The sequence below is a fragment of the Mustela putorius genome, unplaced genomic scaffold (assembly GCF_011764305.1).
Source record: "Mustela putorius furo isolate JIRA1106 unplaced genomic scaffold, ASM1176430v1.1 tig00003836_pilon_pilon_pilon, whole genome shotgun sequence".
NCBI lineage: Eukaryota > Metazoa > Chordata > Mammalia > Carnivora > Mustelidae > Mustela > Mustela putorius.
Genome location: NW_025421989.1, coordinates 720,256 through 792,344, shown reverse-complemented (window position 1 = coordinate 792,344; position 72,089 = coordinate 720,256). Strand labels below are relative to the sequence as shown.

The 72,089-nt window shown below is 48.4% G+C and overlaps 1 protein-coding gene across 1 annotated transcript; it reads left to right on the top strand.

The window, feature by feature from the left end:
* The first annotated feature begins 23,979 nt into the window (after positions 1–23,979).
* Positions 23,980–45,838, top strand: CRLF2 (cytokine receptor like factor 2). Its single transcript, XM_004768330.3, has 8 exons — positions 23,980–24,151; positions 33,440–33,542; positions 35,099–35,262; positions 36,712–36,845; positions 39,244–39,406; positions 40,466–40,571; positions 42,948–43,032; positions 44,878–45,838. Exons 1-8 carry the CDS (start codon positions 24,070–24,072, stop codon positions 45,151–45,153), a joined length of 1,113 nt encoding a protein of 370 aa, XP_004768387.2. The 5' UTR covers positions 23,980–24,069; the 3' UTR covers positions 45,154–45,838.
* The last annotated feature ends 26,251 nt before the right edge of the window (positions 45,839–72,089 follow it).

Here is a 72,089-nt window from a genome sequence, read left to right as displayed (position 1 = left end):
CCCTGCCCCAGCCCCCAGCAAACTCTAACCCACTTCCTGTCTCCATGGTTTCTCCAGAACATCTGTTCTGCCTGTTTCATACTCAAGGGATCACACACTATGGGATTTTTTGGTCTGGCTACTCTCAATGAGCATGATGCTTTCGAGGCTTACCCACAGGGTAGCAGGTGTCAGATCATCTCTCCTTTTCATGGCTAAGTAATATTCCCCCTTGTGCATGGATCACATATTATCCTTCCATTCATCTACTGATGGACCATTGGCTTGTTTCTCCCCATCGGCTGTTGGGAATAGTGCAGCTGCAGACGGTGTTTGGGTTTTTGTGAGGACCTCTGTTTCCATTTCTTTGAGCCATAGACCTAGCCGTTGGGCTGCTAAGACAGGGGGTGACTCCATGTGTAATGTTTTGGCAAATCGCCAGGCTATTTCCCAAAGAAACCAGACCATTTTTGCAGTAGGAAGTTCCAGTTTGTCCACAATCTCGCCAATGCCTGTTCTTTTTTTAAGAAAGAAATCAACAGCCATCATCATGAAGTGATGTCTCCTTGTGGTTTCCATGTACGTGTTCCGAATGACTAATGAAGTTCACCGTCTTTTTTTTTTTTTTTTTTAATTAAATTTGTTTCTAAATTCCAGTTAGTCAACACACAATGCTATGTCAGTTTCTGGTGTACAACTGAGTGATTCAGCAATTCTACACATTACTCGGTATTCTTAACCCACTCAGCCACCCAGGCACCCAACCTTACTCGGTATTCTTAAAGACGGGTGTATTCCTGAATCCGCACTGCCTGTGTCAAGGAAACTCCTCCCCAACCTTTGTTTGTTCTCTGTCCTTAAGATTCTGTTTCTTGGATTGACTCTCTCTTGCTCTTTTTTTCTTTTGCTTCTTTGTTTGGATGAAATGACTTTTCTCTCCCCAGTGAATGGCCTGGACACTCTCACAGAAAATCAACCGGCCACGTCCGGGGTTGGGTCTTATTTCTGGACTCACCATTCTATGCCACAGTTACGTCTCCCGTGAGGTATCCAACGGCAACATTCTCTCGGTGCCTGTAGGCGTTGCGGAAAGTTTTGAAATCGGGAAGTGGGAGTCCTGAAAGCGTTGTTCTTCTTTTTTCAAGATTCTGTGGGTTGCCTTGGATCCCTTGCATGTCCATATGCATTTTAGAGTCAGCTTGTGAATATCTGCAAAAAAAAAAACACAAAAAACAAAAACAAAACAAAACAAAAACCAACCAAGGCAGCTGGGATTCTGATAGACATTGGGCTGAATCTGAAGGCCAATCCCGAGATTTGGGAGGTGCTGCCTTTTTAACAAAGGTAAGGCATCTAATCGAACAGAGGACGTCTTTTGATTTACTTCAGTCTCCGGCAACGTCTGGTACTTTTCAGCGTACACGCCATGCATTCCCTTCATTAAGCTGTCCCTGCATTTTGGATTCTTTTTGATGCTATTGTAAGTGAGCTTCTAAAAAAAAAATTAATTTCAGGGGCGCCTGGGTGGCTCAGATGGTTAAGCATCTGCCTTCGGCTCAGGTCATGATCCCAGGGTCCTGGGATGGAGCTCCACATCGGGCTCCCTGCTCGGGCGGGGAGTCTGTGTCTCCCTCTCTCTCCCCATGGTCCCCCTGATAGTGCTCTCTCGCTCTCTCTGTCATAAATAAATAAAATATTAAAAAAAATTAATTTCATTTTGGATGGCACGTGTGTGCTTGTGCATGGAATCCGTGATTAGTTTTAATCGTTCGCTTAGTGTATTGCTGAAGATTTCCTATGTGTAAGTCATCTGCAAATAGGTTTAGTTTTACTTCCTTCCGATCTGTATGCTTCCATTTTTTTAAAACTTTTACTGTAAACGCCTATGCTCCAACCTCCGGCACAACGTTGAATGTCTGTGGCGATAAGAGATGTCCGAGTCTTGTTCCTGATCTTACGGAGAAAGTGTTTAGTCTTCCTTTAGTGAGTATGAGGTGAGCTACAGGTGGTCCATTGATGATATTTAAGAGGATGAGGAAGGCCACCCCCTTCTTGTAGTTTGTTGACTGATTCCATGCAGCACAAAAGTCTTGGGTTTGCATTCACTGTTCCTGCCCACAGGGACCCCACTCAGCTTCCCTGGGCCTTTTTTTTTTTTTTTTTTTTTTTTGCTGGCATCATTATTTTATTATTTATTTATTTATTTACATTTCTTTTCAGCGTAACAGTGTTCATTGTTTTTGCACCACACCCAGTGCTCCATGCAATCCGTGCCCCCTATAATATCCACCACCTGCTACCCCAACCTCCCACCCCCGCCTCTTCAAATCCCTCCCATTGTTTTTCAGAGTCCACAGTCTCTCATGGTTCACCTCCCCTTCCAATTTCCCTCCACTCCCTTCTCCTCTCCATCTTCCCTGGGTCTTTTGAACGAGGCCAACGTTCACAACCAGGCAGAATCCACCACCGCATCCCTGTCCTAATGCCCTTCAGCAGCTCATTTCCCCCACAGCTCATACACAGCACCATCTTGCAGCAGCTGGAGCGTGGGTGGTCACCTGATACCCGGTACCTCTTTGACGAATGAGCGAACAGACACGAAGCATGAATGAATGAATGTGTGAATTAATGGCTGTAATAGGACACTTCGCCGACTATTGGGAAGTCCAAGTAGGGGTGTTTGCGTGACGTTGGCAGTATTTGCCACATCATTTTACATACTGGAAAACTTACATGTAAGTTAAAAAGAAGGAAACGTTAACTTTCCTTTTTCCCTCAAGAGAAAAAATGCATGCGTTCTTGTGCGTGTCCCATTGGAAGGAAAACAGGATGCAGGTTCCTTTTCAAGGAAGTCCTGATAGGGGCAGGCAGGGCCTCCATACATAAGCCAAGTAAAAGGTCATTTAAGAGAGCCAGGAGGGACATTTAGGAAATGCCAGTGCCTGTAAGACAAGTAGAAACACCTTTCAGTGCACCTTGAATTCTTTTGAAAGAGCAGCTCTCCTTACCCGTATTTGGTGTGGCATCCCTGAAAGTGGGGATATCCGTGCAAATATTAAAAAGTGAGGTGTCGCCATTGTGATGGTTTTGGCTGAAATAAGTGGAAATAGCAGTGCCCCTGATATCAACTGCTGAATAGGGAAGTGGGGCCCATCCCTGGGCGTGCAGCCTACAAAACACAGCAAAGGCTGACCTGGGGCATGACGGGCTCCGCCCTCAAATCCTGTGTCATCTCCTGCCTCCATCCCTGCACAGTCTGGTGGGAGGCACACAGTTACTCCACGGAAGGTCTCTGCAGAACAATGACGCATTGTGCTTTTCCCTGAACAGACACAGCTGCGGGGTATTTCTTGTGGAAATGTGTACGCCCACCCCTTCCTTCTCTCCATCCATCATCCAGCCAGCCAGCCACCAACCATCCAACTAGCCATCCATCCAGCACACCCATCCGTCCATCCGTCTGTTCATCCATCCATCCATCCATCCATCCATTCTAACTATTATCTACCCAACCATCCATCCATCCATCCATCCATCCATCCATCCATCCAGTCAGCCAGCCATCCAGCCATCCACCATATCTATCTATCTACCTACCTATCCTATCTATCTATCTACCTTCTGTCTATCCATCCATCCATCATATCTACTTAACCATGCATTCTATCTACCATATATCTTTCTATCAATCATCTATCTATCCATTCATCTAGCCATGCATCAGTCATATCTATGTATCCATCCATCCATCCAACCATCCATCCATTCTATCTATCATCTAACAACCCAGTCTATCCATCTACTTTCTATCTATCCATCCATCTAGCCATCTACCCATCATATCTATTTATCCATCCATTGTATGTATGTATGTATGTATGTATCCATCCATCCATCCATCCATCCATCATATCTATCCATTCACCTATCCCTATATCTATCTATCTATCTATCTATCTATCATCTATCTACATATCCATCCATCCATCTATCCATCCTTCAAATCTATTAATCACTCACTCTATCTATCCATCCATCCATCCATCCATCCATCTAATAAGCGATCATCTATTTGTCTGTCTATGGCACTGTTTCTAAACTGAGGGTGATTTTTGTCCCTTAGGGGACATTGGACAATGTCTGGGACATTTTTGGTTGTCTGAACTGGGAACAGGGTGCCACGGACAACTGGGGTTGGAGACCAGGGACCAGGGACACTGCCCAACACCCTGCAGTGCCCAGGACGCCCCACCTCAGAGCGTCATCCAGCCCCAGACATCCATGCTGCTGAGGCTGAGACCGGCTCTAGATGCTTGTTGAAATCTTTAGCCCCTGCGGTCCCTGCCGGCTTCCTTCCCCTCCCCCATGGTCACTTGGCCCCTCCCTCCCAATGTGTGCTTCCAGATAAGAAGGGAGGGGCAGACCTCGTCACTCTTCAGAGCAAGTCCCAGGTGAGGTGGACGGCTACTCAGAAGCAGGACCTCAGGAAGCTTTCTACAGAGCGTAGAGCTCTGGCTACTTGTTAACTCTCTTTTCCCAGAAATAGAAGCAGATAGACACCAGTTTCCAAATAGCCTCAGGCAGGATTTCTCAACTTCCTGACTGCCAGCTAACCAGCCAGCAAGGGGGCCTCCGCACTTCCGGGAGAGGCCTGCCGCAGCCCCATGTCTGCGGCGTCAGAGAGCACTGGGTTCAGGGTCATCTTCAGGGGAACAAGAGTGCCAGGCTGGATTTCCAGCTGCTGCTTGTGCAGGACGGATTCCTTATCCCCCATGTCAAGCTGAGGACCTCCACCCCTGGAAGCTGGACGCAGGGACAGTTTCCGTCTTCAGATGGTACAGAGCAGAGCCTGCCCCTCCTTGGCCCCTTTCTTCCAAAGGAAGATGTACCCCCTTGCTCAGTACTTCCAGGGTGGACAGGGATGTGTCCCCCAGAAGCCTGACCCCCCAAGGGGGCCACTAGACAGGGGGTCTTTGGGAGGGGATAAGGGTACATGAGATCAGATTGGTGGGGGCCCCATGGTGGGATTCACGTCCCACTGAGTATGGGTTTCAAGAAAATATCATAATTACCAAGTAAAGATATTTCAAGTAAATATCATCGTTATAACTGATAGTTGATGAATACACACCCCGGCTGTCATACACACTTTTGTGTCTTATATCATGGGTTACGAATATTACCGATGTATTCATGCAACATATATAATGTGTACATTATTCCAGTGTGTACTGTGCATTTTATATACTATATTATGCACTTACATTATAAATACTAGATACTTTTATATAATGCGTATATTATATTTGATATACATTGCTCATATATATTATACAATGTATACTTTTATGTAATAGATACATTGCTCTTCTTATATATTTATATGTAATTTATATTAGATTATATAATTTATATTATTCTATAGTACATGTATTACATTATATATGATTTATATAATTTATATTATTATATATTATATATCACATGATATATGATTTATATTACATCATATATTATTAAATATAGTACTTTTATATTTATTTTAAATTATATATTTATATTACATAATCATACTTTTATGTAACATATATTATACTTTATATATATTATGTATAGTACACACATACTTTAATGCAAAGCATATATTTTGTGTATATTACATATATTTATATTATAAAATACATACTTTTTAAAAAAGACTTTATTTATGTATTTGACAGAGAGAGATCACAAGTAGGCAGAGAGGCAGGCAGAGAGAGGGGGGGAAGCAGGCTCCTTGCTGAGCAGAGAGCCCGACGCAGGGCTCGATCCCAGGACCCTGAGATCATGACCTCAGCCAAAGGCAGCAGCTTAACCCACTGAGCCACCCAGGCGCCCCTAAAATACATACTTTTATGAAACAGTTTTATTTAATATTCTACACACATTTTTGTTATATACAAAATATATGTAAGGTATATATATATATATATAAAGTATATATAAATATATAAACTATATAAAATATACTTTATGTAATATATATTACATTTATATATAATTTTATAAATTATATATTTATATATAAATTTATCTATAACATATATGCAATATATGTGTATATGTATTATATATGTATTATATATTATGCTCAACTTGCTTTTATGCAATATATGATGAATTATATAGTAATATATTTATTTAAAATGTCATATGCACTTTTGTGTATTATATGTCATATATCACATATTTCGTATATATTTGTATCATATATGTAATACATATTTCATTTTATATATTGGATACATGTATATTCATACATGTTTATGCCATAGGAAACACACATCAATATTCATTGTATATAACATAGATTTTATGTATCACATGTATGATATTTTATATATTATGTGTATATTTTTTATTATTATGTGTATATTATATAAATATATACCTTTAAGCGATATATAATCACATATTCATATATTGATTTAATCAATCATATATACTTGAATATACTGTATTTTGAATATTACATATATGCATGTTTTATGTAATATATATTATATTGTATTTTATATTTAAAACGCAGACTTAAGGATAATTAGGCTCAGATCTTGGCGAATTTGGTCAGTTCAGTCGTCCAAGGAGTCGCTGCCCATGAAGTCTCCGTTTCAGATCGTCCCGTGTATACAGACGGCAACATGAGGGACTAGTGAACCGTGGAGCCCGTTGAATCCGCCTGGATGAAATGGTTTCGCATGGGCTCTTTTGTTATTATTTATTTATTAATTTATTTTTTACGTTTTATGCCTTGAAATTTGTTAAGTCCGATGAGGGCAGGGCTCAAGGTTTCACAAGACTTTATCTGGGGCGGCCGCGCCTCAGTTCCTGCCCCGGGTGTGATTTTGACACGCTTGTTCCTCAGAAGAAGACGCTCGCTCGTGCTTCTCAGTCCCGGTCCGTGGCTCACGGGCTTCTTCTGAAGTCCCCCCGGGGGTGGACGCGGGTGATACGTCCTCAGGCAGGTTGCCCTTTTGCATCTCTGCTTTGGCCGAGCTGATGCAGTCGCCGCGGCGCACGGTCTTGCAGGAAATCTCCCAAAGCTGCCAGGAACCCTCTGAAACCCTCCGTTGGCAGCGTGGGGCACCTTGGTGCCCCTGGCATCTGCTTCCAGGCCATGCCTTCAACCCACATCAGTGAATCTTTAATAACAAACTACTTGGCACGTTGACAGGCAGGTGAGCCGAGGCCAGTTTCTGTGCGTTGGGAGAGCCTCCAGAGCCCAAGATACACCGGGAGGCAGAAGGAAAACATGTACTCTGGAGCATCGCGAGACGGAGAATCGGGGGAAGCGCCTGCTGTCTGTCCCCCGAAGACCACCAGATTGGAACATGATCTGTGTCAAGAGGCTTTTACACACACCTTCCGCGTAGCCGTGGATGCAGCCGTGGACGGGCTGTTTCAGCATCAGCCCCCGAGCCACGGAGGGCAGTTTGCTGGGGGTGTCCTGTGTGTTGAAGACACAGCAGGGTCTCTGCAGGGCGTTGAAGAGCGTCTCCCCAAATTCAGGTCCACCTGCGAGCCTCGGAAGGGGGCCTTCTTTGGAGGCAGGTGTTTGCAGATGTGATGGAGGTAGGATCTGAGATCAGATGAGTCCAACGGCAAGTGTCCTTGTAGGACACAGAAGGAGACACCCAGATGCCGAGGACAAGCCACGTGAGGACGGAGGCAGAGATGGGAGGGGTGCGGCCACCAGCCCACGGACGCCGGGAGCTCCAGAGGCTGAAAGAGGCAGGAAAGACCCTCCTATTGATGAAGTTCTAGAACCTAGGTGAAGTTTGGTGGGCTGAGGTCCGGAGCCGATGACCAAGAAAGAATTCTTGAGACATCTTTGGTGCAAAATGGTGGTTTATTAAAGCACGGGGACAGGGCCCGTGGGCAGGCAGACATGCGGCCACCCCGGGTTGTGAGGGGTGGTTGGTTATATACGCAGGAGTTGGGTAGGTGAGGACAAAGAGCTATTGGGGCAAAGAATACTATCAGGATATTGAAGGCTTAGTTACTATCAAGTAAAGACAATTGAGAGGATGATGGAGGCCGACTTATTAAATACTGGGCTACATTACTATGGAGCTTCTGGAGGGAGCTCAGCCGTGCCCCGCCTGGATCTCAGACCAGTGGTCTACCAAGCTGAGAAAGGATGAGTTCTCCTGGTCCTCAGTCTTCCCCTGTGGGACCCTCCCTGCTCTTCCTCTGTGAGAAGACCCAGGAAATGAATCCGCAGACACAGGGAAATCGGGTCCCAGCGATGCCCGCCATATTGGAACCAAGAGAGACGGGAGGTAGAGTGCACATTCGCGGCCCCGACCAGCCAGCCGGGCCATGAGAAACCTGAAACGGAGCCAAACGCGGTCACCGTCCACTGCAGCACCCAGCGGAGAAGCGGACGTCGTTCCTTCCAGCTGGAGGTTAATGCCTGTCCCAGACGACAAGGGTTTCTTCTAACTGTCCATATCCTGCAAGATGGGAAAGCACATCTCAGCCTGCTGGGGTCATCCCCTGGACTCTCAGGGTGGCCCTCCAGGAGGGACAGCCCCAGGGACCCAGCTCAGCCTGTCCGGTCATACTAGACCCCAGGTCTCCTTGTGACCCTCCTGGGGACCCCGCTGGGACGGTGCCCCCCGTGCGTCCACCCGCTGGTGGTCATCCTATGCTCGTCCATCTGCTCCCTTGGCTTGTCCTGGCTTGCAACCAACTCCGGCACCTGCTCTCCTGCAGGCCTCCAGGCCCCCTCCACACGGCAGGGTCGCCCGGCTGCACGGACAGACCTGCCACAGTCACGCCTTCTTCCCCCGACCGCCTCCGATTTAAGCGTTCATTTTCCTGGTGAACAGAACCGACCTGCCCCAGACTTTCAGAGGCAGCTACTGCCCCCTAGGGACCAAAAGTTCCCATCGAGGACAAAGACAGCCTGGCGGTCCCGCTCGGCGGGAGAAAGGCGGGCAGCCAGCGGCTTTTCCACTTCGGAGGACACAGTTGTTGGGCAGGAGACGGGGAGAAGCTCTAGGCTCCTTCAGCCGCTGGACGCGGCCTCACGGATGCGCTGGCCAACGTTCCCCTGTGTGGGTAGAGTAATAACCCCACCGAAATTCCTGCTGAAATCCTACGACCTGGTCCCTAGGACTGTGACCCTATATGGAAAGAGGGTTTTTTGTCACGAGTGAAGAGCACGGTCATCAGGAGGCCCTCCATCCGGTGGGACCGGGCTCCTAAGACCGGGATCCAGGCCAGGCTGCCTCCAGGACTCCACAGAGAACCCCAATACCCCCGATCCCGAAACCCACTCCTGAGGTTCCCTCTGCCTCCAGGACTCCACAGAGAACCCCAATACCCCCGATCCCGAAACCCCCTCCTGAGGTTCCCCCTGCATCCCTCTACTCAGAGGTGGGCGGCTCAGACCCCAGTGTGACCCACCTCCAAACTCTCTTTTTGGTGCCCTCCATGGTTGGAACGCTTCCCCTCGTTTGGGGGAGCAGAGTTTTGGGTCTCTCGCACCGTTTCTGTCTCCCCCGAGAGCCTCCTTCCACACTTGCGGTGTTCTTTGCCCCCGGGGGCGGTAAATGCTGGAAAGACACCAATTTGGAAAGGTTCAAGGGGCTGAATGTCAGATCCCTGCATTTGTGGGGGAGAAATTGGACACCCCCATCCTTCCCCCGAAAAGGTTTTGGGGTTCGGGTTCTAGCAGATGAGAACCGTCCCCGGAGTCGTCCTGCTCAGTCAGAAACTCTTCCCGAGACTCTTGTCTGAAGTGCTCCGCGGGTCAAACACGGGCCGGGAGCTGGTCCGTTTCTTCCTTTACCTAAACAGCCACATTTAAGGCAAAAAAAAGGCCACCGGGACACACTTGTCTTCTTTCCAAGGGACTCTGCTGCCACCTCATGGCCATACTTTGTGCTCACGGACAAGAGGCATCTGGAAGCTGAGACGGAGACTCTGCACTTTGGGGGATTTGGGCACTTTTTAGGTAAGGACAATCACCCCAGACAAATAAACCCGCAGGAATGCTTCCACCCCCAGCTCTGGGGACCTGAGTCTGAGATCCAGGCGGGGCAGGACTGAGCTCCCTCCTGGGGCCTCCGGGGAGGGTCTTTCCTGCCTCTTCCAGCTTCTGGGGCTCCAGACATCCCTGGGCTGGTGGCCGCCGTCCTCACGTGGCTTCTCTTCTCTGTCTGTGTCTCCACTTCTGTCCCTTACGAGGACCCCTGTCCTTGGATTTAGGGACACATCTGATGTCATCCTAACTCCATAACATCTGCAAATAAGAGCACATTTCTAAGTATCACGGGTTCAAATTCCAACGCACCATTTGGGGGACAGAATTCAACTCCCCGGGGGACATTGTTGAGGGCCGTTAGGGCCCAGATCCCGGCCACCAGAGCATCCTGGGTTTTTCTGCAGCTGCTGCCTGGGCATGTCCTGAGTTCTAGACCCTTTGCCGTCAGGTTGTGGATAAGAGTCAGGAGGACCTGTCCATGCACAGAGCTCCTCAACCAGGAGGCAGCGACCTGGGCCGTCCACCTCCATGTCAGGGCCTTGCGTCCGTTGGGAACTTTCGGTCACTAGGGGCCAGTAGCTCTCTCCACCTCTGGTCAGTCCAGTCCCAAACAGGGCTGTGGTCCCAGGGGAAGGGGCATTCTGCCTGCAGCAGCTGAGAGGTCCTGGGACTCAGGACCCATCCTTGTCAAAGGACAGCACAGGTGCCCCATCAGGAAGGCCAGGAATGGAACCAGCCTTCCGGGATTTGGAGACCTGGGATGCGTCCGGCTCACTGAACCCGAACTATCATGGGGACAGCAGGGGTCACGCCGGACGGGGAAGGTGTCTCAGGACGCTGGCAATGCCCAGGGTTTGTCCTGGGATGTGAGCCCAGAAACGGTGGGACCCTGATGTCCTGGGGGGGTCTGACCTTCAGCCTGAGCCCTCCTGGACGAGGCTGGGGCCTTTATTACTCCACCCCATCCCAAGACCCGGGGACAAGTTCTGTGCACACTTAGAGCCCGAGCACACCTCCTGGACCTCTCGTCCTTCCTGACATGCACCTGCTCCAGGTCCGGTCCCTGCGGGATGCTCTCGGCCATAAAATCGTGTTTCTTGTCCCCTGGAACGTGCAGACCTTCTTCTGCAAGTGTTCTTTTTGGAAACGTCGGAGATGAGCATTCTTATCTCCCAGCGGAAATCACCCCCAAGCCCCATGCCTCTGCGGTGCTGCAGGTCCCGAGTAAAACCTCGGGTGGGGACACGATCGGGATGTGGGAGGAGACCCTGGTTGTGAGGAAACCGCCCGGCTCCCACCGCGGCAAGACCTCCGGGGCTGAGGTCCACGTCCGTCCCCCAGCCCTGTCCTGGGGGGAGGGGGGATCTCCTCAGCTAAGGTTTCACAGGGGGGCCTCAGGACAGGCTCACCCCAAATGCCCATCATTCACCCTGACATGGTCCTCACGTACCCCCAAGAACCCCCACGCGTCCCGCATTCGCCCCATTCCCCGGACACCCCCAGGATCACCCCAGCCTCCCACAACTCACCCCAGAGACACACAGGTTCATCCCAAATGGTCATCACTCACCCTGAAGACCCCAGAATCACCCCCAAATTCCCACTGCTGGCTCCCCACACCCGCATCCCCCCCCCCAAAAAAAAAGGTCTCTGAGGAGGGAGAATGTCCTGTCCAAGGTTTTTCTAGCTGGAGAATGAACCAGGCAGGACGCAGATGAGCAGGGAAGAAGGGAACGGACGTTTCTTAACGACGTGTGCTCGCGGGAGAGACCGCAGAAGACCCGCAGGCGTGACCAGCCCTCTCCCCAAGTGGCCACGGCCCCCCCATGTGTCCCTTCCGACAGAGGACACAGGCGGGTGGTGGGGGTGCGGGACCAGCTCGGAGCTGTGGGGCCGGTCCTCCGGCCGCCCTCCAGGAGGAGAAGTTCTGGGCTTTACACCCCTCCCCCCACTTCCTGCTCCCCTGGGGCAGGTCGGGGAGACCCCCTCACGAATGCAGATTTCCTTATCAGGGCACAGATCTCTAGCGGCGCGTGCTTCCTGGCAAGCCGGCTTGCTGCCTCTGCACTTTCTTGCAAATCACGACTCTGATCTTCCCCGGGGCGAAGAGGCAGCTCTCGGGGAGTCAGGACGGGTTCCCCTGCCTTTCCACTACTCCGTACCCTCCGCCCACTTCAGAAACCCCTCGACTCACCCCGGATTTCCATCACGCACCCCAGGGAACCCAGAAACCCCCTGAATTCCACCACTCACCCCAGAGACCCCAGACTCATCCCAAATCCCCAATCCCCAGAGCCCAGAACCTCTAAGTCACCCGGAATGTCCATCCCTCACCCCAAAGAACCCCAGGCTCATCGCAATTTTCCATCACTCACCCCAGACACCCCAGAGACCCCAGACTCACCCCAAATCTCCTTCCCCACAGAGCCCAGAAACCTCTAACTCAGCCCCAATTTCCTTCACTCCCGGCAGAGACCCTCAGGGTCACCGGCTATTTCCATTCTACACGCACACTCCACGTTCCACTGCAAAGTTCTCATAAAGGCACGGGCACAGAATTAGGGGTGCTCCAGGGGACGACCAACCGTGGAAAACAAGACCATATTTCCTGTAAGCTGCTGTTGTCAAAACGGAAATCAGAGATTACCACTGAGGACCCCAAATATCCTGGAAGAAGGGAATTTAAGCTCGGCGGGTTGTTTCCCTGTCCATCTCAGAGCCCTACTAGCCCTCACTTTTCCAAAGTTGGGGGGGGGTCCTTGGAGAAGCAGCAACAGCACCGTCTGGGGGTAGGTGAAAGGTACAGCCCACGGGGTCCACGTTCTGGAGCCCACATTTTACCCAGAGCCTCCGGTCCACCTTCCTATTGTGCACCAGACTTAGGACCATCACCGGTGCAGACATCCCTCTGAGACACTCACACCGTCTGCATGACCAGTGACCGCTGAGCTCAATGTGGCCTTGACACATGGTACAAACAACCCACCCAACCTGTTCCCAGTCCAGCTCCCCTGAAAACCTATCCCTAGACCATCTCCCCCCAAAACTCATCCCAAAGGTCCACACCAAACACACAAGGAGAAGTTGGGCACACGTGGCCATGAAAACACATCATGGCAAAATGGGTTGGAATGTCTTATTTTGGCCAATATTACTAAAAGGAGGACTGTGTGAAGTCACTGCCAGGGCCGTCCCTAGAGGCCATGATGTGTATCCTTTTTGGCGAATGCACATGTCTCCTAGGGAGCGACTTTGAGAAGGTGTAGTGGGTCTTCCCATTGTCCGTGTCCCTTTCTTCCAACGTTTGGTCCTCTGCCCAAAAGAAAGCCCTCTTCCCATTTCAGAGGAAGAAAATGTAATGTTAAAAAGTCATTCATTTTTAGTTGTGATAAAATAGGAAGCATAAAATTTACCACGTTCACCATTTTTAAGCGCACAGCTCAGTGGCACTGTTGTGTGACCATCTCCACCATTGTCTCCAGAACCTTCCATCTTCCCAGACTGAAGCTCTGTCCCCATGAAACGCTATCTCCCCAACCCTATCCCCAGTCCCAGGCCCCACCATCTACTCTGTCTCTGTCTCTGTGGATGAGACTCCTCTAGGGACCCCCCATATGTGGAATCACATAGGATTTGTCCTTCTGCGTTTGGCTCATGTCTCTCAGCACCATGTCCTTGGGTCCATCCACATTATAGCAAGTGGAGAAGGTCCTTCTTCAAAGCTGTGTCATATTCCACTGTGTGCAGGGACCATGTTCTGTTTACCCATGAATTCGTGAATGAACATTTATGTTGTTCTGTGGATAGTGCTGCTGTGAATATGGGCTTCAAACATCTCTTGGACTCTCCAGTTTCAATTCTGGGGAGGTCTACACCTAGGCGTGCAGTTGCTGGAGCTTATCTTAAAAGAGAACATGTCTTTGACACAATGGGCTATTTTAAGTCTCATCGGAGGTCAACTCTCTCCTGTCCACATGCTAAGAGGGGTGTGCAGTCCCCAATCTAGGTGGTGCTGCATGGGTCATGTCCACAAGGTCCTGCATGTATTTTGCTGAGGGCATCCCTGTGATTCTCCTGCATGAGTGGGTCAGGTTGGCCAGCCCCTACAGTTGAGTACTTTTGGGCATCAATCTCTCCGTCCCATGAGGGCATGCTCTCCACAGGTAAGACATGCTTAGGCAGTCAGCTGGTGCTTTCCCTAAGCTGCTTGTGCCCCCCAGCATGGGTGAGCATCCTAGATTTTGTGACATCTCTGGATTTGTTGAACCAATCGCTTCTGTGTGGTGGATGGTTTCCTTCCCCAACGAGTAGACGTGAAACAGCTAAAACTCCCCCAAGAAAAGAGGTCATCGGTTTCTCTCGTCTTCTTCTGTTTCTGCAGCAAATCCCAGAAAATTGAAAATTCATTTGCTAATGATGGTCTCTGATCTAAGGAGACGAGGATTTTATTTATTGTCTGAAATGCTCTACTCAAGACAGCTTCACCCACCATGGCCTCTGAAGTTCTCTAGAAGGAGGAAGGACAAAGAAATCAACAGCTAGGACTCCGTGAGACATCTCCATGTGCTTGAAGCTGAGTGCTAACGTTCCTGGGGTGTCGGCATGACTGTCAACTCCGCTGTTACCTGAGGGGAAACTGAGGCAGATACAAACCAAGTGGTTTGATCTGGGTCACTCAGACGTCAAGAGGAAAGCAAGAGTTCAGAGAATCAACTGTGTGTGTATACATACATGTATATACATGTTTATATATATTTTATATATGCATGCAAATACACAGATGTGTGTGTGTGTGTTTAAAGAAATTGGTTCATAAAGTTGTGGGTCTGACAAGTCTGAAATCTCTAGGGTAACTTGACAGGCTGGAAACTCGGGCAGGATTTCTGTTTTGCAGCCTTGAAGAAGCATTCATTTCTGTATCTAGACACCTCTATTTTTGCAACTGAGACTTTCATCTTACTGGATGAGGCCCACCCACCATATAGAGGGTGATCCACCTCAACTCTACCAGTAGGAGATGTCAACCAAACCTATAATCAATATGATCCTCCAACCACTGGCCCCTGACCTCACTGTCTGTCCTGTCCTGTGCCCAGGTAGGTCAGCCTCTGCCCCTCACATCAGGGGACACTTGGCAATGACTGGGGATGTTTTTCATTCTCACAACGGTAGGGCGCTATTGGCATGTGGTGGGTGGAGACAAGAGATGCTGCTCAGCACCCTACAGTGCTCAGGATGCCCCACATCAGGGCCAATACATTGGCCCTGCTGACACTGAGAAGTCCCAACATAGTATGAGAGACTCATCTATCTATGTATCTATCTATCTATCTATCTATCTATCTATCTATCTAATCTATCATCTGTCTATCCATCCATCCATTCATCCATCCATCCATGCATTTATCTATCTGTCTGCATGCCAATTTATCATCCATCCATCCATCCATCCATCTATCCATCCATCCATCCATCCATCCATCCATCCATCCATCTATCCAACAATCCATCCATCCATCCATCCATCCATCCATCCATCCATCCATCCATCCATCCATCCATCCATCCATCCATCCATCCATCCATCCATCCATCCATCCATTTATATCTACGTATCCAACTATCATCTATCTAACTAGCTATCCATCATGTATCCATCCTATCTATCTATCTATCTATCTATCCATCCATCCCTCAATCTATCTCCTATCTACGGCTGTTTATAACAGCTTTGTTTACGATTGCCAAAACATGGAAGCAACCACACTCTCCTTCAGCAGGTGGATGGATTAACAAATGGTGGCCCATCCAGACAATGGAATCCTATTCTGCACTAAAGCGAAGAGAGCTTTCAAGCGAAGAAAAAACACGGAGGAACCTTCAATGCACATCACTAAATGAAAGAAGCCAAGCCAAAGTGTCCATCCTGTATGACTCCAACTCTAGGACATTCTGAAAAAGACAAAACCATGGAGACAGTAAAAAGGCCAGAGGTCACCAGGGGTTTGGTGGGGGGACGGATGAGTGAGTGGAGCACGTAGGATTTTTAGGGCAGTGAAGACATATAGTATGATACTATATATATAGTATGATACAGTGAAGGCATATAATATGATACTATAATGATGGATCCATGTCATTGCACATTTGTTGAAACCCATAGAATGGACACTGCCAGAAAGAACCCTAATATTACTATGAACTGCCTAGTTAATAATTAAGTGTCAATGTATTAATCACATCACATTAGAAGTTCACTGATAAACGTCAATGTTTGAATGATAATGTATCCCTTACCGGTTCATCCACTGTAACAAATGTAGCACACGAATGCAACATCTTAACAATGGGGGAAGTGTGTGTGTGAGCATATATGGAAACTCCCTGTACTTTCCATCTGAATTTTCCATAAACCTAAAACCACTCTAAGAATAATTTTTCTGAAAAGCTGCTTCTGTAGGGTCCCTCCCCACCCCTTCTTCTGGTCTTCAGGAATCTCCTGGACTTGGGCCCACAGTGTCTACATATCACCCGTAGGAGTTTCTCCTGTGAGTTACAGCATAGGGAGCAGATTCTCTCTGGAGAGCATGTGACCAAGAAACGAGGAACAACATCGACCTAAGTATTTCCTTATTAGGATTCTGAACTATGTCTGTTGAGGGGTTTCACAGTTTTGTCTGGGACTTGACCTTTTGAAAAAGGTCGTGGGGTTGGCGCCCGGCCAACTGGGTGTTGGGATGAAATAGGGGAAGCAGCCAGGCACTGGGGAGCTGGCCAGATGGTGGTACTTGATCTGGGTTTTGTCAGCCGTATTCTCCATCTGCAAAGGTCAATCAAGCTGTTTCCTTAGGTTATGGGCATGTTTTTGTAGGCATACTTGAGTACAACATTATTATTATTATTTTTTTAATGATGGACATGAAATTCTCATTACACAAAAAGGTGCCGTGTGACTTTATTTATTTAATTTATTTAATAAATTTGTTTCTTAATTTTTATTTTAAATAGGCTCCATTCCCATCGTGGGGCTCAAACTCACGACCTTGAGATCAAGTGCACATGCTCTACTGACTAAGCCATCTAGGTACCCCCAAACATGCACTATTTTAAGGTATATTGTGATCCAGTGGACTTTAGTGCTTTCCTGATGTCCAACCACAACCAGGCCATAAATATGTCATCTTCCCAAGAGGGGACCCTGTCCTTATCAGCTGTCACTTCCCACCCACGTCCCCACTGGTGCACCCAGTGGTTATCAACTTCTACCCCATTCATCCAGTTCCTGTCTGTGCGGATTTGTTTATTCTGGGCATTGCGTATCAGGGGGATCACACATGATGTGGGTTTTTGTGTGTGCCTGCTCTCCCTGGGGATGTTTTCAGGGTTCATCCACATGGTATCAGGTGTTAGAGCTTCATTCCTTTCTATAGCAAAGTTACCATTTTCTAGAGGACTCCATACTTCACCAATTGGGCAATCCCATCCCAAAAAACCAGACTGGGTCCAGGTCCCCTCAGGCTGTCTCATTGTTTATGTTGTACCATAAACAACCCATTTCTTTGGGAATACACAAAAGGTTCTACAAAGAGGGAGTGTGAGGCCAGCAAGGCCGGGGACGTTACACACTGGCCTTGCCCCAACTTTGGCATGGTTCTGTCAATCCAGGAGTATTTGGTGCCCTGGGAAAACATGGACCAAGGAAGTACCATCAAGGACACTTGAGACCAGGCCTTGTCCTGACGACCCCTTGTTGTATGACTGTTCAGCCGTATGGAGGAAGTCCTCAGAAGGTGGGCCGCCATCTTGAATCTGAGGGCACATTGACAAGAGGGAGATCAAGCTGCTGGTCGACCTGGGAGCTCATGAAAGAATGAGGCTTATTTAACCTGGAAAGCGGCATCCTCCATCCCCCGCTGTCTGAGAATGGGGAGAGGCAGGTGTGTTTTCTGTCCATTGCCCCCATTCAGAAATGGAAAGAACTGTTCTGCCCAGAACAAATTTGTTGGCCTATTGGAGTCTTAGGATGATGCCTGTGTGAGTTTTCCAGGAATGCCATAACAAAGTATGCACCCGGATGGCTTACAAGGACAGAAATTTACTGCATCACAGTTCTTTTTTTTTTTTTTTTTTTAAGATTTTATTCATTTATTTGTCAGAGAGAGACACAGCAAGAGAGGGAACACAAGCAGAGAGAGTGGGAGAGGGAGAAGCAGGCTCCCTGCTGAGCAAGGAGCCTGATGCAAGACTCAATCCCAGGACCTTGGGATCATGACCTGAGCCGAAGGCAGATGTTTAACCGACTGAGCTACCCAGGTGTCCCTGCATCACAGTTCTTGAGGCCAGAGGTCCAACATCAGAATGTTGACAGGATGGGTTCTTTCTGAGGGCTGTGAGGGCAAATCCCTTGCATGTGCTCCTTTCTAGTTCTGGATTCTCAGTTGTTCCTTCACTTGCAGACAGCCGTTTTCTCCCTCTGTCTTCTCCTGGTCTTCCTTCTGTACATGTCTGTCTGCATTTCCAATTTCCCCTTTTCATGAGGACACAAGTCATATTGGAATAGAACCTAGTCAAATTCTCTCATCTAACTCAATTTTCTAAAAAGACCCTACTTCCGATTAAAGTCATAGTCATAGGCACTTGGGGTTAGGATTTCAATATCTTTTTGAGGGGGAAAGTCAGCCTATTTTAACATCTTTCAGGCATCTTTCCAAACTAGGAGTGGATGATTCTTTCATGATTTCACCCACCCACCCAACCATGGATCCATCAATTCATTTACTCATTCACTTATCCATCATCCTTCCATGTATCTATCCATTTATCTATCCACCCATTATCCCTGTGTCCATTGTCCATCCACCCATCCACTCACCCATACTTCCTTCCTTCCATCCATCCAAACATCCATCCATCCAACCATCCATCCATCCATCCAAACATCCATCCATCCAACCATCCCTCCAAACATCCATCCAACCAACCATCCATCCAATCATCCATCCATCCAACCATCCAAACATCCATCCATCCATCCATCCATCCACCCATCCATCCAAACATCCATCCACCCATCCATCCATCGAAACATCCATCCATCCACCCATCCATCCATCCAAACATCCATCCACCCATCCATCCATCCAAACATCCTCCATCCATACATCAATCCATCCATTCAAACATCCATCCATCCATCCATCCATCCATCCATCCAGACATCCATCCATCCATCCATCCATCTATCCAAACATCCATCCATCCATCCATCCATCCATCCATCCATCCATCCATCCAGACATCCATCCATCCATCCATCTATCCAAACATCCACCCATCCATCTATCCATCCATCCATCCATCCATCCCTCCATCCATTAACTCATTCATGCATCCATTTAACTCCTCTATCAATTTTAGGTTTATACTCTTTCTGTGCATTGGGCACAGGGTAGACACCATGTTTCTGGGAGGTGTAGACCCCGACCGATGGAGTGCTACCACGTTAAACATCACCACATCCTTTATTTACTTAAGCCTCCACTTAGCTAGTGTCTTACTTGTAATTTTCTTTATGTGACTTTATCACGTCGCAGTTGAAAAAGTTTTCCTTAGTACAACTGTACTTCCTTCACCCAGGAAAGGTCTGAGGAACTGGTTCATTCTCCCACAATTGCCCAGGATGTTGGTTGGCAATTTGAGCCCATGCTGGTACTACCGTGAGAAGCAAGGCTGGGCTGGGTTGGGCGTGAGTGGCCGGAGCTGGGGAAGGCAGGTTACTGGGATGGAGGACAAGAGCAAGAGCTCTTGTTCAATTTTTATTTTGAGGACTCTGTTTTTTTAGAGAATATTATTCAGCAAAGGCACAATATTGTAATTATGTGGCCCAGAAAACCATGCAGTTAAGGAGTTCCATTTTCTCTGTCTTGTGATGTCAGCATCAGACCCAAGTCCACACTCCATGCTATGGTCTGTGCTGGTCAGTCCTCGGAGAATAGAAGGGAACAGACACAAGCGTAACATAAACACACATGGACAAGGCTCCCTTCTCCCAGGTCAGGACATGTGCATCTCCACGTCCGTGCATGCATCCTCGGAAGCCAACTCCCCCTCCATTGTAGAAGGTTCTGCAATGGATCCTGTGCCCGTGCTCATCTTCCAATCTCTACCAAATCAAATGCAATAATGAAGGGACATTTTCACATGGTCCTGTAGTATAAAACCCCTCTTGTCCTGGACGCCTCCCTCCTAGTGCAGTCCCCTCTGCAGGGGTGGGGAAATGCTTCTCTTATGTAATGTTAAGTAAACTTGGGCAGGTTTTTGCTCAGAGATGAATCTGATAGCTTAACCGCATTGCTCACAAATTTCAGCTGCACCTAGGCCTTTTCACGATTACATCTAGCGTGTTGGACAGATTTGGAAATTAAGCCAGCCAGAGCTAAGATAAGAGATCATCTCACCACGTATGTTCTGACACAGTTAAGTACAGAACGAGCCTGACATGAAAAGTTAGCGGGGGCTTAACCATTTCTGGAGCAAATTGCCATTGCCACGAACCCTCCTTATCTTGAGTTGATGTAAGAATTAAGTGTTCCTTTTGGAAATGACACTAAAACTTTTCAAAAAACATCATGACCATAAAACAATCAAAATGAGTGTGAATTCCTCACAGCAATTTCTCAAAGAGAGGTGGAGTCCTGTTTCTCTCCTCTTGGGTCTGGGCTTACCCCTCACTTGTTTTGGCCAAAAGGTGGTGGAAATGACAGGTGTGTCATCCAGAACATTCCATCCTATCAAGTCTTCCTGTTGGTGAAGGTCCCACACAAGCTGTTGGCTGATAGCTCAGCGGCCAGGGGTATGAATGGGCCATTTAGAACATTCTGTCTTATCAAGTCTTGGAGTTGCCTAGAGCTCCAGCCAACACCAGATAGAGCAGTTGAATCCTGTCAACCCTCAGAATCAGGACGCATAACAACAGCTCGGTCTTCATTTAGGCTATTACATTTTAGCATGATTCATTCCCTATAGATAAGCAAAATAACACCAACAGGCAAGGTGTGTAAAAACAAATACATGAAAGAAATAAGAGAAGCCTTCTTCATAGAGAAGCAGTGATGTTTTCAGCTATATTCAAACCCATGGCTTACAATCTCATCCGTTTTGGTTTTTTCCCCCCATGGTTGCTGACTCATCGCACATGTCTGGCATTGTGAAATACGAACAACACAATATCGGTTTGCGGTTTGGAGTGGAGATGATGAACAAAGGTGGTGGAAGGCATGGTTATGTGTCATCTCCATGAGAGACGACGATAGCCGTCACAACTCACACGAAATGTGCTTCCATGTCCAAGAGAGAATACAATCTTTGCTGCCCATTTTCTCCCGAATTCCCCTAATTATTTTCTTCCTAAGGGAAAGGGAAGGATCAGTGAATGTCAGAGATTCCATGGTAGTTTATCAAGATGGTACAACAGGTAGAAAAAGTATTATTTTTTCTACCTGTCAGCCTTCTCGGGGCCATGATTTTCAGTGCGTTCAGCAATAAGATATGGTGGGGACTATCTCACGGTTTACAAGGAAGTATGGGAGACCATGATATATTCCATGTTTCTACTCACTCTTCTTTGGTGCATCCAAAGGACAAACACTGTTTTTTATGCCAGACCCCATTAACTGTGATAATCTATTTTTGGGAACCACACATGTTTCTCTTTCCATAAATTTTTTTTTTTAAGATTTTATTTATTTGACAGAGAGAGAGAGAGAGAGACAGAGAGAGAAGGGGAAGCAGGCTCCCTGATGAGCAGGGAGCCTGATGTGGGGCTCAATCCCAGGACCCTGAGATCATGTCCTGAGCCAAAGGCAGAGGCTTAACTCACTGAGCCACCCAGGTGCCCCTCCATAAAATTCTAACCTCACCAAATCACACTTCCTGAGTCACAGAAGAGCCAATGCTACACTTGGCCATCTCAAATTGGCCTGCCCCACCATTTCTTTTAAAGGTGTACTTTGGCATTTCTCCCTTTTGTATGTAAACATCCTGAAATGAAGTTTCAGGAGGGTGAGACCCCCTTGGAAAAGAGCTAGAAAATCCCACTTCCCTTGGGCAGCAGGGAGGTTGGGTGATGGAGGGGAGTTAAGAGATGACACTTGCCCTCCAGGGGGGCACAGGTCTGGGAACATTTGGGTGTCATGATATGGTGGGGGTCCTATTAGTATCAGGTGGGTGGAGACTAGGCATTCTACTCAACACTTTACATTGCAGATTATCTATCTATCAATCTATCATCATCAGCAGCAGCATCTAGGTGTGCATGCTTGTATGTATCTATCCATCTATCATCCATTATCTTTATCTATCCATCCATCCATCCATCCATCCATCCATCCATCCATCCATCCTTTGATTGGTTGATCTATCATCTATTCATCTATCATCATCCATGTATCCATTATCTATGTATGTATGTTTGTATGTATCTATTGATCTATCATCCATCATCTCCATCCATCCATCCATCCATCCGTCCATCTTATCTACCTACCTACTTACATACCTATCTATCAATCAACCATCTACCATGTATCTATCTGTCCATCTATCACCTATCAGCTCTCACACTAGGGTCTCTACATCCTAATCCCTGTGTGGGAAACAGAACAACCCTCCCCAAAGATGTCCACATCCAAATCCCGGAAATCTAGGCATCTGCTACCTTACAAGTCGAAAGTGCTTTTGCAGGTGTGATTAGAAATCTGGAGATGCCAAGGACCCATGTGGATTACCTAGATGGGCACAGGGCCCTCATTTAGAGGAGGGAGGCAGAAGGTTCAACGTCAGAGAAGGAGCTGTGACCTCGGACGTAGAGGTTGGAGGGATGTAGGTCTAGGAGTCAAAGAATGCAGGCAGCTTTGTGCAGCTGGGAAGGCAAGAAGCCTGATTCTCCTCTAGAAATCCCAGCAGGAATGTCCGGGCTACCATCACCATGATGTTTGGTCAGTGAGACCCATTTGGACTTCTGGTCTTGAGGATGCTTGGGGTGGAAGAGTTGCTGGTCAAGGGTCAGGAAGTCCTGAATCAGCCTGCACTTAAGTGATCGGAAGCCACTCAGCTCATGCCCCGCTTCCCAGAAACACAGATTTCACTCTAAAATGAAGATATTCCTGTTTTTTTGGTGGTGTTGTTGGATTTTTTTTTTTTTTTTTTTTTTTTTTTTTTTTGCTTATGTCCTTTTGCTTACAGATTCCGTGTCTGTGAAAATGCTTTGTAGCTATGGACTGTTTTTACCAGAATAGTAATCGCTGTATTACTTAAAAAATTTTTGAATTAAAAAAATTTTAAATTAAAAGAATTAGGAAAAAAAATTTTCTAAGTAATCTCCACCCTGACATGTGGGGCTTGAACTCATGCCCCCAAGACCAAGAGTCACATGATTCACGGACTGAGCCAGCCAGGCATTCTCTGATTTTTTTTTTTTTCTTTTTTCATTGACAGCCCTGAGAACCCACTCCCAGGAGTGTATTTGAAGACAGAAGTGGTGGACGCAGATGGTCAGTCCTAGCTCTGTGCTCTTGAGGAACACGCAGCAACTGGTGTCCTCACTGACGTCCAGCCAACGATGATTCTTCATTTGAATTCTGGAAATTCCCCAACGTGAACCTCATGGACACCAGGCTCAACACCTTCGCCCCCAGCTTGGATGGACCCCCGATGGGATGGGTGAAATGTCTTCACCGCCAGATGACCCACCACGCCCACCATCCACAGAGCGCCTCCAGGACCTCACTCGCCCCACAGGCCTCCCCACCAGCCACAACGCTTTCCAGCCCAGCTCCTCCTGGGCTGCGCGTGGGCAAGAGTGATCTTGGGTTTCTGTTGTGGTTATTTTTTTTTTTTTCTCTTTTAAACAAGAGTCATCATTTTAAGTAAAGATTGACTCTGTTTCCCGTTGTCATTTCCTTATTCCTGTTCCACTCTTTAAGAACAGGGTAACCTCTTTACAATAACCATGAAGGCACAGACCTTCGGCTCACTCTTTTTCGTGTCTCTCCGCAAGTATGAGGTCCGTGTTTCTGCCCTGGGCATCGGCAGCCCTCTTCCTCCTGGCCGACGTGATGGTTTCAGAAGACTCAGCACTGGGTAAGCCATGCTTGTGTGGCCATGTGGCCACTTGTGTGAATAAAATGTCCTTTATTTTAACCAACCAACCTTCCTTTCTTCCTTCCTTCGTTCCTTCCTTCCCATCTTTCAGTGTTTCTCTTTTGCGACTGTTGTATTTTTTTGTTTCCCTTTGCTTGTTTTTTTTTTTTTGTAACAGTAACAAAGAGCATGCATGTTCCCAAGCCTCCATAGGCTTGCTCACCTGTTTGCAGAGGGCTCATGACGGACCCAGTTGGAATGCATTCGGTTCGAATGCACGAAATAAATAAATAAGTAAATGAAAGAGTGTGAGGTCTGCTGCGTTGAGATTCTGGGTGGCTTCCCTGTTGTTTCTTCCAAGAGCTCAAAGGCATTTTGTTTAAGTGACTATAGACCTGTCGGGGATGAGCTTGTGTCACCCCGGGGAAAGGTGAGGGCGTGTCTGCACCCGCCATGGGCTTTGGAGCCGTCCATCTGTGGGTTCATCCTAGAAGCCCATGGCCGTGTCTCCTGAAGGGATCCCAGCTCCCACCTCACTGTGCGTTCTCGGGACCTGTTCCTGGGTGCATGCTCCTGGGGTACGCTTTGTCCGAGAGAAGGCAAGTGGGAGAGATCCAGCTATGGTGAGGATGGTGGGGCAGGTCTTGTGCCCGAGGAGGTCTGATTGGATTTTGTAATGTCGGGGTGGCTCAGGGAGCCTGGGATGACAGGTTAGGGACTTGGAATCTGTGAAGTATCCCCTTCACTTGCAGGGAATCCTGCAAACCACCCATGGAGGTTTACAAGTCTCCGTGAACCCCGTTTGCTATAGTCTCATAACGGTGCCTCGGGGTTCCAGCGGACACAGCAAGGAGTCCCAAAGAGCCTTTGTGAGGGGTCTCCCAAGGCTGGAGCTGCACGGGGTCTAACCTAATTCTTAAACTGTGCGACACCCATTGGTCCCTTGTCACATTCTCAGATCTGCCACGTGCCCGCCCATCGAGGCAGATCCATGACACTTTGCACCCACATTTTACCTCCCGTGAACCTGAAATGTCTCTCAGTGGTTCCTGACATCTCTGTCTCCCTCACTAACACCCCAGTCTCGGAGTTACACGAAGAAAAGCACAGTTTAGACCAGTTCTGGGTTCTGATCCGTGAGCAGGTGCATATGGGGACCCTCCGTACCCAGAGGTGCCCAACACACTCAGACCCTTTCTGTAACTATTATTTTATTTATTTTTATTCATTTAAATTCAATTAGCCAGGGTATGGCTTTCTAGTAACTTGTTAGAAAACACTTTGTGAACGAGGGTTGGGGTTTGCTTCCTTTTCTTTCAGTGCAGTTGCCTTTTCGCGCCCGAGATGTTATAGGCATAAAAGCCTTGAAAACTAAGTAGTGGGAACTGGGGTCCCACAGGGGCACAGCATTAGGAAAGCTCCTCCTACTTCTCCTGTGCACCCACAGTCCGCTGAGGAATGCAACGGGACATCCAGTAACCCCGGGTCACAGTGGCCAATGGCAGGAGTTAGGATCCCATAGATGTGGAAGGGGGCGGCTATGACCGGACATACAGACTCACGAGGGGGGGGTTCAGGTTGAATTTCTGTCAGGGGCAATTTTTGCTTTCCTGTGGGATGACGCACCTTCGGCCAGAAGGAACCCGTGAGCTCACAGACCTCATGTGCAGATTTAGGAAGGGTGAGGGGTCTTTAATTACGATCAAATGCTCCCCTCACATGCAGCAGAGACTAGAGACTCGGGTGTGAGTTAGGGCAGGAGGCGAGCAAGAGAGTGTAAGGTGATGCTTATCTGACGATTTCTGATGTTCTGAAGGTGGTCGTGTGGGACACGTCTGAGCTTGTGGTTGTTGGGACGGTGCCGTGTGAGTAGACCAGGAATCACCTTGCAGGTGGGTGACGTTGAGGTGACCATCCATGGGGAAAGCCATGGTGGGCCACCAACGTGCCGGTGATGGCAGCTCTGTAGAAGGTCTCCTTGGGCACCTGCCTCCCTCAGAGACAGGATGGACTCAGACCGGACATCCCGCTGCCTCTGCACCCAGGAGTTGCGAGGACCCTGGCTTTCATTCCCACCTGCCATGTTGCCGATGCTTCATGAGACTTGCAGGGAGTCCCAAGGCCAGTCCTCTGTGCACACAAACGGCCCAAGACATATTGGGTACAGCCATTAACACACCTCTCCCTGCCTGGTGTATCTTAGGATCGTAGATGCTAACGATTACTGTCCCTCTACCCTTGTGTGTGTAACACGCCCTCCCTTTGTGGGTTCAGCTGGGACTCCCCTCCAGTGTTCAATTCAGAACCCTTGGAACCTACCTGTGGACCTTACTTGGAAATAGGGTCTTGGTTGATGTATCAGTAGGTACCATTAGCGGCGGCCCCCGTCACGGGTGGGAGAGATCTATAATCAGGGCTCCGTGCATGCATAATGGAGATGTGGGTGCCTGGGTCACAGCCGGCGTGGACATCCAGAGGAATAAGGGGAGCCCTCACGGGGTCGGGTGGACCACAAGGACATGTCCGACCGGCATGAGATGGATTCTGGAGGGTGTCCACGTGGGGATGGGCCTGGAGGGGGACGCCCCGGTGCAGCGGCCTTTGCCTTTGTGTGTCGGTTGCCCAGTAAATAAAGAAGGAAGGGGGGAGAAACAGAGTCAGAGTCCAAAGCGTAGCATTCATGGCGGTCACCTTACCAGAACGATTGCACTTTAACCGGATGTCACTCTGGTCTCGCGGGGACCCCGTCGGCGTCAGCCAGGGCTGAGCAATGGTGTGGTTTTGGCCTGCCTCCTTCCTGCAGAGAAGGCCCGGGTAGGGGCAGATGTGGGGCTTCCCACCCCATCAGGGACCTGCCTGTATATGGGGACGACGCTTTGCCGCCTCTCGAGTCCTGTGTCCTCGCCGTTAGGACAGATAAGAATGGTTCAGACTTTCCCATCTAACTAATGTCCTGGGTCCGTGCCGTCTTCCTGCTTGTTTGTGTTTTCGACCCTTGAGGCACGCAGGCCCCAGGAAAATGGCTGGTGATTGAAAGGCCTTCTGGGCTGCCCCCCTTCCCACGCCACCCACGGCTTTGATCAGATCTCACGTACTAACCTCAGAAATACCCAATCCTATTTGGGGGCAGAGTCCCTTGGGAACCTCCAAACTCCTCGAAGCAAATGCGTGCGGTTCTTGAATCATCTTTTGCGTAACTCTCTGTGTGCAGTGAACTGAGACCCAGGAAGGAAATTGTTGGCGTTTCAGTGGTGCACCTGCAGGAGGCCGTCGGGCTCCCGATTTCCCTGCAGCTCCGGGAGGGTGTTGGAATCCAACGCACATCTGCAGAAAATCGGCTGGGTCCTTGACATGGGGCAGCTGTTGGGGCAGGTTCCCATTGCAAGATCTTTGTTGGGGGGAAACCCTGCTCATCGGTGTTGGTCGAAAAGGTCTCCATCAAGCGAGACGTCCACAGGAGCTGGGACGGGGCAAGAAAGTGAAACAGGACATGGTTTTTTGTTGGTTTGTTGCTGCTGTTTTTTGGAAGCAGCTCTATTGGGATATAATTTGTCCATTTAAAGGACACAATTCAATGAGTTTTAGGAAATTCATAAACACATGCAATGAGTTTTAGAACGTTTCCATCATCCCAAATGGAAAATCTCGACCCAAGAACCCATACAGCCCCCTTCCCGATCCGGTCCCCAGCCCCTTGACAACCGCTAACCTGCTTTCCGTGTCCGTGGATTTCCCTCTTCCGGACATCCCATATTCACGGTGTCCCCATGGTATCTGACCACTTTTTTCTGCGGTGTCTGTCCGTCAGCCTCGTGGGTTCATACTTCAGCCGCATCGTAGGGCAAGTAGGTCCTTTATTCCTTCTAATGGCTGAATGATACGCCCTCTTAGCCGTGGACCACAGCGACTTTGTCCGAAGACACGGCTTTGAGAATTTGGCCCGGGGGGGCACCTGGATGGCTCAGCCCGTCGACCAGCCCACTCACAGGGTGGCTCAGACCGTGATCTCAGGGTCTTGAGATCCAGTCCCGGGTCGGGCTCTCAGTCTTCTTCAAGATTCTCTCTCCCGCTGCTTCTCCTCTGCACGTGCTCACGTTTTCCGTCTTCAAAATAAATAAATCTTAAAAAAGAAGAAGAAGAAACAACTTGGCCCCGATAGCCCCAGACTAGAGCATCTGCAAAACAAGGCAGCGAAATTCATTTCAGCCGTTCTTTGGGGTAGACGCTCCCATGTCTGGAGCATGAGCAATGACTTAGGAAATATCATGAAATTATGGGGTCAGATACAATGTTTTGCAAAGTTGCTTATTCTTTTTTAAAAAATGATGGTAGATACATTTTTTAAAATAAAATTAAGTTGCTTATTCTTTTTTTTTTAAATGGTGGTACATACAATTTTTTACAAAATTGGGTTGCTTATTCTTTTTCAAAAAAATGATCATAGGGACGCCTGGGTGGCTCAGTTGGTTAGGCAGCTGCCTTCGGCTCAGGTCATGATCCCGGCGTCCTGGGATCGAGTCCCACATCGGGCTCCTTGCTCCACGGGGAGCCTGCTTCTCCCTCTGACTCTGCCTGCCACTCTGTCTGCCTGTGCTCTCTCTCGCTCTCTCTCTCTGACTAAATAAATTAAAAAAAAAAAATGATCATAGATACAATTTTTTTTACAAAATTAAGTTGCTTATTCTTTTTAAAAAAATCATCATAAACTATATATAGAATATTCCTTCTTAATCTTTCTTAAGTGCACAGGTCAGTGACATTAAGTACATTTGTTGTCCAGCCATCCCTACCACCCATTTCTAGAACTTTCTCATTTTCTAGAACTTTCTCATCTAGAACTTCTCATCAACTGAAACTCCATCCCCATAAAACTTTCTCTCTCTCATGACCTTCTCCTCCCCTGGCTCCATCATCTAGTGCGTGAGGGGTTCTCCACAAGAGTGTAAATTTTCGATACAAGTGAACTATTGATGAAGTCCGGCAATCAGTGTCCCAAGGATCTTTCTTTGCCTCCTTCTGTCTCTGTACAGACAGATTCTATCACGGGGCCTGCCTGCATTATAGGTCCTCAGGTAAATTTGCAGTTTTGTGCCTTTGCCTCTCGACGTGTCCAAATCAGTTCATCATATCTGGTAAAACCAACATGTACTTTCTGAGCAACAATTACAGGGGAGAAATAGCACAGTTTTGGTGTCCCCACGTTCTTTTTTGTTGGGAAGCTGACATTCAAAAATGGGGACCCTGGGATTACCAGAGTGAGATGGCATTGCTCAATGGAAACAGTGCCACCAGGATTGCTAATAACAGATAGACCCAGGGCCCAGGAGCATAGCTAGTTCCTGGAGACTGGACTGGGGGATGCTCCTGACCCTGCTGCGGAAATTTAGCAAGAAACAAAATTGCTTGCCAACCCGGGAGCCTCGTCCACAAAGGTGGAAGAAAGAGAAAAGCCTCCCCTTATTATTCAATAAAGATTTAACCAGAAGGCAATACACACCACACACAATGCGCAAAAAAGATCTACAAAGACAAGAATTCAGCAAACACAGAAGCCCTTTTTTTTTAGAGCTGGTGGTCACCATGCATGATACACAATCTCTGGGAATAAACAATTGCTGGTTCTCGAGTATGAGACCCCCTCAGCACTGTTTGTCCCACAAAGTTCTCCGTAATTTCACCCGGTAATTGGAGCGACCATCTGTGTTAGCTAGTTGGTTTTATCCCATGGGAGAGTAAACTCCTATCTTTACAACAAGATGTTGTTTTATAACTTGGCGCCAGACTTAACCCTCCCACAGAAACGGAACATCACGTTCCTTGGTATTTGCATTTCCAAGAGTAATTTTCCAGGTGTCTGAGAAAAGATAATCCTGGGCCCTAAACCTGGGGGAAAGCTTACGAACTTGTAAAAGGATGTGCATGTATGTCAAAGAGATGGAGAAAGATCTTACAAGTTTCCTAAAGTTCTCCAAGAAAGGGAAGGGAAGCATGTCTTCCTTTTTATTTAATTGATTGATTAATTAATTTATTATAGAGACCGAGAGAGCACAAGCTGGAGGGGCAGCGGGGAGGGAGAGAGACTCTCAAGCAGACTCTGCTCTGAGTGTGGAGCCTGACTTGGGGCTCCATCTCAGGACCCTGAGATCATGATCTGAGCCAAAGGCACATGTTTGACCCGCTGAGCCACCCAGGTGCCCTACATGTTTTATTTTTAAACTCAATTTGCCCTGACAGAGTACAGGGCAGGGCAGGGCAGGGGTGAGGACCCAGTGTGGAAGCAGAAGTTCCCTTTCTGTTTTGCAAACCACACCGAAGCCCTTACAGATGGCTTGCGGATCTCAGACCTGCTTTCATGCCCCACTGAAGAGTCTGCTTCAAGAGCACCGTTTTGTAGGATGAAAGCATTTTGTAGGATCAGCAGAACGCCTTCCACGCTTTCCTTCTCCTTCTCAGAGAAGCCTTGCCCACACCCCGGTGGCGAGAACCCCAGTCACGTCCCTCACCTAGACTCCAAGGGCATGTCGGAATCGATTCTGGACAGTTAGCAAAGAAGCCACAGACACACGATGACTTCCTTTTCTTTCCCCTTTTCAAGTCGGATCAAGTTGCAAACTCTCCCAGCAACTGGCTCACCATATGGGGGAGGTAATGAACCACAAGAACACTTCTCCTTTCCTGCTGATGCCCTGGGGTGTTTTGTTTATCCATTAGACATCTTCCACAGACGGCGGTCCAAAGATCTGTTGTAATGTTTGTCGAGGACTGAGCTGTACACTCCCCTCCCTTTCAGAGCCTTCGAAGCTGTTCACCATAAGAAATGGGCACTAGTTCCTCTTCTGAAGGCCAGGGATTTCCAGAAGCTAGGAGGTCTTTCCCAACATCTCTTCTACTTCTGGAACCAGTGCATCAAGTTTGAGATCATCTACTGTGTGATCGGTTACGTCAGGAACAATGGTCAGCACAAAACAGAAGTATTCCGTACACCGCGGGCGTGAGAAACTCTTCCTTAAAAACTCAAAGAACATGTATATCCTTCCTTCTACCTTTGATTTTCAGAAGTCAGGATGGATCCAGAGTCCCATAATGTTGTGTGTGTGGTTTTTAATTTTTTTTTAAGATTTAATTTATTTATTTGAGAGAGAGAGAGGAGAGGAACAGAGGGAGAGGGAGAAGCAGGCTCCAAGCTGAGTATGGAGCCTGAGAGAGGGCTCAACCTCATGACCCCAAGATCACAACCCAAAGCTGGATGGTCAATCGACTGAGTCAACCAGACATCCCATCCCCTGGGATAAAAATCCCAGAGTTTATGATGGGATTTTTCACAGAATTCAACGTCTGTATTTGTTGCCAATTCAGCACATCTTTCCTGAGCATTTTTCTACACGTTGAGCACAGGACTGGGCACCGTGGGTGACATCGGGGGCGTCAACGACATTGGAAAATGAAGAGTGTAGATAACATAGCTGACAACAGCACAGAGAGGACTCATTGGGGTCTCCGTGAATGGCGGTCAGATTGCCAAAATGCACGAAACCGAGAGACAAAATATGCAGATGGACAATGGCCAAACAGTCTAGGAAAACAGAGCTCTGATTCACAACCTGGGGCAGCCTGCCCGGGAAACCAGCCCCTTGAGTTAATATCTGACAACTTCCCTAATTTTCATCCCAGCTTCCAACTCTGAACCAAGCACAAAAAACCCAATTATGCTCATGAAACCAATCCCACCAGACACTCTGCTTCTAGTGAACCATCTGCAGCTACCCCTGTGCCAACAGCCTCCATCAGGACAGACTTGAGCATCCGTGCCCCACCTCCACCCCTGCCTGGCTATGAGGCTCTCTCCCTCCTCCCTCTGCCTTTTAAGTCTCTGCCAAATGCAAGGGATGGTGCTCGACTCTCTGATCCTGAAAGCTTCGAAAAAATTGTCTTCTGCTTGTTTTCATTTGGGTGGGCTTTGTTCATTTCCACCGTGTGGATAGTCATTGGCCAATTGCATAAGAACATCGGTTGGAGGTCTTGAGAAACAGGTAAGGGAAATACAAGATTGGATTGGGATTGCCGAGAGGCCATGACGAGAGAGCATGGTTAACTCCAGACCACGGAGTGGAATGTGGCCTCCTGAATGTTCAGCAGGCCAAACCATCCAGCCTGGAGACCTCACAGTGGGGTTGAGCCAACAGAGCTAGGGCAAGGACCTGTCTTTGCCTCCTGCTTGATGGGTGGGGGAGCTGAACCCAGCACTGAATGTGGAGTATGAGTTCCTGATCTAGGGGCTTCCAGACCCTCCTTCTTGGCATTTGTGGACATGTATCTGTTCACCTTCCTGTCCCCCACAACCTGCTGGTGTTAGAAATGTGTTTGTTGATCCATCCATCCATCCATCCATCCATCCATCCATTATCTATCTACCTACCTACTTATCTATCATCAAACCTATATCTATTTATCTAGCCTATCCATCCATCAATTCATCCATCCACCCCTATATCTATCAATCTATCATCATCATCATCTATCCATCCATCCATCATTCATTCATCCACCCTTTCATTATCTATCTACTTACCTACCTATCCATCCATCATCTTTTATCTATCCATCCATATCTATCATCTATCTACCTGTCCTAAATACTTCCACTTCTAACTCAACACCACTGAGTTCATTCTAGCCTTCCATATTCCCCAAATTGTTACTCCCTCCTCTGACAGTTGGAGACTTGCCTCTTGCTACCCGCACTATCACAGCATGTTTGCTCTATCCTAGAATACACCCATTCACGACTTTCACAATGACTAACATCCGTGAAAATCAAAAGTACCCAAGACTTTCACTTGAAAAGCCAAGACCAAAGGACTCATTTGTCGGCGAGCTTTTTCTCAAGTTGTCATGTTTGGTGTTCTGAGTGAGACAGCGAGTTGGGTGGCTGGGAGACAGTGTCTAATGCCCCCCTGCGTGCCCCCAAAAGATGATGTCATTAAACACACAGTCGATACTCAGTAGCTGCCCATCATACTAATTAAAGGTCATAATCTCTTGCAAACACAAGAAGAAAAGTGGCTGTAATCTTGCTGCTGGCTCATGCCTCTGTCCTGAGCAACATTTATATATCCTGAGGCTCTTAGTGACATAATTAATGCCTGGCTTATTTGTGAAAATCTTGATTTTCTCTGTCCCTTTAAAGCATTCTTTCATTTGTACGACAAAAGTGCTGGTGTCCTTTGACAGATATCCATCTGTTTTCAGCATGGCCTCAAAAGATCCTCTGTTTGTCTTTTCACCCAGAAGGAGCATTGCAACTTCAGATTATCAACTTTAATTTTGAAACCGTGCAGGTCACGTGGAATGCCAGCAAGGTCTCTGGGACAAATTTGACGTTCCTCTACAAGTAAGTGCCCCTAGGAAGGGAACATCCTGCTCTGCGTGCAAATATTTCTTCCTCTAAGACCGCAGCCAGTACCAGGTCATGAAGGTGTGAGGGATCAGAACGTTCAAGTGTGAATGTGTGTGTTCTGTTTAGACTCGAATCCTCACCACAACAGCAACCACAGATTTCCCAAGCCTCCTAACCAAGTGATGACCGAGTCACACTCAAAACTACCTAGATTCTTACCAGGACACCCAGAAGGTGTTTGTTCATCCAGGACCATTTGCGATGTCTCAACAGATACCTTCAAAGGGAGCCCTGTTCCCTTGAAACGTTCTATGCAGCCATGGCAAACGTTAACCATCTGACACTCTCACGCCAGCTCACCAGCCACCACCTTCCGAAAACGTATCTCCCTGTCATGGGCTTTTTTGGTCTTCCATGCTCAAAGACATGGGTATAAATGTTGGAGGAAAGGATTCTCTAAATAATTTAGTCCTAATTCTGTGAATGGGAGATGTGTGATGTGTGATTGATTCTTTGCAGTTTGATAGCGTATGACACAAATGGGAAAGTGTATGCAAGACAGTTTAAGGTGAATCGAAGGGGAAAATAAGCTTTAAAAAGAAAATGCTGGATTTCCTAGGCGATCGCACCGGTAAGTCACTTGATCATCGGTTTCCTCATTATAGAGGACACAGTTCTTCATCGAGTCATTGCTTAGATTCGAGGACTTAAAGACAGAGCCTGAACTGGTCTTAACTGGGAACCGTGTTTTTTTCTTCATATTGTACGAAGCCCCAGGGAGATCTCTAATCTTGGTACTTCCTTATTAAAGTGCCTGTTCAAATCAAGGGCATGATGACTCTGCAAGTCAAGCCGTATTCGTTATTAGTTTTCATGGGTGGCTGTAACAAAGTAGCACAAACTGAGCAGGTTAGGACAACAGAAATTCATCCTCTTCCAGTTCTTGGCACCAGAAGTGTAAGATCCAGGCGGGACAGGGCCACTGAGATCCAGGCGGGGCAGGGCTGTGCTCCTTCCAGAGGCTCCCGAGAGGGTCCTTCCTGCCTCCTCCAGCTTCTGGTCTCCAGGCATCCCTGGACTTGTGGCCATGTCCCATCTCTGTCTCTAACTTCATGTGGCTTCTTCTCTGAGACCGTGTCTCATCTTGCATCTCTTATAGGGATGGTGTCATTGGATTTAGGACCCACTTTAATGCAAGATGATCCTATCTTGATATCTTTCTTTTAATCACACCTGTGAAGACTATATTTCCAGATAAGCTCCCATGCACAGAATCCAGGGATTAAAACATGAACATGCCTTTTGGAAAGCCACCATTCAACCCATCTAAGGGGAGATTCTAGAAGGTTAACCTTTTGAGAGAGTGGATGATTTCTGTTTGGGCACTTCTTACTGTGTTTGTAAGAAAGGGTCCTTGAAGCTAGGGAAAGGGGTCCCCAATCTGAGTCTGTTGCAGAGATGTGGAGCAAAGGAGTGGCCTGTAGATGTGTGAAGATATTATTTTCAAAGACCCTCTATGGCTGAATGGGTCCCTTTTTTTTTAACCGCAGGTTAAGCAGTGATGAGACAAATAGCCAATGCTCCAACTATATTCTTCAACAAAGTCGCACTGCTGGATGCCTCCTGGAGGCAAAAAAAGATGAAATTCTGTGCTTTTCCATCTGGAATGCAACACATAGCCTTCTCACCAAGTGCCAATGGATCAGTGCTTACTGTAAGTACCAAAAACAAACTCATTGCCCAGGGCTCCTTTCCTACTCCAACTTAGAAGAGACTGGCCTTCTAGAAAATCCATCTTGATACATGCATTGGGAAAAGATGTGGTATGACACACTGCCCTCCAACAGAGAGAGAGAGAGAGAGAGAGAGAGAGAGAGAAGGACATCTTGCCCTCCATACCACCCCACTGGTTTTTCTTAGGAGTGTTCAGGGTTGGCTGTCTATCTGGGGTTACAAAAGAGTGTCACATGAAATGACTATAAACCGGATGGTTTGAAACAACATAAATTAATCATCTCCCAGCTCTGGAGACCACAGTTGGAGATCCAGGTGGGGCAGGGCTGCTGAGATCCAGGAGGGGCAAGGCTGTGTTCCTTTCAGGGGTTAGGGGAGGGTCCTTTCTGCCTGTTTCAGCTTCTGGGGCTCTAGGCATCCCTGAGCTTGTGGCCATGTTCCTCCTAGCTCTGCCTCCATCTTCTTGTGGCTTCTCTCCCGTGTCTGTGTCTCTCCTCTTCTGTCTAAGGACACTCGCTCTTGGATTTAGGGCAACCGTAATCCAGGATGACCTCATTCTATCTTGATGATTTCTGCACAGATCTTGTTTCCTAATAAAGCTGCTTTCACAGTACCAGAGGTTAGGACTTGGGCATACTTGTTGGTGGACACCATTTAACTCACAAAAGCATTCATTTTCTAGAAAGGAGTCCCATATGGCATTGTCCATGTTCTGTCCTCATTTTAGTTTGCTGAGGCTACTGCAATGAATTACTACAAAATGGGTGGCTTAAGACAAGAGAAATTTGTCCTCCCACAATTAAGAAGATCCCAGGCATCTGAAATCAAGGTGTGGCCAGTGCTGGTTCCTTCTGGAGACTCTGGGAGATAATCCGGTCCATGCCTCTCTCTTTGTTTCTGTGGCTGCTGGCAACTCTTGGTGTTCCTCAACTTGTAGAGCCATTAGCCCCATTTATACCTCTACCTCCATATACCCTTTTCCTGCTGTGTGCCTCTGTTTCCTCTTATGAGGACAACAGTTAAATAGGAGCAGAACACACCCTACTCCAATAAAACCCATCTTTTCATTAATAATTATACCTAAATTTATCCCAAATGCAGTTCTATTCTGAGATATAGGGGCTAGGACTTCAACATACATCTTTCTTTAGGGGGACACTACTCATCCCCTAAAACATACATAGGAGTTTTTCACACAACCTCAAAGAGTTCCTCTTACAACATACATATAGGTCCTTGGAGCTCTGGTTCAAACCAATGCTACAGATGTAATGAGGACAAATGACCCCCCAATGCCAATCTTATAAAGTATTAAGGGAAGGATTCATGTAGGCAGAAGAGCACAAGTCTAAGAAAACTTACAACGATAATTTTAGAGACGTGGGATCTCTGTCGAAGTGGTGATCATTTTGTTGTCTCTGTGTCTTAGTGAAACCCAGCTCCCCGAAAGACTTGAACTTCCAGTGGCATCAGGAAGCCATCACAGTGACCTGTTCTGATCTCCCCTACAAGCGTCTCCTCTACGAAATCCAGTACAAGAGTATGTTCGACACTGAGTGGCAGGTGAGTGGGGTGGCATCTTTTCCTCAGGGCAAGTGTGAGTAAGAATCCCCAAGTGGTAGCTGAGAGAAACATGGAGAGACACAGAGACAGATGTTGACATTTATGTTAAAGAATTGCTTATGAGATTATAGGGACAGGTAAGTCTCACACCGGTAGGCTGGAAACCCAGACAGGTTTCCAATAGAGTCTTGAGACTTCTCTAGGAAGCTCCAGTCTGTCCTCTCAAGGCCTTCGACGGGGTGAGTAAGGCTCACCGACATTATAGAGTAACCTAAATTTGGCTGATTAAAAACATTGATCATTTCTAGAAAACACCTATACGGGAATATGTAGGCTGACATCTAATTAACTGGGCACCAAACCTGGCCAAGGTGACAAATGAAATTCATCATCATCACACTGTGCCATCTAGCCTTCTTTGTATGCTTTTTGAACATACGAGAACCTTTCTGGTTCTGTGTCTATGGGCATAATCTATGGGATACATTAAAATTATGTGAAGATCATATGACCCAGAGGCTCACAATTGCCTTCCAATAATGAAATGACCACTGTATAAACAAGGCATTAAATTCCTTGCAATAGCAGAACTGGAACTAATGGGCAAATTCTGCAGAGAGCAGACGGAATCACCCAAATCATGTACAGTGAGATGCCCATTCCTGGAAGTGTCCAAACTCTGAAGTTGGCTTGAAGGGTGTCTCCTAGAGATAAGGGTCTAACATGACAAGAGTAATTAAGCTACCTGGACTATGAGCTCCCTGCCCGTCTCAGAATTCAGGGACTCCACCATTCTGCAAGTACACTTGTGTCCATCGAGCTCTGCAGACTTGGATAAGGAGGTCAACCAGAAGGACCATATCTCCTAGCACCATCCAGGAAGTAAAGGGTAGGTGAGTGTAACTGAACTTCTCAGCCCAGGACAGTCGATACCTGCCATAGTTACAGGTGTTGGGAGGGATTTTCTTCAACATTCATTCAAGATATACTTATTGAGTATCTACTATGCCCCAAGCACTGAGGACATAATAGTCGCACCTAGCAAGGGCAACTTGTGGATGGAAATGATAACACATGAAAAACATTGAGTAAATTCACTCTTACTATGGGTAGTCTTACCACTAGGCGCACACGTACTACTCACTCACTACTCTTCCTCATTATTATTATGTTCACTGGTTGGACCAGGCACATATGTGGAGACAACAATGGGACCTGTCAACAGACGGGAATCTCTACTCTCATAAAGTGAACCCTCTGTAGGAGGAGGCAAACCCTAAGCGGACGTATTGCCCATGCAACACACGCCAAAATCTAGAAACGGTACAATAAATGTAGCGATAAGGATAAAAGTGAGAATACCAGTGTAAGGCAGTTAAAACAGGAGGGGACCTATCAGAAAAGAGAAAAAAAAACTGACCTATTGCTGATCTAGTAGAATGCCATCATGGAGATGAGATTTGATGAAACTCATCAAAGAAATACAGATTAAAGCAATAGGTGGGTACCAGATTCCACCTAAATATTATGCTAATAACAAAATGTGATACTGGGCAAGGATGTTGAGCATTAATAAACGTTAAGAACTTCTCCTGGTTCTGATCTGTTGAGTCCCTTTTTTAGAAATTAATCGCAGGGAAAGGATTGAAAATGTGCATGAGGTTTTATACTCAGAGGCGTCTATTGAAGGATTATCTAAAATAAAAACAAAGCATTGGAGGCTTCCTCTATGCCACACACTAGGAAGAGAGTCAAATTACGGTACATCAATATGACAAAATATGTAAGAGCCACCAGTTATATCATGGAGCTAGAATGAAGGAGGTTTTATGTTTTTTTTGTTGTGTGTTTGTATGTGTGTATGTTTTCTAAAGTTTCCAAAATAAACATGAGTAAATTTTGTATTCTTTCCAAAAAGTTACTTTTTTTGGAAGGAGTAAGTTTTCACCAAATAATTCTGTTTTTGTTCTTTTGTTTTGTTTTAAGATTTTATTTATTTATTTGACAGACAGAGATCACAAGTAGGCAGAGAGGCAGGCAGAGAGAGAGAGAGGGGGAAGCAGGCTCCTCACTGAGCAGAGAGCCCAAGGCAGAGCTTGATCCCAGGATCCTGGGATCATGACCTGAGCCGAAGGAAGAGGCTTTAACCCTCTGAGCCACCCAGGTGCCCCTCACCAAGTAATTCTTAAAAACATATGTAGTCGTGTCTTTTACAAGGGATTGTTTCTTCTTGGAGGGGCATCTAGAAATTGTCACTGCATTTGTTTTTGCTAGGCTGATAGAGAAAGTGCAACAAGAGTGGGAATGCTGAAAAGTAGGAATCTTACGTGACTCTCTAGTACAAGGTTAAAGGGTTTAGGTCAAGTCATCGATCACCGTGTTTGCTTTTTCTCTGCAGTCCAAGGAGGAAGAAACCTGCAATGTTACGACAGATGGCTTGGATGCTGAGAAATGTTATTTCTTCCGGGCCAGAGTGAAAACGATGGAGTCCAGCTATGGCCCTGACACATACCCAAGTGACTGGTCAGAAGTGACATACCAGCAGAGCGGGGAGCTGAGAGGTAAGGCTTGTCACACAGCAGTGCTCTACCTTGTCTTTTAGGGGAGAGAGGCTTAGGGGCACCTAAAAATGAATGACCTCACCTCCTACTTCAGAGATCAATTTGAAACCAATTGTTTCTCTCTCCAGGCTGTCTACCCTATTGGGCTCATTTTCATTTTTATTTTTATTAAGAGCATCAATAATAATAAGTACTATTTATGAATGTTGTTAGGGTGATGCAAGCATATATTATAGATATACAAATAGAATATTGATGACATAGATGAATAAATCATGACAGATAGGTAAATAAATGCACAGTCCATAGATATAAATGAGTTGATGGATGGATAGATAGATACATACATAGATAGATAAATAGATATGGTGGGTGGGTGAGTAGATGGATAGGTGGCTAGGTGATAGATGGAAAGGTAGACAGATGATGGATGGATGGATGGATGGATGGATGGATAGATGGATGGATGGTTGGATGGATGAATAGTTAGATATGGTTGGATGGATGGATGGATGGATGAATAGTTAGATATGGATGGATGGATGGATGGATGGATGGATTGTTGGATGGATGGATGGAAGGGTGGATGGATGGATGGATGGTTGGATGGGTGGATGGATGGATGGTTGGATGGGTGGATGGATGGGTGGATGGTTGGATGGATAGAATGATAGATGGATAAATGGAGGAGGGATGGATGAATAGTTAGATATGGTTGAATGGATATGCATGGATAGATAAATGGACGGATGGATAGATGATTGATAGATAGATACATCGATAGATACAGAAGACAAAGGATAGCCAAAACCAAGCCTCAGTAGCCTCAGACACTGCTGGTAACACAGGTACCTGACAACTGTGCGTCGACTCTACCCACCTCCTGCAGTGACTGCCTGAGGTGTGCCTGTTGAGACAGACCATCTCTCTTCCCAGGATACTTCCCACTGAAATCAAGATTTGTAGACATCGCCATTTATAAAGGAAGGAAAATGGGATGTTGGAGACCAATTTACTATCATCCTGAAATCTGACAACACTCATTCTTTTTTCCTTTAGATTCGTGCCAGCAGAAAAAGCTTGTCCCAAAATTTGTTTTAATTTCCTGCATGGTTGCTTTGCTGACCGTGTTCCTTCTTCTTCTGTCTTTATGGAAAGTACGGAGGTAAGGATGCGTCTTCTCGCTGGTCTTGTCATACACATGGGAGAGAGGGCTTTGGTTGCTGTTTGCCCATGAAGTGGAAAAGAGAAAGAGAATCATCTGATAGGGTTATTGAGGTGGACATCACGTCCCCCACAATCACATGTCGCCAAGAATGTCTTACAGGAAAGTTGACAGAAATAATCTCAAAAATGCAGAGATACCTGGGGAATTCATTGAGAAATAGTGTCGTAGAGACAGGAGTATATATGAGTGTTAACTCCTATCAGAGGGTTAGTTTGTTTCCAACACAGACCCCACGGAGCTGTGTCCACCTACTGTGTTAGAGTGACTGGTGCTTAAAACAGTTTTCAATTGTCATTGAGACTTATTGAGCTTTTTTTGTTAGGTGGAGAGGATGAGAATTGCACATAGACCCTCGTCTGCTTCTCAAACCCAGTGACAGATACACCCACACAGTATTCTCTGAGCTCGCGGACAGCATCTCAAAAATGATTAAATAGCTTTTCTTTGCTGACCGTCTTCACAACTTAACCACCGCTATTTCCATCCTTATGTAAACCGACTTGCGTTGTACCAAGGCGTCTGGCTGACGTGTGAGGGTACCGATGTCCAAGGTAGTGGGCACCGTCTTCACTTCTTAGGATGAGGTTTCCATAGCGACACTGGGGGTCACATGTAGAGAAAGACAAAGGACCATCCTGGAGCCCTGAGGCTGGGTCTGTGCTAGGGGAAGTGGGACAACGGCCACGGGCCCCCTTGGAGCCCGATACAGCAAGGGGGTGCATCTCCTAATTCCTGCAGATTGTCCGTGACCTTTCCAGCATCATCGCCTTGCTTTTACCCTCTCCAACAGATGCCACCAAACAGTGCCCTGCTGCGGAGGAGACAAAACAATCAGATCAGGGTGTCTGCTGGTGTTCTAAATACAGAGCTGATAATCACCCCCACGGGACACTGACGGGCATGATTCCTGGAAAATACTAGCACTTGCCCTGTCTTCAAGGGAAGCCTGTATTCACAGTGAGGGGTGAAAAGTCAACTATATTGGTATCGTGTCCTAGGGTGGCCGTAACAAAGGACTAAAGATGGGGGAGGCTCAAATTACAGGCATTAATCCTCTCCGAGTTCTGGAAGCTGGGACGCTGAGATCAAGGCATGGGCAGGGCGGATTTTCCCTGAGGCCTCTCCTTGGCGTGTAGACAGCGTCTTCTCGCTTTGTCTCCTCTCCCTGTGAGTCCACACATCCCTGTAATCGCGCTCTCTTTTTATAAAGTCTCCAGTCATATCAGATTTGGAGCAGAGTAGATTATAGTAGAACCTCTCAAGTTCTGTCCCTGGGGGCCTGTGAATTAAAGTGACCCAAGATAAATTAACAGGGGAGATGGCATATATTTCTTTCTTTTTAAAAAATATTTAATTTATTTTATTGCTTGTTTCTTTTAGAAAGGGTTCGTCTACATTTAACTTTTACATCTGGCTTAATTTTATTTTAGTTAAATAAAGCATATGTTTCTTTATTGATGTTATAGTTTGACATGCAGGGAGGAGTCACAGACAAGAAGTGAAAACCCAAAGTGGCCGTTAGTCTGGGGAGCTTATATGCTGGTTTAACAAAGGGCAAAGGTTGTGGAGAAGTCGTTAGGCAGAGAAAAAGGGGACCTGAAGCTCTACGGGTAAATTCGGGGAAGCTGACTAGGAAATGTTTAGATAAAACTAATGGTAGAGAAAGGCTGTCTATGCAGAAATATCTCGGTGGTACAATCTGTTTTCTTTTTTCCTGGTTATGAGAGGGCGGCACCTTTACAAAAACAAATTTCCATTGCAAAATAGGAAACGGATGCCTAGTTTTTAGGCAGGTGGGGAAGAAGACAGAGCTCCTTCTATATGTCCTACATCTTAACAGCCATCAGCCCCAAATAACCAATGGTCCAGGGGGCTTATCCTGATCACCATCAGGCCCCTCCCTTAAGACTCAGGGAACCTTCAGTATGACCACCCGAAAAGCCTGATCTCCAAACACAAGTTGCAGGGAGGGATAGGGCTTCAATCGATGAACTTTGTGGGGACACCATTCAGTCCACTGCCTTATGGAAAGAGAAGGAGCAATCCCTGCCTGATGGGAATCAGTATTGTGCAGGAAGGGGGTCCATCCCTGTAACCCCACAGTTTCTCGCTGGACGGTGTCAGGGGCATGGTGGGAGAAGGGACCCTGGGGAGCTGAAGGGGGGAGCGTATGTCTTGACAAGGAAGACATAGTCCTATCCAGGAGCCATGTCCCTGAGGGGGGACTGTGTCCCCATGCTCGGCCCCTTGAAAGCCCACAGCCCCGCTCCACAATGCCGGCCCACCTGACCAAGCTCTCCGTGTCCATTTCAGAGTTCAGAAGCTCCTCATGCCCATGGTGCCTGATCCCAAATTCAGCTTCCCTGGGCTCTTTGAATCCCACCAGGGTAACTTCCAGGTAACTGCCATCTTCCCGTGCTTGTCCTGCGGGATGTCCTTGTCACGCTCTCACACCTCCCCCTGTACCCTGTTGAAAGCCCACATGAATTCCAGCTGCCTCCTTGGGTGCCCGTGAGCCTCTTCTGAACCGAGACCCCCCCTCTTCCTGGTTTGCTCCTGGGCAGACAGATAAGGTCCCGAGAGGGTTTCAAAAGGCGGCTTCTCTTTCAGTCAGCCCCAGAGCGCGGTGCCCTCACGGGATTTTCCAGCCCAGTTGCCTTTTCATCTCACCAGGAAGTTGTGTTCTTAACGTGCTCCCCCAACCCGCAGAGCCAAAAACAGACCAGAAACTTCCGCTTTTCAACGGTTTTCAATCGTTATTTCGTTCCCTTGATAAGGGCTCGTGGAGGCCTGTGAGTTGTTGGGAATTAGGGAGACGGGACCAGCGCCCCAACCCCGGAGCTCACCAGACGGTGCCGTGGATTTTAAGGGACAGTGCACCGGAAGTTGTCCGGTGCTGCCTCCAACCAGAGGCTTGAAACAGCAGCAATTAATCATCTCCCTGTCCTGGAGACCAGAGTCTGAGATGCAGGGGGTGACAGGACCACAGAGATCCAGGCGGGGCAGGACCACTGAGATCCAGGCGGGGCAGGATCATGCTCCCTCCTAAGGCTCCAGAAGAGGGTCCTTCCTGCCTCTTCCAGCTTCTGGGCCTCCAGGCGTCCTTGGGCTGGTGACCATGTCCTTCCCATCTCTGCCTCCGTCCTCTTGTGGCTTCTCTGCATCTGTGTCTCTTCTGTCTCTTATGGGGACACCGTCCTTGGATTTAGGGCCACCCTGATCCAGGATGGTCTCATCGCTGATCCTTCGTTAGTCACATGGGCAAAGTTGCTATTTCTGTATAAATATACATTTACAAGTTCTGGGTGTTAGGATGGGCACATGTTTATTTTGGGGAGGGGTGTGTGCTCTCCTACCTCCTCCAGGAGCATGATTGATTTCGAAACTACTTAGGTGTAAGGGAGTTAAAAAAAAAAAAAAAACGGGGTGAAATTTTTTTTCGCTCTACCCTCTTAGGTTCTGTGATCAGGGCCTGCAAATTAACCAGATGAAAAAAAAATCAGATTAACAGAAGAAAATGTTGATTTCATATGCACGTGAGAGTGCAGGAGGGTTCACGGAAGAGCAGGGAAAACCCCAAAGGGGTGCTTAGACCTGGGGGCTCCTGTGCCATTTTCATGAGGTCTGATGAAGCCTGGAGAAGCGACAGGGCAGAGGAAAAGGGAGGGTTGGGCCTCTGGGTGGCAGGTGTGATGTGGGAAGTGACTAGGCTGATAGTAATGGTTGTTGATTTTCACAGACAGAAGCCGTCTGGGGTGGCCAGGGGACATCCAACTCCAAGCAGGAGCAAGGACACTCCCCCTGTTGGCACAGAGTCTCACGGAGCCCCCTGTCCCAGGTGTGACCCCGCCAGCATCAAGGACATCCCTGTGGGGCTTGTTAGAATTGCTGTGTCCAGAGCCCACCGCTGAGTGATAACCCTGGTCACAAGACTCCAGGCGACTTGCAAACACAATTGGGTTTGAGAAGAGCCACACCAGAAGGCGTGTTCCTTGCCCTGACACATTTAGAAGGTCACGGAGGTTCTGCAAACAGCTTTTGGGGCCGATGATACAAAGCAGGTCTAAAAAGCACCCTGGGCTTAGTTCAGAGATAACCAGATACGAACGCCAGTGTTTTCTATTCCCTGGGATTGGCGCTCCTGCCAGAGGGAGGCTGCCTGGGTCCCAGGGATGCGTAGCCAGGGGGCACGAGAGGAGAGGCATTTCCCTTGGGTTCACGAAGCCATGTTTCATCCCTACAGGAGTGGATAAAAGACACCCAGAATGTGGCCCACTTAAATAAGATGGAGGGTGCAGAGCAAGAGTGTGTCCCAGAAGAGGCCCTAGTTGTCCACGTGGTCAAGCATGAAGCCGAGATGCCCATCATGACGACCAGCTCCCTGTGCCCACAGACGGAGGAGGAAGAGACCTCCGGGGACCCCAGCAGGCTCCCTTGCCAGCCCCTGCAAGGTGGCGAGGAGATTTCTCTTGGGGGCTTTACGTTTGTGATGAGTGACAACTCATATGTGATGTTGTGAGGGTGTGCAAACTCAAAAGCCGGCATTGGGATCTGTGTTGCGTTATGGGCTCCAGGAGGAGCATCTAGGGTACTCAACACCATGGTAAAGAGAACAGAAACACGGCCAGTGTCTGGGAGAGGATTACTGAAGACCCCTAATGCCATTGCACCCACTGGGTCATCTCTCATCGCACAGATGATGCTACTTCAGGGCTCAAAAGCAGAATCACCATAGATGGGATCCCGTGCATTGGAGTGTTTCCTGCTTTGAGCTCGCATCTCCTTGTGCCTGATGTTTTCCCATAAATCATGAGGAAAGATGACCAGGGTGCCCCGAAACCACCTTCATCCGTGCATCTCACCCACGTCCTACCCTCACATTTCCATTCCCGAGCATTTTCTCTGCTCTTCCGTCCTGCAGCACAAGGACCCAGAAGCAGAGCTCCCTGCTCCTGGGTGAGAAAGGAGACCTGCCTTGCCGATGGCAACCAGCCACCCAGTTCTTGCTCTGAGATGGAGAGACACCCACTTTTCAACCCCTGGGGCATTAGCTTCACGAGACTCTGTGTTTCTCGGCACCCGCCCTCGTGGCCTTTACTCCAGAGACAGCCAACGTTACGATGCCGTGTGCAGTCACCCAAAGCGTCTTGCCCTTGGGTGCCCATCTCCTTTTGTGAGTGGAAATAAAGAGACCAAAGAACAAACTGGCTTGAGTTTTACTGACTTCAGTAGGTTGTGGGTGTTTGTGTAGACGGTGGAGATCACCACCAGTTTTATCCCCTTGGACTTCAAGTACAGGATGTTCCTAGGTTTTTCCAGATGGTGCTTCTTCCCGCTGGCCCTGATGGAGCGTGGAGGATGGAAGCACGTTTGCCGTTTGGAGCCAGGGGCCCGTCAGGACTTCCCCTCCTGTATTAGGGCAACCGTAAGAAACGCCCCACACGGGGGAGACTTCAACAATAGGAATTCATCTCTCCGTCTGGAGGCTGGGAGGCTGAGATCCAGGAGGGGCTGAGGCAGGTTCCTCCTGAGGCTTCTCTCCTTGGGTGTAGACCCCTTAATCTCCCGTGTCCTCACGTGGTGGTCTCTGCCTGTCTGTGTCTTTATCTCCTCTTCTTGTAAGGACCCCAGTCCTACGGGATCAGGGCCCCTCCGAGTGACCTCATACCTGTTTGAAGATCCAGTCTCCAAATACAGCCACCTTCTGAGGTCCTTGATGAGGGCCTCAACATATGGATTTTGGGGAGATGTCATTCAATCCACAACAGTTCCCATTTAGGGCTGGTCTACTCCGGGTGAGTAGATGTCAAAGTGAGCAGATCTCCAAGTGAACAGATGTCCAAGTGAGCAGATGTCCAGGTGAGCAGATCTCCAGGTGAGCAGATCTCCAGGTCAGCAAACATCCAGGTGAGCAGATGTCCAAGTGAGCAGATCTCGGGGTGAGCAGACCTCTAGGTAAGCAGACCACCATCCTGGTGGCCAGGTGTCCATGTGGCCAGATATGGAGAGTCAGGCATTCTCCTTAAATAAACCAAGGAGCATTCTTGGTAGAAGTGGGAAACATAGAGATGAACCTAGAAGCCCACACATCTGGCCTCGTTGAGCACGAGTTCATTGGAGGCTGCTGGAGTCAGTGGGGGAGACAACCTGTAGAGTGTGAGCCCCGTCTCTGTCAATGCCCTGCATGGATTCCCTGTGACCCCAGGAACAAGTTACCCCAAACGGGTGGCTCAGACAGTGTCTGCAAAGGAGGCCTGGGGAGCTGAGGAAGGGTCCTCTGGGGTGCCCCAGAGCTGTGAGGGCATCAGTTTCTATGGTCCAAGCCCTGGTTTATGGGTGTTCAGATGGTGGCCCTGAGACACCCGCACTCACAGCGCAATGCACAAAGGTGGGTCTGTGTTTGGGGAGCGTGCAGGACTGGCACTGAGCCCCGAATAGTATGTCCTTCGGGGGCCTGGAGCTTTCCAGGGACCTCTGTCTGGTGCCCAGTGCCCTGCATGGGACAATGCCCCAGAGGACCCTGTGTCCTGCCCTTTGGTGTGCTCTGGTTTCAGGGAATGGATGTTTTCCGCCAAAAGGTGTACATGGGGGCCACAGAGCCTGGCGTCGTGGGGAGACCTGGCCTTGGGGCGTTGGGACCTTTACTGTGAGTGTTCCCGCTTCATGCACACACCACCATACTAACTGCCCAGGTCAGCTTGGCCGCTGGGGGTCCCGGACACAGACCCTGGGCTGCCCTCAGACCACCCTACCCCATAGAACACCTCCCCAAACCCAGAATTTATAAACCATCACTGGGTCCTGAAGACATGCATTCAGAAGAGGGACCTGCCTCCCAAAGCCTCAGGTCTGCACACACCATGCATTCTTGCTCACCTCGCGGCTCTCTGTGCCCTTATTTTGTTTGGGATGTGGGGGGCAGGCCTGACCCTGGGTCTCGCCTGCGACCCGAGAGCCCGTAACGCAAAAGGGCGATGTTCTCAAGAAACCACGAGTCACAGATGCTGTCTGTTCCCTTTGTCTGCATCCACGTTCCCAAGTCTGGGGGCCCATGCCCTCCCTGAGCTGTCCCTACCCCCACACGGGGGTTCTCGTGACCCACGGCTCGGACGACGGTTGAAGGCTGAGGATGGCCTCCCACCCCAGCTGCAAGCCTGTGCACCCCGTACCACCCCCCCGGCCCCTTGAAAGGGAAAGGGGACGTCCCCACAGACAAGTTGATGGCAGAAAGAGAGACGCTGCTGTCTGGGCAGGGCTGCCCCTCTGTCCACCCACCTTGAGAAGGACCAGACCCTCCAGGAACGTGAGCAGCCCTGGGGTTTGCTTTTCAGACCCCCGGGCTGTGCTGTGGGACCTGAGGCAGTACTGAACCTCTCTGAGCCTTCCTCTCTGGTGTGAAAACCCACACGGCCTCTCCCGCAGCGTCTATAGGGATGAAATGCAAGACGTGCATGTGTGCACATGGGATCCTGGTAGAGTTTCCAGGAGAAAATCCGTGTTCAGACCGACACATTCGGGCTTAGAAGGGAGAATGTTTCCTCTAGGTTCCAGCGATGCCTCCGAGTTCATATTGTGCGTTTTGTATCCCGTGCACGCTACTATGTATCACACACAGACCGGAATAGACCATGTGCGACATCTTCCTGCAACATAGTCTCTGTTGTAGCTCGGCATGGCAGCAAAAGTTTGCCAGACTTTGGGAGACGGAAAGCTCCGGGTTTTCTTACTGACTTTAAAATTACCGACCCAGATCCTCCCGGCAGAACGTAGCATTGCAAAGCTTCGAAAAGCCTGCAAAAAGCCAGTCTTTCTCTTCTCCTTACGCACCATGGCATCAAGAGGAAGGGCTGTCACGCGCCAGAGGGCACGGAAGGCTCCGGAAGGCTGGTGTGCGTCCCACCCGGGGGGTTTTCATTCTGCAGGTGCCTCCGGGCTGTGTCTCTGTCTCTTTCTCTCTGCATCAGGAGAGGCTTTAAATTGGGGAGCCGAACGACGTTCTCCGGAAACTAGTCCCGCCACCCGGGTAAGCACCGGGGTTGCCGGAAAGTTTCGCACAGGTAGGTTTGATCGGAGGAGCAGCTGGTGACCCCGGAGACACATCGGCTCCAGGATCGTCCTGCGGATCCCGCCTCCCGAGCTGGGGGCTTGGAAACAGCGTGCGCTGAGACCCCGGGATGTGTATGGTCAGGGTGCCGGGTTTTCAGTGTACGGTTTTGGCCCCTGAATGTTTGGCTTCTGGTGTCTGCTTTATTTTAATGACCACGCCCAGCACCACCCCCTTATCTTCTGTCCCCGGCTTTGGATTTAGATGGAGGAACATCTGTTCCATTTGGACGATGGGGCTCCAGGAACCCTGGGACACGTTATCTGCACGTTGGTGACCATAATGGACAGAACCTGCCGAAGATAATGCTGTCGTGTGAAATAGTAAGAAAATACACGGTACCGTGCCAGGCGTCTATGTGGAGGACACAAAATCCCTAATTCAAGAAGACACCTGCCCCCCACCCCGTGCTCCTGACCCCCCAGTTCACAGCAGCCAAGACACAGTAGCCCCACACGTACCCGCTGGCAGATGAATGGATAAAACGGCCCGTGCTCCTAACTTACCTTGATCACAGCTCCTTCCATTGAGGACATGAATACAAGAGGATAGAATCATCATCTCCTCTGGGTTTTTTTGAGCACCTTTGAGCTCATCCTGTGGGTCTTCCTGGAGGAGGTGGCAGAGATGGCTGGCTGGGGTTGGGGAGCATCCTGGACCTGTGGGCAGGAATCTGGGTCTTCTGCATCGGCCCATCCTGGTCTCCACGGACGTGCCTACGGTTGCATCTGGTTCTTGCTGTGGCCGCTGTTCTGTGGGAACATCTGCCCCCGTGTCTACCCTTCCATCCCAATTGCAGACACAGGACTCACCTGGGGCTGACGTAGAGCTCCTGCATCACGCACGGGGAACCAGTGGCCTCCTGCCCATGTCTCTCAGCTGGGTTCTGTGCCCCACTGAGGGATGAGAAAACATCCCCTCTCCATTGTGTCCCATGTGCCTTCATTTTGGTCCATGACACCCCATGGACACCCACTGTGGGTGCCACCAGCTCACAGCAGGGAAACCAGCAAAGGTCCCTGATGTCACCTCTCCCAACAGTGATGCCGGCTTACCATTGGCCACGGTCAACCCCAAGGACACGAATCCCTAGACTCACACCAAGAAACCGTGAGGGCACCCTACATCTGCTTTTCTGTGGGGAGGACACATACACATACACATGGTATGTCAACCCATTACTGACCCCAAAAATACTTCTTAAAAACCCTCATGATGAGAGATTCGAGGCACAACCCCTCAGGGTTTCGGAAAGACTCATGAATGAACTCTTGTTATTGAATTGTGGAGAACGTCTACCCCTTATCTGCCGAGTGTGTATTTATAGGTTCTGACTCAAGGGGAACATGTCATGGGTTGAATGGAGTCCCCCCCGGCCCCAAACTCATGTCTACTCATCCCTGAGAATGCGACCTTCTTTAGAAATGGGATCTTTGCAAATGTAAGAGAAGGATCTCAGAGGAGCTCATGCTGGATCAAGGTGGTGCTGAATGCAATGACGGGTGTCCTCGTAAGAGACAGAACAGGAGACACAGATGCAGAGGAGAAGCCACATGCGGTCAGAGGCAGAGATGGGAGGGGCGTGGCCACCAGCCCAGGGAGGCCTGGAGCTCCAGAAGTTGGAAGACAGAGGAAGTTCCTCCTGCAGCTTCAGGAAGGAGCATGACCCTGTCACGCCTGTATCTCAGCATCCCTGCCCCGCCTGGACCTCAGAGGTCCTGCCCCACCTGGATCTCTGACGTCTGGTCTACAGAGCTGGGGGGTAGGGGTGGGGATACATTTTGGTGGCTGTGGGCCACCTGGTTTATGTTGCTTGGCTACGGTTGCCCTTGGGGGAGTCACATCCTGACTATACCCCAAGCCCAGTGCAACACCTCCGAGTCTGTTCCTCTCTCTGTCTTCCCATCTGCGCAAATCTTTCTCCCGCCATGAGAAATACGACTCCCATTATCCCCGTCAAAGCCGTCCATTAGCTTACGCCCGGAATCCACAGAAAGCAGGTTCAGAATACACACGGCTTGCTGGAATGATGCTTGTTCAGCGTTTCTGTGCGTTCAAAATTCAGCCATAAAAGCAGAAGTTTAGAAAAATCCCTCCGGACACAGCAGCCCTCATTTTAACCAAAGTCTCGGTCCATATTGGGAGGCCAGGATCGGTGAATCTTGTCACCCTGGAGACCAGGACTCGCAGATGCCTTCGACGGACGCGGATGTTACACGGGAGAGGCAATTAGGATTCTAATAGGAAAAAAATAAAAATGAAAAGAAAGCCCAGACGTTTGCCAGGCATCGCGGGGGGCCTCCGGTTCGGTTGGAAAAATACGTCGTAAAAATGTCAGTGTTTTGTACGCATTACTGCTTTCTACACTCTCACATTGTCTCCAATTAAAAAAAAAAAAAATCCCCTCAGATGACTATTTAAAGGCTCTTCATTGTCCTTCCCCGTACGCCTGCCAAGAAAACACGAATTTAAGAGGTGCTGAGCTCCATGGCCTGGGACCCTCCAAGCCGTAACTCAAAATCACTCCTTTACGAAGTCCTTAGCACCAAAATCCAGATCAACCCGTTCTAAAAACCCCAGACCGTCGCGGGCGTCCTCTTGCGAACTGTTTAATTTTAATAAGGAACGAGCCGCCGAGTTCCCGTTTTGTGATTTGCCGAGCAGCCCGGTCTCTCTCCTCGCTGCGTCTGGCACGGCACGGCTGGTGAGATCAAGGAAGCCGTAAAGAGGTAATTTTCCATTTTCCTCTGGCTCCCAGCCTGGATTTCATGTCTGGGTGGTCCCCGCCGGTCACGCTGGAAACAGGGGATTTGGGAAACGCGTCCGCAAATGTGGAGGACTTTTCAAGGTCTGCATCATGTGCGAGCGTGCCTTTGCTCCGACACCGTTTGCAGGGAAAGGGTCATGGACACGGTGTCTGGAGATTGCGTGTCTCGCACGGGGTGGCCCGCGGCTGAGGAGTTCTGTGCGGTCCCAGATTTCTCTGGATTCCTACAGATGTGAAACGTGAATGGCGTGGACCCATGACGACCGGCCCCGACCACCCTCCACTTGTTCACGTCAAAGACAATATTTTTTATGAACTCACTCACCTTCTCTAGAGGGTTGTTGAGGACCCCAGTTCCCCAGATCAGGGGAGACTCCGGTTCCAACCTGGATTCCTTCCCTTTGCAGAATGCACTTCTTGGGTCTTGTTGGAGCAAACGTTGGGTTTTCAGCTCGGGGTCTAGTCACTTGAATGACGGTGATGACGGAGCAGAAGCCACGCTGAGGACACACCAGAAGCCGGTACCCTACAACCTGGCTCCCGTGGGATATATGGGACATTCCTCAGGTGCTGCTGGCTGTCCTAAAGGAAAAACAAAAGGAAAACAATAGACACCACAATCCTACAAGACCTGAGTGTCTACAAATGTCCTAGTGTTCTACAAGGAAGAAGGTTTCTTATCCATAGTCCAACTTCCAAAGACCCATAACTCAGTTCCCTAAAATTGAGGGAAGCTGAAGCAGAGGAAATGAAATGTAAATCAAGTTAAATTTCTTCTAAACCCGAAGCTCATTGATAAGGACGGTGACAGCGGGAGTGTGACATTCCTCCATGAGCTTCCCAACTATCTTACTGTTCATGCCTTACTGAAAGGAAAAGCAAATCTTAACCTGGCAATGGCAAGTCCTCTGGTATCTTGTAGGGCCTCTTCTGCATAGGAAAGTTCTTTTGAAATGTCCCTTTTCATTACGTCCCCCAGCCCCATAGTCTATAACTAGTCATTCCTCATGACCTGGGGGCAGCAGCCCCTTCTGCACCCCCTGGGTCCTGTCCCTGCACTTCAATAAACCACCATTTTGCACCAGAGATGTCTCAAGAATTCTTCCTTGGTCATCAGCTCTGGATTCCAACCCACTGAACCTCACGCGTATCCTAAATCTTCATCAGAGGTGTCTGCGGGGCTGCGTTTCTGCCCAGAGTCCACGCTGCAGCTCCTTCCGGGTCCTGGCAGGATTCACCTGCTTCTCGTGCTGTGACTGCCTCTCCCTTTCCTTCTTCCCACCTTGGCAGGGCTCACGTGACAGACCCCATCACGTACATTCATCTCCCAATCTCGCAGCCGGTAAGTAGGTAATTATATCCATAGTCTGGCTGACGGCCGTCAGAACCTACACACAGGGGTGGCACCAAGGGGAGACGGTCCTAGGGGCCAAAATCATGATCATCGCGAAGATTCGACTGACTTTTTTTTTTTTTCTTGATGGAACACCAACTGTCCACCATCCACTAAAATATCCATCCTTCCCCCGTCCCCACTTACGCATGGACATATTTGACTTTGCTTGATTCTTGCCCCCAATGCTTCATGCTTAAAATCACTTTTTTTTTTAAAGTCTATTTACTTCTCTTTTTTTATTCTTTCTTTCTGATCTCTATGCCCCACGTAGGGCTCGAACTCACGACCCTGAGACCGACAGTACCACTCTTCTCAGACCAGGCCTGCCCGGCACCTCTCACTTGAATTTTATTTATTAATATTCCCCAGGGCACATACCATCTCCCCCTGCCTCTGCTTTTTTTTCTTTTTTCTTCTTCAAAAATCTCTGCGTCATTTTTCCTTCCATCTGCGTTCAGAAGCCGCGTTGCAAATCTCTTCATCATTTCTTCATCTTCAGACATTGTCTCTTCATGTCTCTGAGAGGCTCTGCTTGGCTTTGACTGGAAGTTCCTTCAGGGCCTCCCTCAGCCTCTCCACCGTCCACACAGCTGACCTGACCGTGTTTCATAGATACTCTTTTCTGTCCTTTTGCAAAAACGTGCATTTTCTCAGCAGAGGATCTACACATGCTTCGTGACTCTTCTTCCTGGTGCCTCTGTTACCACAGTGCAGAAGCTGCTTCCAGTTGTCCCCGAGGAGCCCTGCTCCTGGTCAGCCCTCAGGACCCAACTGTGCCACAAACCCTGGGCTGCTGTGATTGGCCGGCATGGGTCACATGGCCAGCCCTGCACTCCAGACGATGCTCTCTGGAAGCAGGAGTTCCCTGACAGGTACAAGGCAGAGAAGCCTACCCTACAGATGTCACCTGGACAGATCGCTCTGACTTTATGGAGTAGACTCTGAGCTTCCCAGATGGTGGTGCCAGGCACGTCCAGGAGCCAGACCAATGGTTACAGACATCACACACCTTACACCTCTTCTCCAAAAACTGCAAATCTGGGTGCCTCAGACACGTCTGTGTTTTAGAACGAGTTCACCTTTGTTCCACCCATGTGATTTGTTTGCTGAGACATGTTTTAAAATGAAGGAAATCCTCTTTCCTTGGGACAAACTTGGGATTTCTTACCACCCCTTCCTCTAATTGCTGGACCCTAAAATGCTTTGCAACACATCTTCTGTCAACATGTTGTTTCAAGGGCCGTCTGGCTAGCACGTGTATGAAGCACTGGATTCTTGATCTTGGGGTCATAAGTATGAGCCCTCTGTTGGGTGTAGACCTTATGTCAATCAATCCATCAATCATCAATCAAAAAATCAATGGAAGTAGTCATCTCAATAACTGTATTTATTATTATTGTTGTTTTTTATTTTGGACTCTATCCAATTTTATACCCAAATCACTTCCCAGAATTTGGGTATGATTGACCCTCTCATGTCCCAGCTCTGTACAGAGCCCCCTAACTGTGGCTGTGGGTTCTCTGTGAAAAAAAATGGGGAACCCCCAAAGATGGAAAACATCGTGTCTTTCTGGTTTTAGGGTATATTGCATTTGTGAAGCATTTCATATTTTTTTTCAAATATTTATTTTTTCAAATATTTATTGCATATTTCTAGATATGCACACATACCTACTCACATGTATTTGTTTACTATATGAGTTTTGCAGCTGTTTGAAATGACAACGTTTATAGAATATAATGATCTGATTTGGGTGACATAACGTTATCTATTCCGATCATTGGCTTTGGAGATAAAGTCCCTCTCAACAGGGATACGAGGGTCTCGGTTTCTCACCATGGTTTTCTTGTCCACGGGTGCAAATCTAGAAAGAATGAGCTACCCTAGAGCTTTCTGGAACGTTCAGTGCTTTCTCACAGTGACGTATGTAGCTATGAGACCATCAGGCATTTACATCTTCAGTGTATCTGTGATTTCCTTCCTGGGTGTGGGCGTACAGCGAAAATAGATTTTTCCCAAATGCCTAATTCACTGGACAGAACGAGCTTTCAGACAGCATCCTGTCCCCTCCGTGACAGACTTCTGACTTCTTCTCAGTTTTGTGTTCCCTCGTGCTTCCGGATCTTTCCGTTCTGACCCACGAGTGCCTGCCTCCCAGATTGGAACTTACAGCTTTGATACAGCATCCATCCACTGGCTGCCTATTCTGGTTCAAGACGTCCAATTCAAACGCCCAATTTTGTCCGGCAATAGGTCCCTTTGTTTGCAGAACGTTGGTTGTGTTCTTCCAAATTCCTGCTTTGAATGCCTTTTTGAGAAGGACCCATCCTCCCCAACCACAGATAGGAATGGGAGTGTTGGAAAATTCTCTTCTCTCCACTGTGCGTGTGGAGGGGTTTCCCACCTACTCCGAAGCGCTGTCATTTTTGGTTTTTTAGTTGTATCTCAGGCACTTTTGTAAGTACTGTGTGGTTCTTGTGAAGGCATTGAAGGCATCTCCAATAGTGGTTTTAGGTCTTTATAGTTGGGGATCGGAACCAAGTGTCCCATGCTTCACGGAGATGGAGGTTTCAACTAGACAAAGCTACCTCCTGAGCTTAGCTTTGCTTCAGGACAATGAGAATGGTAGGTAATTCGGTGATGGGGGTGGGTTCATGGTGTCCCCCCAAAATAATGTCCATGCAGAACCTCAGAACAGGACATTGTCTGGAAATAAGGTCTTTGCAGATAAAGGGAAGGATCTGAGATGAGCTCATTCTGGACCAGGGTGGCCCTAAATCCAAGGACAGTGTCCTTGTAAGAGACAGAAGAGGAGACACAGACACAGAGGAGAAGCCATGGGAGGGACACGACCACCAGCCCAGGGACACCTGGAACCCCAGAAGCTGGAAGAGGCAGGAAGGACCCTCCTTGGAGCCTCTGGAAAGAGTGTGTCCCTGCCCCACCTGGATCTCAGTCTCTGGTCTCCAGAGCTGGGGGAGCACAAAGCCCTGTTGTTATAAGCTCCCCTAGTTTGGGGTCCTTTGCTATGATTGCCCTAGAAAATCAAGTCAGCACTTTTGCAGAATGCTTTAAATGACAACGGTGTCCCCGAGATCCCCTCTTGCATCCTAGCTCTCTGATGCAAGAAAACAAGAGCCCTGGTCTGAGCCTGGACCCAGCCTGCCCCTTCGATGTGGGACCCTGATCTTCAAAGGGAGACAGAAGAGCCCTGGTAACTAATGACTGTGTGAGGCCAGCACCAACCCAAGCCATATGGAGAAAGCTTTCAGGTCCACATGCAGAGCCGTCCCCAGGCTTCACAGCCACTGGATCCTGGTGAGGAAAGAAGCGAGGAAGATGGGCTACGTTAACCTCACCCCCCCTCCCCAAATCCAGTCTCCCCACTGGTAATGCTGTCACGAGCAGCTCTGGTTTCCACAAAACCCCATCACAGAGCATCCTTCTGCCTGAGTCACATTCTTCACACCCCAAGACAGTTCGGCTCATGGACCCGAAGGAGTGTTTGGGACACTGCTCCAAAACCGAGTCTCCAGGAGCAGCCCATGTTTCCAGAAGTTCTCAAGAGGAATCTCTATGCAACGATAGCACTGAGGTTTGAATTGCAGCAGAGGAAAAACATGTCCCACACACTTTTAGATTCTGTCCTGGGGGGCTGTCAATTAAACCGAGAGTATACATTTCCAAGAGGAAAGAAAAAAAGAGTTGATTTAGGCATTCAGTGTGCACACACACAAGAGTTCAGTGATGAGTATACGGAGGGCAAAAGCATTCTCTTCCCACCTTGGCCTCTCTGGGTGGGGTCCTTTCAATGACACTGGCTACAGGTGTATCAATAAGAGGAAACCCAAGTAGACGTTCATTAACGTTACATCACACTTGCCCACGAGAGTCTCCAGGGATGAGTAACTCCAAGGGGTGGTTAGAAGGGGCTTATATACCTTTTCAGGGTAATCGGAGGCAGAGGGATTTTGGACTCCTATGCTAGGAAAGCCAGTTATGGGAAAGTGAGCAGGACAGGACAGTGACCAAGGGTGTTTCGTAGTCTTTGTTGTGCAGATTCAAGTCCTCACCTCCTCTATCGATAAGGGTTTTAAAGAGGGGCTCCTCTTCTAGGTGGGGGGCAGGGAGAGCTCTACAAGGGGACATTTTGTTTATAAATGTGAATTTTCTTTGGAAAGGGGTGCCCCATTCCTAGAGCATCTCCTGCTTCTCCTGGTTCTCAACATCCTTTAAGCTCAAAATAATCCACATTTTGGGGGCGGCATGTTGGGGTCCCCATCACGGGTGGCTGACTGGGTGGCTAGAATCAGGGGTGTCTCTACCCTCCTAATAGGTGGCAGAGTGGGAGTGGGGAGAAAAAGCCCTTATAGGAACACAAATGACTTTTGGGACCCCTCAGTGGGTTTTCTGAGATTAAAGATCAGGTAAGAGACGTTGCAGTGATGTTGGTCTAGACACCCATGAGTCGTCTCTCCGCGTCTCCTGCTGGGCCGTAAAGTGGCCTGGACAAGGGATTTGGGTGGGTCTTACTGATTTCTGCAGGCCTGGGCGGAGAGCCAGACAGAAGAGGAATTTATGGAATTCGGCTTCCCAGGAGCTGACGGGAGGCAAGCTCCCCCAAGAAGGCTTCTTTGTGCCTCTGCCTTCAGCTCAAAATAATCTTGACACCAGCTCCGGGGCACAAAGGGCAGAGGAAGGGGGACAAAAGTGAAGCCATGAATTCTGGAGGGGTGGGGGAAACGTATTTGGGGTTTCTTTGAAAAGCCACAGACAGAAACCTTTCTGGGGAATGTTGTTTTCTCTCCTCTGCAGGAAGTGGGGCCACATGACCCTTGGTGTCCCAGGAGGGGGGCAGGGCGGCCTGACTTCCCATCTGGAGGGGACAGAGGGGACTTAGGATGCCACACCACATAAGCTCCTTCCTCTCCAAGGCGCATGGGACAGGTGTGCCAAAACTATGCGAAACCAGCCCCCAAATAAAGAAACACGAGTCTTCCCACAGCAAGGTGATCCGATAGTATTAAGACATATGTATGGCTCAGTTACGCTAAAACTAGGCCAAATCGTCCCCAAACACAAAAAAGATAATTCTGCCCATCACCAAAAGATAACATAGAGAAGATATATGGGACAGTTGCGCTAAAATTATGCCAAGCTGTCTCCCCCAAATTAAAAAAAAAAAAGATAGTCTCCCTGTAACAAAATAATCAGATAGTATTAAAAAATATATATATACATATTTAAAATTTAATAGTTTAAATAGTTAAAATTTAAGTTTAGTAGTCCAACTGTCCTGTATATATATAGGATATATATATGTATTTTATATATAAAATATAAAAAATAAAATTTTATATATAAACATTATATATAAAATATATATTTAAATTATATTAATAAATATAAATAAATATAATAAATGTATTTATTATATATTTATTTGTAATAAATAAATATATATAATTAATAAATATATAATAAATGATAAACAAATATATAACAAATAAATAAATAATAAATATATTAAATATATAATATTAAATAAATATTAAATATATAATATATATTTATGTTTTATATAAATATATATTATATATATATAATTACATATATTATATATATTATATATTATATAATATATATTATATTATTTTATTATTATATATTATAATATATTATATATATATTCCATATATATTGGACAGTTGGACTAAAATATTAAATTGTCCCCCAAATTTAAAAAAAAGATAATTTTGCTAATAACAAAATGATTGCATCACATTGGAAATACATAATCGATCTATTTATGACCGATGTGTTAAAACTATGTGGATCATCGCCCACATAAGGAAACCTATTTCTGCCAGGGACAAAATGATGGGGTAACATTAAAAACTACATAAAATTATTTTATTAATATAAGAGCAGCGGGATGCTCTGGTGCCTCTGTTCACCGTGGGACCAAGAACTATTTGAGGAAGGTAACAAAAACATCATGAGAGATTTGGGGCAAATTCCTGCAGGAACTGCAGTTTTTTTCTCCTCCACCCCGAAGCTTAAAATCCCTCCAGGGAGACCCTCCCCCAATCCAGGTGGGGTGGGAGGCAGGGGTGCAGGACGCTTTCTCCAAAGGCCACGTGTCTCCTGGTCACCCCTGCGCCCCCTCCTGTCAAAATGTGCCCAACGCAGGCAACTGTCCCTGGCTCTCATCAGCCTCTGGGGCCCCAGTCCAGAGTGTGTCTCCCTGCATTTCCCGACATCAGAGGTTTGCATTCCCGGCTGGTCAGATGCCGCTGGAATTCTCAGCAGCGTCCGATGGGTCTTTAAAACGCTGACCGTCTTCATTCCCCTGCATCTGGGACGCTCCCTCTGGGTTTTGAAGTGTCCCCGGTGGAAGGTCCTTCCCGTCTGCCCTCGGGAGTGTTTTCCCAGGTCCTTCATTTGATGCTCTCCTAAGTGCGATCTTTTCTGTTACATTTTACCTCTCCTTGTTTCTTTTCTGTTCCTTTCTGGCCAGCGGGTAGGATAATGGATACTTTGTATATTGATTCTGTATTTGGTTCTTGTGGGATATGCTCCCTCAGTCCTCCAGGTTTCCTTTTATTTATTCTTTCTTTTTTTTTTTTTTTTTTAAGATTTTATTTATTTATTTGACAGACAGAGATCACAACTGTGCAGAGAGGCAGGCAGCGAGAGAGAGAGGAGGAAGCAGGCTCCCCGCCGAGCAGAGAGCCCGATGGGGGGACTCGATCCCAGGACCCTGAGATCATGACCTGAGCCGAAGGCAGAGGCTTAACACTGAGCCACCCAGGCGCCCCGGGTTTCTTTAATATTATTTTGGAATTGTCTACATAGACAAAGATCGATCAGCTCAGTAATTATCATTCCGCTTTTCGTCTACTGCTCCCAACTTTCTAGTTCTTGTTCCTTTTATGTTTCTTATATCACCCACTTGTTCCTCACATCTCTCTCTTTTCTTCTTCTTTTTTGGTCTCCAGTCAGCTCAGCAGGAAGGTTGCCAATTTTGCCACTTTTCTGGAAAAACAAACTTTATTGGCCTTTTTTTTTTTTTTTTGCCTTCTTTACTTCCTGCAACCCACACCGTTCGAAGGAGAACCGCCCTTGTCCTTGAATTCAGAGGCAGTTAAAACACTTTTTTTCCCCTCCATTGTGATTTCTTTATCCTCCGAATTTAAATGTGTGCTTTCGAATGTCCACACATGTGGGGGATTCCTGGTTCTCTGTTTCTTAGTGGTTTCTGGGGTAACTTGATTGCTTTCGGAAAAGATACGTTATTGGATTGTAGACTTTTTGGATGTATTGAGATTTACTGGATGGACCTGCGTATGGTTATAGGGGAAGACAGACTTTTCTTCCACCCTACTGGATTCCACAATTGGTCCTGGCCATAAACAGAAAAAGGGGCATGTTTATAGGACAAAGGGTGAACACATTTATGTGAGGTCACTATTACAACTTCCCTAAAAAAAGCAGAGAAATTTGAGGATTTAGCAGCCTTTTAATAGGGGAAGTGGATGTTTTGGGGAAGAACAGGGCATTTTACAGACAAGGACTGGTGTGCTTGGAAGAACAGACAGGGGGGTGTGATGGTATGTGACGGAGTCTGTCTGGCTGTGGGATCCATGTCCGTGTCCTCTGCTGAGACCCTCCCAGCGGACGATGCCCCACCAGGGCGTTGCTGACAATCGGTTCCCTTTTTTGGGGAACGGGAGGCAGGTACGTTCAGAGACAAAGTCTCTCCTGCACCTGCTAGCTTCAGGAACCTGCTGCTCAAAATTATCAGTATGACCAACACCCACCTTCTGGGGCCAGGGGCTCGTCTCCAAACTCCCTCATGGTCCAGCGTGGTAAATTCTTTTATGCCAGAATGAGAACGTGAACCCTCGAATCCTTACCGGTACTGAAGACAATCACCAAGGCAAAAGGCCCCTGTTTTCAGTCCCAGGGGTCTTCCCCTGGATGGAGCCGTGTTAGCCCAGGGGTCACAGCTGTGAGTGGGCAGGTGGAGGTGGGTTCAGATCATACCTTCTGATGTGAAGACATGCACAAACAACCACAGGAAAAATCTCCACTGGGGTAAACACAGCATGCTCAGCCTCTGCTTCAAAGGTTGAAGGCATGAATGCAGCCCTGGGGAGACCCAGTTTTAGGACAGGTCAGGGCATGGCCCCGGGGTCCCTCATGGATGTGGAGGTGGAGGGTGCTTCTGATTTCTGATTTCCCTGGGGGAACAAGCAAGAGTGGAAGGTCCCCATGCAGAGACCCTCGGGCGCAGATCAAGGGTGACATTCCTCGGCAGGGCACCCTTGTCATTTAAAAATATCGCTGTGAGGGGTGCCTCGTTGGCTCAGTCCGGACAGCATCCCACTCTTCATCTTGGGGTCATGAGGGCGAGCCCCACTTGGGCGTACACATTACTTAAATAAATAAAATTTTTAAAAAATGAAAAGATCATTGTGGGCCCCTCCCCACCCTTTGCCCCGTATCATTGGAGGTGATTTGGGATTGTTCAAAAGTCAAATTTGCAGGAATCCTGACTCCACTGTTAGAGACAAAGTCTGAAAAATAAAGCAGGTGGTGTGCTTAAGAAATACCTTTTATTTTGAGGTGATTTGAGATAATTTACTTTCAGAAAAGTTGCAAGAATAATAAGAACTCACAGACGTTACTCAGATTTACCAAACAGTGTGTATTTTGCCATATTAGTGTGTCTCTGTGTGTATAATACCTTTCAGCGCTCAAAAGGGGAAATCACCGAGAAGCAAAAACAGTTTACCCTTTTTAACTATATGCCACAGCTTTATATATATTACATAACCATGTTCTACACATGGTGGGTGGGGGGGTTAGGAAATGTCCAAAAAAGAGGGATACTTTTTTTAATTAATTTTTTATTTTTTATAAACATATATTTTTAAAGAGGGATACTTTAATAAAAAGTTTTATTTACAGAAAGGGAGAAATATTTGCAAATCATATATCTGATCTGGGGTTAGTAGCCAAAATATATAAAGAACTAATACAACTGAACACCAAAAATACAAATAACCCAGTTGAAAAATGGGCAGAAGACATGAACAGACACTTCTCCAATGAAGACATACAAATGGCTATCGGACACATGAAAAAAAAGTTCATCATCACTAGCCATTACACAGATTCAAATGAAAACCTCATTAAGATATCATCTTACACCAGTTAGAATGGACAAAATTAACAAGACAGGAAACAACGTGTGTGGGAGAGGATGTGGAGAAAGGGGAACCCTCTTACAGTGTTGGTGGGAATGCAAGTTGGTGCAGCCACTTTGGAGAACAGTGTGGAGATTCCTCAAGAAATTAAAAATAGAGCTTCCCAATGACCCTGCCATTGCACTCCTGGGTATTTACTCCAAAGATAGAGATGTAGTGAAAAGAAGGGCCATGTGTACCCCAATGTTTCTAGCAGCAATGGTCACCGTTGCCAAACTATGGAAAGAACCTAGATGTCCATCAACAGATGAATGGATAAAGAAGAGGTGGTCCATATACACAATGGAATACTATGCAGCCATCAAAAGAACCAAAACCTTGCCTTCTGCAAGGCTGTGGATGGAACTAGAGGGTATTATGCTCTGCAAGGTAAGTCCAACTCTGCATGGGCTCACTTTTAGGTGGCATCTAAAATCATCAAACTCACAGAAGCAGAGAGCAGACATGTGGTCTCTAGGCACTGGAGATATAGAAATGCAGAGACGTGGGTCTGAGCCACACGCTTCCTGGAGTAGGATGAACGAGTCTGAGCATGGGGATCATGGTCAGCAAAGCTGGGCTGTGGGCCTCAAAGCTGTCAAGACACTAGATCTGAAACATTCTCAGCACCAAATTTAAAAAAAAAAAAAAAAAGGCAGGTAATTATGGGAAGTGATGAATGTGTTGGGCAACCTCACTGTGGTCCCCGTTGTGCACCACACAAACACACCAGCTTTTCAGGTCCTACATCTTAAACTCACACAGAGTACCCTGTCGATTGTATCACAGTTAAGCAGGAAGGAAAAGGCAAAAAAAAAAAAAAAAAGAAAATTTGTGAAAAGTCACCAAATCTTTCAAGGTAAATGGTACCCATCACGAGCCTTTTCAGCGAACACATCCATGGCTGCTTGTGCTAAGATCAAGGTTTTCCAAAAACATGATCAATCAAAATTTCCAAATGGGGAAATTCAACGTTGATGGAACACCACAGGCCTTCTTGAAATGTTACCAATTGTCCCAATTACGTGGTTTCTGACATTTTTGCCTCCATGGGTAGTATCCCCTCCAGGGCTACATGTCGCATCGGCTGAGCCCTTTCTTCTCCTTTGTTCTGCCAGAATCCTGCTTTTCTGTTTGCTTTTTGAGACCCTGACATTTTCCTCATTTTCTTCTGTTCATTTCAAAAGTTATTTGGTGTGGGATGGGGGTTGGGTGGGGATAACACCCAACAGGAGACCTACCCTCTTCAGAAACTGTGAAGGTGCCTGGTTGCTCTGCAGATGTTTGGAAATTACCCACCTCGTGGAACTGAAACTTTATTTCATGGATGAATGTCTCCTCCACACCCATGGCAGTCACCACTCCATGGTGATTCTACAAATATGACTCCTTTTTTTTTTTCTTTTAGTTATTTTTTAGAGAGACAGAGAAAGGAGAAAGAGAGAGAGAAGACTCTCCAGCTTTCTCCAAGGAGACCTTGTGATCGTCGACCGTGTGTGTCTGTCTCTGGACCCCACAAGGGGAAGGGATCCGAGCCAGGTTCGGGAGGCCATGTCCTCATACCGACATTTTCCTTAAGAACAATTCAGACCAGTTATTCTGTTATTTTTGTCTATTACCCCTTTTCACTCTTGTGACACTTGTTACCGGTTGTAATACCAGATGGCTGTGTGGGGCCTGAAGGGTGGGTTTCTGAATCAGGATCCACCCCCATAGGGGGGCTGCTCCCTCAAACCTTACGGACACAGCAATCTGATTTCATCCCAATTCCCAAGGCCAATTCCTGAAGCCTCAACTCACATTAGCCCAACTCACACAGACCTGAAGTACACAGCCTCATGGGAATCAATCATGCAAGCAGAATAGCATGGCATGGAAGTCAAACTAGGGAACTTCTCTGCCCTGATGCCATGCGACAGTGGCCAAAGTCCTGTGGCAGGTACGGCCTGAAGATTTAGGGACGGATTTGGGTGCTCTCTCGGGTGATGGGAAGGGAGTGCTGAGTTCATGGACTGAGTGATGGCTTGTGTTCATGTCTCCTGCCACGGAGCCTTCCTGTCAATGCCGCAGCCCACGGAGGTCAGTGTGGGCTCAATGCTCCCATCACAGGGATGGCCTCCTATGGGCATAAGGTCTTTGCCTGCCTAGGAGTGGCCACGAGTGCCAGGGTTTGTTCCCTGTGCCCTCCAGTGTCCACAACACTTTCCTCCAGGCAGGCCATCAGATTTCACCCGCTTACCTATACGCCACTATCACAAACTCTCAGGCATCCACACACTCACTCACACGTCTCTTAGGAGAGAAATGCCAAGGACCCAGGAGGGGGTGGGCATGGAGTTCCAATGAACCCAGTGGGACCACTCGGATTCTCACTTCTGGGATGCCCCTCCCACATGGCGGCTGGGCACCAGGAACCCAGGACCCCTTCCTCCATGCATGCAGGGGGTGGGAGACCCAGTCGCCTTGGACCTAATGCCAGGGTCACTAGGAGAGCGACTTCAAGAAAGCTCCAACCTTGGCCTTCCTTTGTGCCTGGGGAGGCAGACATTCAGGGAGGAAGAGGGAAAAGATAAGAGCAAAGATGAACAGGGGGTGGCGAGGTTGGATGCCGCTGCTCTGTATTATCTTTCCTTCCATTAATATTAGGTTCTGTCCTTGGGGCGTGCAAATTAAACTGATAAAAGCCAGATTATTTTCCCCCCTATGAATATTGCCAGGTAGGAAAAACTTTTCTTCTACCCTCTTAGGCTCTGTCCTTGGGGCATGCAAATTAAATGGACAAAAGCCAGATTATTTTCCCCTCTATTAATAGTGCCAGGTAGGAAAAAGTTTTCCTCTACCCTCTTAGGCTCTGTCCTTCGGACATGAAAATTAAACGGACAAAAGCCTGATCAACTTTCCCTCTGGTACTATTGCCAGATACTAAAAGTTCTCCATTAACTTTTTAGGTTCTGTCCTTGGGGCATGTAAATTAAACTGATAAAACCAGATCAGTAAGAAAATAAAACCGATTTACTTACACACATATGCACAGGAGTTTCCAGAGAAATCTGACTCTCAAGGAGTCAGATTTAGAATAGATACAGAATTTGGGGGTTATATACCATGTTAATATGGAATGAGGAGGGACAGGGGGCATCTACCAGAACAAATGACTCTTTAGAAGGGGGAGAGAAAGGACCAATCTTTGCTGAAAGATGAGTGGGTCCTTTGGACGATAAATAGGAGATATGATATTTGTATAACAATGTCTGGATGTGGTGCTGACCCCTGATCTCCCAGAGGAGCTTAGGGCTTCTCCCAGGACTGGGTTTAGGGCACTTGTGTTGCTGGGGGGAGGTCTGCTCCCAGACAGGTGAGGACGTTGAGAAACTTCGATGCTTCAGCTCAGAATAATTTGTACGCCATCACCATGGCTCACTCTGGACCCCTTCCTTATCAGTATAATAGTCCGTATTAGGCACTGATTAGTAGCTATATTACCGTTGTATACATATTAATAACAATATATACATACTAATTAATAAAGACGGCAGCGGCAGCTCATTCTGGACACTGTCACCCTCACGGATGTGCTGGCCCTCCCCAGGGACAGATGTGTCCCCGTGGAAGTGAGCCAGTGCGTCCCAGCACCGGCACGCTCCACACCTGGGGGACGTCCTCTCTCCCGGTGCATGGTGCAGGGGGAGGGGTGCAGAGAGCATCCGATAGCACAGCCCATGCTCGTGGGTGCCTGGTGGAATTTCAACACAGTCCATGTGACACCACACCTGTGTCAGACCCCCAGGTCTCGCCCCCACTGGCCAAGTTCTGGGGACAGCAGCTGGGCACGTGAGTCTCCATCAGGTGCAGCTGTGCTGGGCCTTCCTGAGCCGGGCCCTTTTCTAATTTATTCTCCCATTTCCTGACCCCGCTCCCCGCCCCCAGCCCTCACCCCTCAGAGGGGAGGGGCTGTCTCTCTGTCCTGGGCTCAGATGTGGGGCTCTGCACCAGCCCTCCTCCGAGACCCCTGACCCTGAAGGCGCCTGCATGAACAGTCTTTGTTTTCTTAGCCCTCTGGCCCTGGGGCGGGTTGCCACATGGGCAGGGGCGAGTCTTCTCTGCCCCCAACAGTTGGCCACGTTTGCTTTGTGCATTGCCAGATTCTGAGCATGTCAGGGCGGCTTGCGGTCCCCTGGGTGCACGCTCCAGATGGTTGGAAGCTTGTTTGGATGTTCCCGGGAGTCGAGCAGTCTGTACACCGTGTCTCCCTCCTTGCAAAGCCTGGAGCTGTCTTTGCTTTCAGATCTAAGTTCCTTCTACGGGAAGGGGGTGCATTTTCCCGAGTCCTGTGCTCCTATTTTGTGCCTGGGGACACAGTGACCCTTGTGACTTAAGTCTGTCCATGAAAGGACAGACATCTGTGCTATGCACCTGTATCTGTCCGCCCAGGCACCCCCGTGCATTCACAACCCCTTCACCTTCCCAGAAGAGGAGCAGCTCCCCGTGGTCCCACCCCAGCCTATGGCCTCCTCTGAGCTTGTGCAACAAGCCCGTGGAAACAGGCGCTGTGGGTAGCAGCAGGCAGGACCCCCTCAGCCCCAAGCTTGAGGAGGAAACGTGTGAACCAAAATCTTTCCCTCCGGACACACGCCTTCCCCACGCAGACCCTGGTCGCCTTCACGGCCTCTCAGACACGGTGTCCCCAACCTCCTGGAGGTGGGATAGGTGTGTGGGTCTCCCAAATCGGGCTGCCGAGATCGGAAATGATAAAGAGTCACGAAGCCTATTTTGTTAGTAAGCCGGATTCTGGGGATAATGAAGGTGTAAGCGTCAACGTCAAAGCTCGATCATTTATACACAAGACCCCTTCGTGCAAGAAAGGGAAGTCTGAGCTGGCTCACTCACAGTATTTATTAGGCAAATAAATATAAAACATTAGATAGACGTGTGTTTCTACTTACGTGCCTAGGATGAAATACTTTTAGTCCTACTATTTATTTCTACCTCTATGCGTAAGATTAAGGCGCATCGTCTTCCGGTCTTCAGTTTCTACTTAACTGCATAGAATGAGATATATTTAATTTTAGCATCCATTCCTGTTTCTCTGCATAGCATTTGATACATTTGTATCCCACTATTTGTTTCCAGGAGGGTTCTAAGGATGGATACATTGTATCCTGCTATTCCTTTGTCCCTGGATACCTAAGGTTAGATACATTTTATGCTACTATTTCCACAGTCCCGTTTCCTTGTCTGCAGATTCGAACAATGTCTTTCGCAAAGTCAGGGGTGGGTAATTTCTGCACGATGGGCATGGCATGGGGCCGTAAGCATGGTAGATGGAGAGGGTTTTGCTTGCTCATACTGGGGGAGGGTGGGTGTCGGTTGTGGCCTCGGTGTGGGCAGCAGGTTCAGAGGAAGCTGCTCAGAGTTTTGGTGGCTGCGTTTGGAGTGCACAGCAGGAGCTAGAGCTGCGTCTCCGTTCCCCTGTGCATACAGAGTCATGGCTTGGGGACTATGTCCACTCTCTGAGCAACAGTTTCCCCCTTTTCTTCTAGCCTGCTTCATTTCAGCAAAGCACATACTTTGCATACACGTAGGTCTGCATTTGCGTCCCCTAAAGAAGGCTCCAGCAGACAAAGCTGGTCCCCTGACCAGGAAAAAAAAAAAAAAAAAAACAACTCTTAATGGCTGAGACTGATTTTTATATCTTTATTTTTTGCTCGAGCTCCTGAGTACCCATCCAGCTTGCCTCTCTCCCTTTAAAATCTGGCTTTTTCTGAAAAAAAAAAAAAAAAAAAAAAAAAAAAAAAAAAAAAAAAAAAAAGTGCACTTTTCTGGACAACGGCCTGCAAAGACAGTTTCATGCAACAGCCCTAATCCTAACCAGTAATTCTGCAAGCAGGGGAATTCGAAGGTCTCTCAGCCTTCCACAAGATGGCCTCACGGGCCTTGAGGAACGGGGAACCTCTGTCTGGATCCCGTGAAAACAGGAAGGAGAGACGGAAGGCGTCCCTTCATGGCGAACCCCAAAGGAGGAAAGCATTTCCTTCGGGGCCGAAATCTGGAAACAAGGTGCATTGCACCTGCATGGCCACCTCTCTGCCCTTGGAGGGGTAGTCCCGGGGGACAGGCAGCTGCATCCAGCCCGAGATCACTCTGTGTCCGGTCACGGAAGCAAAGCAAGCCTCATGTTTCCCGTGAGCATTTATGCGACACGGCAGGCACACAGAATACAATGTACTTACAATTTACTTCCTTCCTGCAGGATCCCAGAGACGCCCTCAGAAGTGCCTGAATGCAGGCTTCCCTACCGGGCAAACACAGGTCTTGGAAAACACCCCTGGGCAGAGAAGAAAACCCAAAATGTCCCTGAGCCAGACACCGGCATAGCTTTGCAGGTAGAAGCGTCTCCTGGCTTCCTCCCTGAAATGGGGCGGGATGCTAACAGGGGGTTGTTTGGTGCCGCGATCCCGTTGGGCCTGGGACAGACATCACGCACTCACACACACACACGGATGCATCCAACCCGGGGCATGCGTTCCCCCATGGCCGTCGGAACAGCTGGGCTGGCTCCCTGCTCCCTGCAAGGTGTTAAGTCTGCAGGTAAGGCTGGCCAGATCGGTGACGCCCGAAACGGGGGCCAGGACTTGGGACACAGCTTGTCTCCGCACAGACGAGGAGCCCGTCTTCAACATGCATGCTTAGGGAACTTCCACTCACGGTCCCCAGGCCTGTTGGTCCCGGAAGGCTGCCTGGAAGGAGAGGCAGGAGCCCTTCGCTGTTATCTGGGCAGCAACGCTGCACTGTGAATGCCTACAAGACACGGGAAGCAGTCCCCGGTGCTTTGCAGAAGGTGCAGACACCAGGGAGCCTCCAGGAACACACAACCTGAGCGGGGGCTTGGGGTGCACTTGGAACCCGGGGGGCGACGCCTTTGGTTCTCCTGTGAGCTTCACGGTTGATTCCAGCCGCGGGACACAGAGCACAGCAGGCTCCTTGAACGCAGGCCGCCAGGGCCACGCTCCCCGCACGCCACTGGGTGGCAGCAGGTGTCCGCGGCTTCTCAGAGCACGGCCGGATTCCGGGGACACCAGCAGGAAACACGGCTCAGACCGTGAACAGGAACCACAGAGAGAGTGCCACGTGGTAGCCCATCCATCCCACACAGACACACGTCTCTTCCTTGTGGCAGAACCCCCTTCGGGGCGTCCCTTTCCTGGTAGCTGATGGCATGTGGGTCCCAGGTTGGACGAGCCACGTCCCAATATGAGCATAGGTGGGTGGTGGTTGGGAGGGGGTGTCTGTACCTGGAGAGAAAGTGACAGGAGGGAGCTGGGAGATGCCCCGAAGGTTTTAAGGTCCCTCGCCGGGGTTGGCTCTAGCTGGTGGGTTAACCAGGCTTTGCACCCCTCTTGACAGAAGAGGATGCAGTTGGGGGTGACAGCGCCCCATTCCCACACCCCAACCCTGCAGATGGCCCAGAGCACGGCTGTCACCTGCTTCTATGCAGATGGACCGATGCCTCCTTCCACTGCCTGTGCGCTCCTGGAACTCTCCCTCTGTCCCCCAAGCCTTTCTGCAGGGACAAGTCGGGGGCAGAAGCACCCCTCGGGCCCAGCAGCAGGGTTGTGGGCAGACCCCCACGTGTGCGGGCCTGGAAGACCTCCCCCAGCCGAGGGTCCCCCTGGCCCTGGGGGACGCATGGTGCATGCATCGTTTTGCAAGCATGATGGAAACAGGCCCCTTTTATGGGTCCGACCGTGGGCTCGGAGACGAGAGGAACAGCCAAGAGGCTTCCCCAGAGCGTGCGTCCCCGCTCCTGCTGCTGCGGGGCCATCAGTGGCATCTTCCTCCATGCACTGAAGCCAATGCAAGATCAGATACTGCAAAGACGCCCCCATCGGAAACCACGACATCGTGACCCAGCGGAACTTTCCAGGACACAGGAAATTCGCCTATGGGGTCAAGTCTCCCCAAACCCATCCTCAAATATCATGTAAAACCCCAAGGCACCCCGTGTCTGTGTGCGCGCTGTTGTCACCCCAAACCTCCTCGTTGTTGGCTGGACACCCCCCTAGTGCTCGAGGGCAGGCCGTTGACCTGCGCGGTCAGGGCGCAGTGGCACCCACCGTGGTTCCCATTCTGAAACTACGGCCTGTGCGTAATTTAGCCAATGCCAGCGACACCCATAGGGGTCAGACTCCAGAGGCGGACTTTGCAGGTCTGTGATTTCCGGAACGCCCAAACCGTGTCTTTGCAGGACGCAGCTGGTGATGGTTTCGAGGTCCCCATGGAGGCGTTTTGGGGACGCTGATGTGCGGACATTGTTTGGTCCGTGTTCTTCTCTCTCTTCAGTGGTGGGCGCCACTCGCCCGTGTCCTGAGCACGTGCAGACGCTCCGTCTGGGTGGGCGCGAGACCATGTGGGCAGCAGGTGTGCGGGGCCGCGGGAGGAGCCGGGGGCGGGCAGGTGCTCGGGTCACGGCCATCCCACTGCCTGCTCGGGGACCACTTTCCTCTAGATAATAGGGCTTTGTGCAAAGCGGAACCAGGGGAAGCCGGACGCCTCCAGCCCGCCGACGCGCGTCCGGCTTTCCCACTCAGACAATGCCCGGCCTGAGCACCGCCGCCGGCTTTCTTCAAAGGGCCCAAGTTCGCACGGGAAGCGGGATGGTTTGTATTATTCGTAAGTAGGATTTTATTGCGTCCCGAGGGCAACATTAATGTAGGGGTTGTTCTTTGTACGGTGAGCGCTATGACCCGGGAAGTCCTCGAGAAAGAAAAGAACCCGGGGAGTGCATTCCGCTCTCAATTTTCTCTCTCTCTTTACTTCTTTCTTAAAAAAAAAAAAAAAAAAAAAAAAAAAAAAAAAAACTCTGGTAAAATATTTATAGCGTAAAATTTAGCGCCTGGAAAGCGCAGGGCCCTGTGACATCAGCTGGCCCCACATCGCTCTGCAACCAGCATCTACCCAGCCTGAGCGCGGACCTCTCTCTCCATCGCCTTCCACGGAAGCTCTGCGCCCGTTCAACACTTTTTTTTTTTAAAAATTTTTCCACTTTTCTTTACTTTAAAACTTTTTTTTTTAAATAAAGATTTTGTTTCTTTCTTTGAGATAGAGAGAGAGCGAGTGAGCACAGGCAGGGGGAGCGGCAGGCAGAGGGAGAAGCGGGTTCCCCGCGGAGCAGGGAGCGCGAGGCGGGGCTCGATCCCAGGACCCCGGGATCATGACCCGAGCTGAAGGCAGGCAGATGCGTCACCCACTGAGCCCCTCAGGCGCCCCTTAAAAACTTTTTATAAAAGTCTTTCCATTAAACTATTTTAAAACTCTTTTAAAAATGTTGTTATTTTTATTATTATTATTTTATGACGAAGCAATAGATCCAGGAAGGAGAATGTGCAGGGGAAGGTCGGTGGTTGATTCAGTTTAAATATGCTAAGTTTGAAAATGTAATTTAACCACGTCCGGGGCGGCTGCCCTTGGCTCAGGTCGTGATGCCAGAGTCTTGGGTTCGAGTCCCGCATCCGGCTCCCCCGGGGAATCTGCTTCTCCCTCTACTGCTCCCCCTGCTTGCGCTCGTGCGCGCGCGCGCTTTCCCAAATAAATAAAATCTTTTAAAAAACTAAAATGTGTCCAAAATATGCGGAGAAAGTCGTGGGCCAGGGGTGCAGGTTTCCTGCGCAGGAGGCATGCGGGTCGGTGTAGACGCGAGTTTCCCGCGGATGAATCTCTTCGCTGTGACCACGTCGGTCTCCCCTTCCATGGCCTCGCGCGGGGTCTCCCGGTCAGTCCGCCTGAAACCGTCCGACGCGGCTCCAGGGGCAGAGGCCCGGCGGTGCTGCGTGCACCGGACCCTTCCCGCGCGCTGGGAACACGGAGGAAGCCCGTGTGCGGGCAGGCGCGGGAGAGTGCGAGCGCGACGGGTCCCGTGTCACTGTGTGCACGCGCA

Bases quoted from the DNA above. Each gene is read 5' to 3' on its own strand.
- CRLF2 (XM_004768330.3), top strand. From the start codon at position 24,070: ATGAGGTCCGTGTTTCTGCCCTGGGCATCGGCAGCCCTCTTCCTCCTG. The intron at 24,152-33,439 runs GTAAGCCATGCT...CTTTTCACCCAG, and splicing joins TTCAGAAGACTCAGCACTGG to AAGGAGCATTGCAACTTCAG. The intron at 33,543-35,098 runs GTAAGTGCCCCT...TTTTAACCGCAG, and splicing joins AATTTGACGTTCCTCTACAA to GTTAAGCAGTGATGAGACAA.